Source organism: Sorex fumeus, unplaced genomic scaffold (assembly GCF_029834395.1).
Source record: "Sorex fumeus unplaced genomic scaffold, SorFum_2.1 ptg000013l, whole genome shotgun sequence".
Classification (NCBI taxonomy): domain Eukaryota; kingdom Metazoa; phylum Chordata; class Mammalia; order Eulipotyphla; family Soricidae; genus Sorex; species Sorex fumeus.
Window position 1 is genome coordinate 31,077,367 of NW_026606070.1, and position 61,268 is coordinate 31,138,634.

The 61,268-nt window shown below is 47.0% G+C and overlaps 1 long non-coding RNA gene and 3 other non-coding genes across 4 annotated transcripts; 2 read left to right on the forward strand and 2 right to left on the reverse strand.

Moving 5' to 3' along the window:
• Positions 1-7,502: 7,502 nt before the first annotated feature.
• Positions 7,503-7,624, forward strand: LOC130020840 (small nucleolar RNA SNORA26). The gene has a single exon (XR_008792043.1). It is a non-coding gene; the product is annotated as a small nucleolar RNA SNORA26 (small nucleolar RNA).
• A 16,582-nt stretch (positions 7,625-24,206) lies between these two features.
• Positions 24,207-24,362, forward strand: LOC130020835 (small Cajal body-specific RNA 1). The gene has a single exon (XR_008792038.1). It is a non-coding gene; the product is annotated as a small Cajal body-specific RNA 1 (non-coding RNA).
• Positions 24,363-26,154: 1,792 nt separating this feature from the next.
• On the reverse strand, positions 26,155-28,964 carry LOC130020788 (uncharacterized). The gene is made up of 3 exons (XR_008792021.1): positions 28,894-28,964; positions 27,744-27,828; positions 26,155-26,579 (listed from the first exon to the last, which is right to left on the reverse strand). It is a non-coding gene; the product is annotated as an uncharacterized LOC130020788 (long non-coding RNA).
• LOC130020838 (small nucleolar RNA SNORA26) lies at positions 28,716-28,839 on the reverse strand. Its single transcript, XR_008792041.1, has one exon. It is a non-coding gene; the product is annotated as a small nucleolar RNA SNORA26 (small nucleolar RNA).
• Positions 28,965-61,268: the final 32,304 nt, after the last annotated feature.

The following is a 61,268-nucleotide window of genomic DNA, read 5'->3' on the forward strand; positions in this document are numbered from 1 at the left end:
TAATTTGGAAAACTGATCAGCCTGTGTGGGTTAGTCAGTGGCCCCTAAAAGAAGAAAAATTACAGGCATTAGAAATATTAATAAAGGACCAATTGGAAAAGGGACATATAGAAGAATCTAATAGCCCCTGGAATACTCCTGTATTTGTAATTAAAAAGAAATCAGGAAAATGGAGACTATTACAAGATTTAAGAGCCATTAATGTAACAATGGAAGATATGGGAGCCTTACGACCTGGATTACCATCTCCGGTTGCTGTCCCTAAAAATTGGAAAATCATTGTTATTGACTTACAAGATTGTTTCTTTACTATAAAGCTACAACCCCAAGATTGTCAAAGATTTGCTTTTAGTGTTCCCTCAGTTAATTATAAACGGCCTTACAGGAGGTATCAATGGAAAGTTTTGCCACAGGGAATGAAAAATAGTCCCTCTTTATGTCAAAAATATGTGGATTTGGCTCTCCTCCCTGTTAGACAAAAATATCCAGAGGCCTATATCATTTATTACATGGATGATATTCTTCTGGCTCATGAAAAGGAGCATATTGCAAGACAACTGCTGCATGATACCGTTGAGCGGCTAACAGCCCAAGGGCTGATTATAGCTCCTGACAAAATTCAATGTGACAAACCAATTGGATATCTGGGACAATGGTTTCAGCATGATTTCATTGTTCCCCAAAAGGCCTCGATTAGAGTGGATAAATTGAAAACATTAAATGATTTTCAGAAATTGCTTGGAAACATACATTGGATTAGAAATTATTTGCATGTGAGTACTGGGGACTTAGATCCCCTGTATGACATCCTAAAAGGAGACACTCACCCGACCTCAAAGAGGGAATTGACGCCTGCTGGTTTGAAAGGCATTCAACTGGTAGAACAGGCTTTAGAAAAGGCAAAGGTCAAACAATTGGATTATAGCCAGCAATGGTGTTTGCTTGTTTTTGCCTCCTCTTACTCCCCGACTGCCTGTTTGTGGCAGCAGGGCATTTTGGAGTGGCTACATCTACCTCACCATCAGAGAAAGACTGTAACATCGTATCCCTCTATGGTGTCCCAATTAATATATAAAGGCAGGATAAGGTCTAGGGAATTGTTTGGGCGAGAACCTCAGACAATAATTACACCTTTTAATAAAGAACAAGTTGATCTGTTATTTAAAGAATCAGATGATTGGAATCTGGCAGTGATTGGTTATACAGGACAAATTTTATATCACTACCCACAACATCCTCTGTTAGAATTTGTTAAATCAATCGATCTCATTTTTCCCCGAATATGCTCTCCTGAGCCGCTTGTTGGGGGACTGGTAGTTTTTACTGACGGCTCATCCAACGGCACCTCGGCAGTTTATGTTGAGGGCCAAGAGCCCCTTATAGAACGAAGGGCTCAAACATCAGCCCAGCAAGCAGAAATTAAAGCGGTAATTCTTGCCCTGGTTAAATTCCCACAGACATTAATAGGAATATAGGAATATAAGACTAGGTTATAAGAAGAGGTGCTGTAGTTGTAGTTTAAATTACTTTATTGTCAGTTACCTTAGCTCATGGAAAAGAGGTTTTTAAATAAAGTCAGAGTTCATTTTGAAGCTAGACAAAAGCAGAGCCAGTCAAGACCACTGAAAGTTATCTTTAGAAGAGTGCCAGCCTCAGCTTACAATGCAGTCATTAATGAACAAACAGCAGGCCTACGTGTGGGAGAGAGGGGATGTTGAAAGACCCCTATGCCCTCTTTTGCAAACATCAAACCCCTGCACGTACACTGCAGACATCGGCCCCTGCACGTGCACCCCGTAATTCATTAATGTGACAATTCTTTACCTATATGCTTTCCCCTAGCTGGAATTGCACCACCTGGATGTATGATTGCCAGCTACCGCACCTTCCTCACAGATTCTCCTTACAAAGGCAAGGGTGGGGATGGTGCAAGAAAGGATGGGGAAAGGCGATGGATGTGGGAGATGCGATTTCCAACCTTGGGCTCACCAACAGGGCATGTGACTTTTGCAGTAGATCCCAATATGCCCTTGGAGAGATGTAGGAAGCGATATCGAGATATCGACCAGTTTTGGGACAGCAATCTGACACCATTTCCGGAATGACTGGCATGTGGCTTTAGTGACACTGCAATCCGGCATACACCTCCTGATTTTGGACATATCGAAATTTGGGATTATTCCCTTTCATCTAATTCTGGATACAATCAATACCTATTGGACAATAGGGAATAAGTTTCATGGATATGTCTTTGATGGCCCTACTCAGGAAAAAATCACACGTTGGTTCTCCCCCGGTTATGTAGAACCCATTTGGGTTGCAAAGTCCTTCGTTAAACAACAAGTACATAATGATCTTTTCCGTTTGGTTGCTGCTTCCAATGTTGTCTTCCAAAAGCGCCCTGGAGAAAGAACGGCCACTAGTATTGCTGTTAGAAGTTGTGTTTCTTATCCTTATGCATTGTTATATGGCTCTGCTGATCATGTTGATATCTTCTCCTATGGCGGTACTTCATATCATATATCCTGTGTTAATTGTACTTTAACTAACTGTATTTCCCCTGATCAGAGGCTTAAGGCACAGGTCATATTAATAGTCCGTAGACCACCTTTTGTTATGTTGCCGGTACATTTGCCCAATATGCCTTGGTATGACAATTCTGCTATGCATGTTCTTAGGGAATTGACAGCCTTGATTCGTCCCAAACGATTTATCGCTGCCCTGATTTTAGGCATTACAGCTTTAATATCTATTATTACCACCTTTGCAGTAGCCACTACGGCATTAGTGCAGGAGACTCATACTGCTCATTTTGTAAATGAATTAAATAAGAATGTTACATTTGCCCTGTCAGAACAAGTAATGATAGATAAGAAGTTGGAAGCCAAAATAAATGAATTAGAGGAAGTAGTGTTAGCCCTAGGCCAAGATGTTGACAACTTTCAAGTTTCAGAGAGTCATGCAGACCCGATGCCATGAGCAATTAAAAGCTATTTGTGTTACCCCTCTCCGTTATAACACCTCTTCGGACTGGGACAAGGTTAGACATCACCTTATGGGCGTCTGGCAGGATCAATCCATCACACATGATTTAGAAGGCATCCAGAAAGACATTGCAGCCATGAGTCAGGCCTATGATAAGACATCAGAATTGAGTGATCTCGCTACCAGTCTGACTGCCGGAATTAAGGCCTTGAATCCGTTAGATTGGGTTCAATACATCCTTGTTTTGGCCTTGTTGGCTGCTATTATTGCAGTCATCTTGTTTATACTTCCCTGTTGTTTCCGCAGCATGGCGCATTCGCTCCAATGAGTCAAAGAGGACCTGTATGCTATGCGTCTTAAAAACAAAAAGGGAGGAGTTGCCACGCCGTCAACGGTGTCGCCCGCGTAGCAACATGTTACGGGGGAACCTGGGCAGGCCTCAGGTTCCTGGGAATGGGAGGTTCGCGGCCCATGGGTCTATGCCTCCGGCAGCCCCCTTTGTTTGCCTGGGCCTAGCAAGCGCCCATGACGCTTCTGGTATGCAGTTCTCTAGCCTCCCAAATGGAGCTTTTAATATTTGCCTGCCAGTCTTACTGATGTAGGCAGGTAGATAGGGAAAGGCTCTCTGCAATGAAACAAAAGTCTCATAGAAGAAGAATTCTAGGACCGACCCACCCTATGGACACAGAGAATAAAGACTTGATAAGACCATCCCCAGACCCTGAAGATATAGGCCTCCTCCCCATGAAATTCCTCCTTTCCGAGAACCCCCTTTCAATCCGGTTGACTCCAGCGACCCAGCCCCAAGGAGATTCCAGAACATTCCGAGTCAGAAGGATCTATAAGAACCAGCTCGAGAGCCCACTTGGCGCTCTCTCCAGCCTCGGAGAAGCCCGCGTTCCCTCTGGACGCGTTAGTCTCTCTCTCTTACATTCCATTCCCCCGCTTATCTGCTTATCCCTTTCTCTCCCTCTCCAAAAGCCTCCAAATAAAACCTGTTACTTCACTGCTCGTCTACTCCTGAAATTCTTTTCTGCGAGCGAGACAAGAACCCCAGAAACCTCGGGTAAGGCTTGGGACTGGTCTCTCCTTTCCTGCAAAGAGCGAATTCTCGTCCCAGCTTGAGTCTGTGGCTCCCCGAGCAATCCCGTGCTGAGAAGATCAAGCGGACTTCAGGTGTGGCTTGACGGCCACCTTGTGGGGCTGGCGGGGCTTAGGCCCGTGCCGAGCAGGTGCTCACTGCAGACTTTACCGGTCCTAGCCTACCCAGGGTCTCGAGAGACAGAGGCGGGTGGGGAGAAAGTGACTGTCTTTCTCCTCCCCACTTCACATAAGTCACCCATGGGGCCCACCGACATCATTACTTTTAGTACTAGGCACCCCGCCCCCACTTCCTGCCCTGCTTTCCTACCTCCTCACACACCTCCTCCCCCCCCCCCCCCCACCTGCAATAAGCACTGTGAGCTCAGGTTTCCTCTGTCATTTAATCTCCAATGATAAGCAACAGAAGCCAGACTTGCAGAAAATAGTAGAGAATCTTGATTCTTTTCTTTTTGGGGGGGGGTTGGGGCTTTGTAATGAAAGAATCCATATTAGGGCATCAAATTTTTGTGTGCTTCAGCTAACTTGCAACATTGCTTTCTGTAAAACTGCTTGGCTGCTTTGCACCTGGGGGAGAGGGGACTTGGAAAGTGAACAGGGCATAACTTCTTTCTAAACCAAGTGTAACAGGATTCAGGTGTATTTACTGTTCCTGAAATGTATTGTCTCAGTAAAGCACCCTGCAGATTTGGGTAAAATTGCCCTTTCCTGGAGTGAATTGTCTCCCTAAAGCACCCTGCAGACTTGGGTAACTCAAAAGGAGGATGGTCAAGGGAGATTACCTAAGGCTTAATGATTCTGGCTATAACCTTGCTTGTGCTGACAATCGATATGTAAATGCTTATCTTTGAATCTATAGGCTAAGGAGTGAGGTACTTTTAAATGGATTGGTTAAGAAAGTGTATGCTGTTACACCCAAAAGGAGAGAGAGAACACAGGGGATTGCCCGGCCACAGAGGCAGGGGAGGATGGGGGGATGGGGGTGGGGGATATCATCATGGTGGTGGAAAATGGGCACTGGTGGAGGGATGGGTATCTGATCATTGTATAATCGAAACCCAAGCACAAAAAATTGTAAATTTACAACTGTACCTCATGGTGTTTCACTAAAAAAAAGAAAGTATATGCTGTTGCAAATCTATTGGCTATGAAGTGTGCGGGCCTTGCTGTAACGGCCAGTGAAGGCCTATATAAGATCCCCTTTGAAGAAGCTCGGGGCTCTCAGCCACTGCCCATTTTTGGGGTATGCTGTGGAGCCCCAGCATGCTGGTCTAAATAAACCCCGTTTTTACTCCTGCAGGAATTGTGTCTATCTGGTCTCTCCGCGCCTCCCAGGGCTAGGGAACTCCTGGTCCCAACAGTAACTTGGGAGTTGATTGACTCCGAATAATATTTACTCCTGGGCATCTGATTTCTTGACTCAGTTGCCCTTAGTTCCTAGCACCCCAAAAGCAGGGTCCCGACGAGGGACTGAATGGACCCAGGGCAAGCAGTGAGCTACCCTGGCATCGAAATGGGCCAGGCCAAAGAGCCACGATACTCAACTATAAGTTGAGGGCTTGATCATGGACAAATGCTGTCATGATCCAAAAGTAAGTAACGATGAGACTAGGACCTTGCTGGAGCTAGGAAGATTAACCTGGCCTGAGGACTGCGAAATGTATAGTGAGATGTTCTCAGGAAGAACCAAACTAAATTTATATCTCTTACTGTGCTCATACAGAATGACATTGCTAGAAATATTAGAAGTAGATTTATTACAACTATTTAAGTAGATTACTAACTGAAGGAAGAACACACCCCTGTTGGGATCCCACCCTTGGGTAGATCTCTTAGTAATCTGAAGTAATCTCTGTAGATGAGATTTTATCCTTGAGTTAATCTCCTGGAGGAGTGGTCTTGCCTCTCTTTGTTGATTCGTCAGTATTCAACCCACCTTTATGTCACCGCCTTATGTGACTGCTATATAAACTAAGACGTAAGCTCGGAAAGGGGGTGAGAAGTGAGAGAGCTCGGGCTCCAGAGATCCAGAGTCAGAGCCAGAAGGAGAGAGCTTCCAAGACTGGGGCCCAGGAGAGAAGGAGGCAGAGAAAGACAGGAGTGAAGAGGATTGGAATAAACTACTATTGATATAGACCGGCCTGGCCCCCGTTTTTTCTTCCGTCTGCCCTTGGCCAACAGCCGTTCCGATCCAGGCCACACACAGTGGCTCAAGAGCACCGAACGCAGGCGGTGAAACAGTGCTGTCCAGTGAGCCCGTGAACATACAACCTTCGGCGCGATAAGATTTTACAGCGTACCGTATGGGATGACGGGCATCAAACTACAATGAACTGCATGCAAGGCATGTGGGCCCTAAGAACCTTGTTTAAAAAAGAAAAAAGAAAGAAAACAAAACTAACCCAAGGGCTGGCACAGTAGTACAGCAGGTAAGATGTTTTTCACCTTTTTTTCTTGTTTTTTGGGTCACACCCGGTTTACTCCTGGCTCTGCACTCAGGGTTACTCCCGGTGGTGCTCAGGGGACCATATGGGATACTGGGAAATGAACCCGGGTTGGACATGTGCAAGGCAAATGCCCTACCTGCTGTGCTATTATTGCTCCAGCCCAGATATTTCTCCTTGTACTCGTTGATCCAAGGTGATCCTGGCCCTACATAGGTCTCTCAAGCAGCACCAGGAGTGATTCCTGAACACAGCTGGGTGTGGCTAAGAAACAAACCCCACCATCTTTTCCTGTGTGTTTGTTTTTGGTTTTTCGCCACTCCTGAATGCTCAGAACTTTCTTGGTTCCTGTGTTCAGGCATCACTTTTGACTGGGATTAGGGTGTAATGGGGTCTCAACCCACAAGGAGACACTCCACATGGATAGAAAAAGAACTTCCAAAAAGTTTTTATTACAGATCTCACTCAGCTGAGGGTTTGCAAGCAGGGCCCAGTCCGTGGGCTTGGACCCCCCCAAACAAAGTTCCCATTTAGTTTATATAGAATAGACCCGAGTAAACAAAGCTTTGTGCCCAGCTGCTTTGGATGTGGGTTTTGGGTACCTCTGCAGAAGCAGCAGTTTGTTATAGAAGCAGAGCATTTGTGGTTAGGCTAGGGTGTAAAATGTTATAGCTTAAGCGGCTTTTACATTATCTGACGGGGGGTCTTGGTTACAGCTGTTTTCCATCCCACGGGAACTGTATGGCACCAGGGACTGAACCCGGGTTGACCGTGTGCAAGGCAAGCACCCTGCCTGCTGTACTATCTCTGACCCCTCTCCAGTGCCCTTTTTGGTTCTGGACCCCACCCGGTGGTGCTCGGGGATCACTGTGGGGAGGCTTAGGGGACTGTATGTGGTGTTGGGGTCCAAACCAGCTCAGCTGTGTGCACGTCGAGCACCTTTCTTGCTGTGCCAGCCCTCTGGCCCCTCCTGTGCCCTTGTCAAGTGGATGCAGTGCTTTAAGGGCCTAACAATGAAGGGTAAATTAAGTGTCCATGGAGTCCAGAGAGGAAACTGTAAAAGTCCTTTGGGAGTCTTGTCTGGCAGTGCAGCGAGGGGGGTGGTGGGCAAGGGAGAAACGGAGCTTTCTACTCAGTCTTGAGAGAAGGAGGAAAGGGACCAGGGAGCCAATCTGAGACCGAGGTCGAGAGTGCTGGTTTTGTGGGAATGCACAGAGAAATTGGTTTCTACCAGCCACTGGTCATGAGCCCTGGGGTCTGAAGTTAGTGGAGATCCCCAGCTCAGTTTCCAGTAATCGTAATAAATTATTAACATTGTATGAAAGTGATGTGGTGGGATGGGTGTTGGGACACAGTGTGAGTGAAACCTAATTGTGAGTTCACAAAAAAGCCTGGGTGCATGGAACGTGTGTGATCAGTGCAGAGAGTTGCCTCCCAGGGCAGTCGACAGTGATGGATGAAGGGGGGAATGGGGACCGTAGGCTGTTTGGTACTGAGGGAACGTTTACTTCTCCTTTCTCCTCTTCTCTCTCCTTACTCTTCGATTACAGTAGTTATTTCTCCTTCCTCCCTTTTCTTCCTCCTCCTTCTCTCTTACAGCATAGTTATTTCTCCCTACCTGTATGAAGAATCTTGAAGAGTCGGGCTACACATAGGTGGGGTTGAACATTATTAGAATAACAAACAGATGTAAGGCCCCCCCTTCTTCGGGGGAAATTTTTCCCCAAGGTGCCCGGGCATGCTGCACACTGGGTCCAGGCAGAAGTGGAGCGAAGGATGACGGGCGCATGAAGAAACACCCCATGTTTGCCTTTTGTGGGTGAGGGCTCTCTTCCCTTCTGTGCCCAGTGGAATGGTTTTTAGGGTGTACACTTTGGGGCCTTTCCCTCAGGCTCCCCTGGAGGTCACTTGGACACAAGCCTGTTTTTCTTTTTTGGGGGGGGAGGGGTCACACCCGGCAATGCACAGGGGTTACTACTGGCTCATGCACTCAGTAATTACTCCTAGCAGTGCTCAGGGGACCATATAGGATGCTGGGAATCGAACCCGGGCCGACTGCATGCAAGGTAAAAACCCTACCCGCTGTGCTATTGCTCCAGCCCCACAAGCCTTTTTTTTTTCTGTAGGACAGGGCACTTACCTTGCAGGTGGCAGACCCAGGTTTGATTCCTGGCACCCCAGCTGGTGCCCTTCACTGCCAATAGTGATCCCTGAGTGCATGGCCAGGAAGAAGCCCTGAGATCCGCTGGGTGTGACCCAGAAGGCGGGGTAGGGAGGAAGGCAGACCTTTCTGCAGTAGGTCAGGATGCAGCTTCTTAGTGAGAAACTCCTCGTTCCCTTTGGGTCAGCCTCTGAACTAACTGCAGAGGGGTTTACCCGGGATCACATGCTCTCATTCTGCTATTTCTCCTCTCTTACAGCTGGGAAGTCAAGCTTTGCTATCCTCTCCAGGTTACCCTTCTCCGAAGACCGTGTCTAAAACCTGCCACCTGTGTGTAAGCCAGGACATGGAAGCAGCCCGGATCATCTTTCCCAGCATCTTCTGTGGGCGCCCCGGACACAAGGATCCGGGGCCCAGAATAGACATAACAATGCCCCAGCAGCTCAGAATAACAAAGGAAAAGATGAGGATGACATTGGTTGTGGCAGGTAGGGAAGTCAGTTTTTTAGTATCTTCAGGATCTGATCACTCTGTGTTAAATTCTTTCTCCGGTGACCTCTCCTCCGATTCCTGTCAGGCGTCAGCAGTGGCCATGCCGAAAAGGAAGAGACGGTTTACTCGGCCTCTTCGCTGTTTCTGGTATGGGGCTTCCTTTACACACCAGTTTTTGTTCATCCCTGAGAGTTACACCCCAATCCTGGGAAAGGATCTTCTCTCAAGAATTGGAGCCAGCATCAGTTTTAAGCAACAAGACCTTAATGACTACCTGCAGAGAATGCATCTCTGGGAAGATGAGCTCCCAGGACAAGAGATTCCCCGTCCTGTCTTAGGACGGGATCTTCTATCGGCAATAGGTGCCTACTTCAGTTTTGAGGGAGGCATCGACTTGGAAGGTGATACAGAAGAAATAGACCCTGAGGCCTTAGTAGATGCCCGTGTTGATCGGCGGCTCTGGGAGGATAACGTCCCGGGACGGCCCAATACAGCCACCCCTGTCAAGATCAATCTGTCCTCCTGCGCCTGCCTGTACCAGACACAGAAACCACTAGCGCCAGAAGCAAAAGCTGGACTTCAACCCCTCATAGACAGATTCTTAAAATGTGGGTTACTTAAACCCTGCAGATCTCCTTGTAACAGCTCCATTGTCCCAGTGGAAGAGGAAAATGGAAAATACCGCTTGGTCCTGAATCTGAGAGTAGTTAATCAGGCTCTGCCTCCCAAGGGCCCAGGAGAATCTAATCCACTTAACATTCTGGGTGAAATTCCCCCCGATTACTGCTGGCTTACCGTATTCAGTGTTTCCTTCTGTATTCCATTGAATGAAGCTTCACAATACCTCTTTGCTTTTGAGTGGACGGATGGAAAGGGGAGAACCCAGCAGTTGACCTGGACAGTGATGCCCCAGGGATTTCGAGACACCTCCCACTATATGGCAGAGGCCCTGTCTAGGGACCTGGGAAATTTGCGCTTGGACCAGGGAAAGGTCCTTCATTACTTCAATGATATCCTCATCTGCTCTCCTACTCGGGGGTTGGCGGCCCTGCACGCAGTCCAGGTTCTGAACTTCTTTGCCCAACAGGGTTACAAAGCCTCCAGAAGCAAAGTCCAACTTGTCACTCGGAGTGTCCAGTATATGAGACTCCTCTTGACCCCAGGAAAAGTAAGTCTCTCCCAAGAGAGGGTCAATGCCATCAGCTGCCTGCCCCGGCCTACCACCAAGAGTGAGTTGCGTGCCATTCTGGGAAAGATGAATTTTTGCAGACAGTGGATAGTGTGCTACCAGCTCAAAGCCAAACCGCTCTATGAAGCTTTATGTGGAGGGTGGAGATACCGCGATTCCTGGGGCCCACTCCAAGATAATGCCTTTGAACAACTGAAAAGGGAGATCTTGGGGGCCCCAGCCCTTGACCTCCCCAGAATGGACAAACCATTTCATTTATTCACAACTGAGGCACAGGGAGTAGCCCTGGGAGTGCTCACCCAGCCTGTAGGCCCTGTGAGACACTGTGTGGGGTATCTGTCACAGCAGTTAGATCCGGTGGCCCAGAACTGGCCAAAACGCCTAAGGCCCCTGGCGGCCACTGCAGAGTTGATAAAAATGGCATCTAAACTGAGTTTGGGGCAACCCTTGGAGGTCTTCTCTCCCCATCCGCTAACCGACCTTTTAGAGCAAGAGGCGCCTTGTTGGCTGACTGCTAAGAGGCTTAGAAAATACAATGACCTCATACTAGAAAACCCTAACATAACCCTTAGAACTTGTAATGTCCTTAGTCTGTTTTCCCTCCTTCCCCGTGGTGTTGAAGAGACCCATGGCAGCAGGAACAATTATCCATAATATACGGAGGACCCTGTCAGTTCTGTCAAGCTCCTTTTTGAATGAATGCCTTAGTGAACCCTCCTCATACTCCCTCACCCCCATCCCCACTCAGTTCCCCTCCCCGCCCAGCCCAAGTGGGTCCCTCGACCACAACACAAGCAGATCCTGTTTCTGAACTTGGGGGTTCTCAGTAGAATACCACTTAGAAGAAACATTCTTCCATATTCCCAGATCCCTTTGTAAACCATTTTACTGATGATTTAAAAAAAAAAAAGTAGAAAAAAAAATTTTCATTTCTTTGCTAACTCATAGTGGCCCAGCCCACAGAAAGACCAGATAATTTTCTGACAAAAGTCTCCTAAACTTTGGTCTTCAGGAGAAATGGGGCTAGAGCAGTGGGGTGTTTGGCATTGTAGGCAGCCAAGCCGGTTTCAAATCCCTGGCATATGGTTTCCCCAGCATCATCAGGGGCAATTCCTGAGTGCAAAACCAGGAGTCACCCCTGAGCCTGGCCTTGTGTGGCCCCCAAACAACTGAGGTACTGGTTCTGCTACCCCAATCCTGACTGCTCATTGTACACACCCGGCAGTGAAAGCTTATCCAGCTGAAATTCATCTCTCCTTCAGGCCATCACGTTCTTTTCCTGAGTGTCCTTTCCTTTCATGGTAACAGGGAAGGAGACCCCCCTCTGTGCTTCCACCTGACTCCCCTTGGACTCAGCCCTTTATAGTGTTCCTGGCCCCTCCCTCTGGGTCCCCACCCTCAGGTCAACTCAATCCCAGTCACTTGCTTGTACTGTGACTTCCCAATAAAAGTGCTTTGACTCTGCCCTGCTCTTTGTCTTGACTGAATTCTTTGCTCTGGGTAAACAACTGAGGTCCAGTGCACAACCGTCAATATCTCATTGATACCCTCTAATTAAGAGCTGTCATACTTGGGGGTCAGTGTTGCTACAGTGGGGAGGGTGTTGCCATGCGGCCAAGCTGTCCTCCATCCCCAGTACCCTGTGGGATTCCCCGAGCCTTGCGGGAGGGATCCCTGAGTGCAGAGCCTGGAGTAAACCCTGAGGACAGCCAGTCATGGCCCAAGTACAAAAAAGACAAAGAACTATTTTACTTAGACCCTGTCATGAAAAGGTGGGAGGTGGAAGGGAAATGGTTTCTGCTGACAAAACTTGCTGTCCCTTTCTCCTGAAAGGACCAAGCATCAAGCTTTTTTTTTTGTTAGTTTCAGGTTTGTGGGTGGGTGGGGCACACCCACTGCTGCTCCGGGCTTACTCCTGGCACTGCTCAGGTGACCAAATGGGATGCGAAGGATCAAGCACAGATTTGCAGTGTGCAAAGTAATAGTCCTATCCTCTGCTATCCCCAGTTTCCTGGATTCAGTTTTGTTCCTTTCTCAGGTATCTTACCTCCCGGCTTCTAGCCCAGCCCTTCATTGTCCAAGACTTTGGCTGTGAAAGTCCCTGTCAGGTTGCCCACAGGACAATGAAAGGAATTAACCCCTACAGAAGGGCATGGTGACTACTTTAAACTGAGACTGTGGGGGCTGGAGCAATTGCACAGCAGGTAGGGCGTTTGCCTTGTATGCGACCAACCCGGGTTCGATTCCCAGCATCCCATATGGTTCCCTGAGCATCACCAGGGGTAATTCCTGAGTGCAGAGCACAGAGTAACTCCTGTGCATCGCCAGGTGTGACCCAACCCCCCCCCCAAAAAAAAGAAACTGAGACTGTGACACCGCCCCTTCTCGGGCCCCATGCAGAAAAAAGTCCTCTAAACTGCTCTCATGTGAGTTCTAGCATCTAAATGCTATTACTAACCGTCTACAAAGGAGCCTTCTGTGAGGAGGGGCCTGACTGTTTCACCACCTGTTGGTTTAGAAGTGCACTCTAACTCCTCAACACATGATGATGATGATGATGATGATGATGATGATGATGATGATTGGTTCTTTTGGACCATCCTGGCATGCTCTGCATCATAAGGGATGCAGATGGCTGCGACTGCCTTAGCTGCTGTACTCTCTCTCCAGCCCCACCAATCTTGAGTGTTCGCCCTTGAAATGTGAGTAGTATTGAATATATTAATCTTCTGTAGTGGCCATAAGAAATATCCATAACTCTGTTGTAAAACAACACCCCTATCTTGTATGTTCTAGAAACTGGAAGACTATGTAATCAGGTTGCCTAGCCCAACAGCACGGCATCGTCCAGGCCAGGGCTTCTCTGGGGTCTTTCAGGGGCAGTCTGCCTTCCCTGGACTCTAGGGCTGCTGTCCTGCACTCCTGGTGCCATACCCTGGCTTCTGTCTTCAAAGGCAGCTGTTTAACGCAGGGATTGGCAGCCTATAGGAAAAAGTCACTTTATCTCCTGTGACCTTTCTTTCCTTCCTTTAACGTTTTTTGTTGTTTTTATTTTGGGACCACATCTGTCTGTACTCAGGGCTTACTCCCGGAGTGCCGGTAGTTGAACCTGGGTCAGCTGCTTACAAGTGAAGCAATCTACCCTCTGTAGTACTTCTCTGACCTCTCCTTCCCTTTTGTGATGTCTAATCTGTCCCCCCCCCCTTTTATTTCTTTTCTTTCTTTCTTTCTTTTTTTTTTTTTTGGTTTTGCAGCCATACCTGGTGGTACTCAGGGATGACTCCTGACTCTGTACTTAGGAATAACTCCTGGTGGTGTTCAGGGCCATATATGGTGCTGGGGATTGAACCCCAGATAACTGCCTGCAAGGCGAACATCTTACCCACTGTACACTGCTCTGGCCCGTTCCCTTTTTTAAGGTCTGCTTGTTCTGAACTAAAGTGGAAAAAGTTCCCTGAATGTGAATTGAATGACTGATGGCTGGATGTCTGCCCCATCTGCTAGATAATGTTTCCAGAGAGGAAAAGGCCCTATAAAGGACAATAGGTCCTGTAGAGATGATGGTTGTGGGAATTCGTAAGTTAAGTCTCAATTCTTTTTTTTTAATAAAAATCTCAACTCTTAACACTTATTAGCTATAGGACTTAGACATCCTTCAAAAAATAAACACCCTTAGTTTGATCATTTTCAAAATGAGATCATTAGTTCTCAATGTTGCTTTGATCATGAAAAAATCAGAGGTGACGGAGGCTCCAGAGATAGTACAGCAGGTAGGGCACTTACCCTGCATGTAGCTGACTGAGGCTCAATTCCCATCATCCCGTATAGGCCCCCAAACCCCTGAGCACAGCTGCAGGGACACCCTATGCTATCCCCTCCTTGCAAATAACCAATGAGGGCCAGCGGGGTTGCAGCTCAAAGGGAGCAAACCCCCTCCACCCCACCATAGCCACAAGTGCAAGCTGTTGGGCTATAGTCTCTCTCAAGGACTAGCTCAGGCAGTCTTGTGCAGTTAGCTCAATAAATACTTGTCCCAATAGCAATGTAGGTGATGACTCAAGTCCAGTGTGATACTCAAATCTGGAACTGATGATAAAGGCCATTACTGTAAACACAAGACACAGAAAAAGAGGGGGTTATCCAACAAGCACTGCATAAAGAAATAAAGACATGCAATTTTAAAAGTGACAATGTGGGGTCTCCAGAGACGGTACAGAGGTTTAGGCACTTGCCTTGCATGTGGCCATTGCCCCAGCAGTGGGTTGAATCCCAGCCCATATACCACTCCCAAATGCCACCAGGTATGGACCCTGAGCACGATGCCAGGCGAAACCACCAGGTGTATTTCCCCCTCACCTCTGGGAAAAATAGCAAGGTATCTAAATACGGTTTGTTTTACACAGGAAGGAGTCAGCGCTAAATCATCTCTGATGGCAGGTCTGGGGGCAGACACAAACATCTCTACTGATAGTCCAGGAAGACCTATTATTGAACTGTTAAGTGTGACCGTCTATCAGAGTACATAATAAACTACAGGTAATGGGGACGACAGCAAGAATCTTTTCTGTGATTTAGGGTAGCTTCATAGTTGAAGGTGCCTGATTCCAAGAAATATATTTTAAAGCATTAGGCTCTCCAATATGTGAAGTTTTGTCTTCACTGCTGAAAGTGCAGGGCCCAAAGAAGTGAATGAGATCAGAGAGGGGATAAAAATGAGATTTTTTACATATATTTTGAAAAGCATTTTGGGGGCTGGAGAGACAGTATAGTAGGTAAGGCATTTGCTTGCATGCAGCTAACCTGGGTTCGATTCCTGGCACCCCATGTGGTCCCAAGTCCCACCAGGAGTGATCTTTAAGTGCAGAAGCGGAAGTGAGCTGTGAGCACAGCTGGGTGTGGACCAGAAAAAATAAATTAAAAGAGCATTCTGAACCAGAGATAGCTCAAAGCTTTGCATCTAGTTTAATTCCCAGCACTGCACTGGGAGTAGCCCCAGACACCATGGAGTGTGACCTTTGAACCAGAAACGATAAATAAAAAGAGCACCCATCAATTAACTCAAGATACTCTGTAGCTATGAAACAGTGTCTGGTAGATTGTGAGGATTTTCTAAGCAGTGCTGCCAACAGCATTTCCTGTGCAGGTGGAAATGTTCTGTATCTATTCTGTCTAGCGTAACCATCAACCACCAGGCTATTTAAAATATTTTTTGTTTGTTTGTTTTGGGGCCACACCTGGCAATGCTCAGGGATTACTCATGGCTGTACCCAGGGAACCATTTGGGATGCTGAGGATCGAATCTGCGTTGGCCACAGGTAAGGCAAATGCCCAACCTGCTCTGTCCCAATCACAAGGCTATTTATGCTTAAATTTCACTAAATAAAAAATTCAGTTCACTGATATTTATAAGGATAATGATAAATCTATTGTGATGAAGACAACCAAGATTGGTATAAAGCCAAACAAAAGTCCTACAGGATGGAACAGGGGTGAAAAATAAATCCAAATAAATATAGTCACTTTGGGGCTACAGAGGGTACAGTGTTTGCCTTGCACACAGTTAACATTGGTTTGATCCCCAGCATCCTGTATGGTCCCCAGATCACCACAAGGAGTAATTCCTGAGTACAGAGCCAGGAGTAACCCCTGAGCATTGCCAGGTGTGATTAAAAAAAAAATACACATATAGTCACTTGATTTCATAGTAGTATGTGATCAGTGGACACAGGTGAAGGGATCTGATGTTGGAATATCGTATGCCTCAAATTTAATCATGAATAATTTTGTAATTCAAGCTTATCTACCAGACACTGTTTCATAGCTTTGTTCAGTCAAAAATATTACAGAAATATTGGGGGGATTTTTAAAAAATTTTTTGTTTTTGGGCAGCTGAGGGGTTCCTCCTGATTCTTTGCTGGCTGGAGGCAGGGGTGTCACTCATGGTTGTGCAAGTGGGATGTGAAGGACTTGTTTCTTGTTACTGAGAATGTGGCCGTTCAGTAAACGTGCTGAATCACTGGTGTCTACATAGGGAAAAGTTCCCAGGTTCTCTAGTCGGGCTGTTAAAAGAATCTGTCCCACTTGGGTTGCAGTTCCAAATGGACAAACTAAACTGGTAAAATTGTTAGAGGAAAACAGAGATCTCTACCATGCAGTAGACATAGATTTCTTGTTTGGGATGAAACTCCTCAGGGCTTACTCCTGGCTCTGTGCTTAGAAATCACCCTGGCAGTGCTCCTGGAACTATATAGGATGCCCGGGGATTGAACCCACGTGGCCGTGTTCAAGGCAGTAAAATGCCCTGCCCACTGTGCTATCATCCCAGCCCCACAGATTTCTTTCTTTCATTTTGCATTTTGGTTTGGGGGCTACATCCAGCAGTGTCAGTGCTCAGGGGTCACTCCTGGTGGTGATTCAGCAATCAGTAAGTACCAGGGATTGATCCCAGGGTCTCTGTGCATGTACTTAGCTTATTGAGTTGTTTCTCTGGAACCTGGAGGCTTTTCTTTTCTTTTTTAATTAAAGCACTGTGATTTACAAAGTTATTTATCGTTGCGTTTTTGACCTGTACTACTACAGCACCAGTCCCACCCCCAGTGCCAACTTCCCTTCACCAATGTCCCCGGGTTCCCTGCAGCCTGCCCTCTTTGATGGGCACCAGTTGTAAAGGTTTGGGTCTTGTCATTTCAGTGTCGTTGACTCTGTGGCTTGAGTATTTGGCTCGATCATTACTTAAAACCACCTAAGTAGCTTAACCTCCTGACATGGCCTCTGTTGCTTCTCACCCGTCTCTCCTCCCCCTACTCCATTCTTACTTTCCTTCTCCCTATACTCTGGGACAAAGGTTTATCTGGGCGTTTCCTCTTTAAAATAGTGCATTCCCTATCCAGTTATGCTAAATATCATATATAAGTGAAATCATCCTGTGTTTATCTTTCTTCTGGTTTACTTCATTTAACACGATGTCTTCCACTTCCGGGGGCCCTTGGCGCTGTGTAATCCCATCAACGGCCAAGACCCAGAGACTATAAAACCCTGCTTCCGGAAGAGAACAGCGTAGTCTCCTGCCCCCACGCCTGGCTGTCCTCACCGGGGCCCTTTGGAGGGGGGCGGGTTGAGTTTCCCTCCCTGCCCTGAGCAGAGCCCTGGCAGCCGAAGACCTCCGGAACCAGCCACAGCCATGCTGAGACCACTCTCCACAAGCATGAAGGAACCAGCAGAGGAACACAGGCATGCCATGGTCCCGGGGCTGAGATCTCCAAGCCTGCTTGGATCAGGACTAGGCCTCCTCCACCCAGATCCCCCATCTTCCAGTAGGTAGGTGTCACACCCACCAACTGCCCCGGCCATGTAATCCCACCAATGGTCAAGACCCAGAGACTATAAAACCCAGCTCCCAGAAGCCATCTTATTATCTAGTTCTTACTCTGGAGAACCCAGCAGGCTACCGAAAGTATCCTGCCCACACGGCAGAGTCTGGCAAACTCCCCATGGCGTACTCAATGTGCCAAAAACCAGTAACAATGATGGATCTCATTCTCCTGACCCTGAAAGAGCCTTGAATATGGCACTTTCTAAAATCTCAGGGCTAGGGCGAAGGAGGCGTTACTGGTGCCTGCTCAAGGAAATCGATGAACAACAGGATGACCGTGACCGTGACCGTGACTTCCACTTCCATCTATATTGCAGTGAACTGGATGATTTTATCAGTACTTACAGCTGTGTCGTATTCCATTGTATATCTATACGGTATCTTCATGATCCATGTCGGACACTGAGGTTGATTCCAAATATTAGCTATTATACTGAGTGTTGCAGTGAATAATGGTATGCATGAATTCTTTTGAATGAGTGTTTTTTTTGTCCTGGTTATAGATATCCAAAAGTGGAATTGCTGGGTCATCTGGGAGATCAAAATTTTTTTTTTGGGGGGGGAGATCAATTCTTAGTTTATTGAGTATCCTTCAGACTCTATGTTTTCCATGGAAGTTGGACAGACAGCATTTTCACTGGCAGTGGGTGAGGGTTCCTTTTTCACTACATCCTCACCAACAGAGATTGTTCCCAGTATTTTTGATACGTGCCAATCTCACTAGTGTAAAATGGTATCCTATTATTGTCCTGATCTGGATTTCCCAAATAATAACTGGTGATGAGCATTTTTTTCATGTACCTACTGGCCATTTGTTGGTCTTCCTCAGAAATATCTGTTCCATTTCTTCTCTCATATTTTGATGGGGCCTTGGAGATTTTCTTAAAACCAGTAAACAACATGGCTATAGAGGGCCAACAACAATTGATAAATGGAGTATTCAGAGTAAAAACTTTTTCCCCTCAAAAAGCATCACTGAAAGAATGAAAAGGGACCCAGAATGGGATTTCCAACACCTAACAAATGATTTGTTGTTTATATACCTAAAAAATAAAGCCTGTTTTTGAAAAAGTATTTTTATTTATGGGGGGAGGAGTTTGGTTGCTCAGAGCTTACTTAACTCTTGTCTCTGTGCTCAGCGGACACTCCTGGCAGTGCTGGGGAACTAACTAGGGCTGGCTGTGTGCAAGGGAAACATCTTAACCATTGTACTATGTCTCCAGCCCCATGGCTGCATGTTTTTAAATTTTTTCTTAAAATGGATAAATGATCAAATGGATACTACTTATCAATAAAAATTAACTACTTCCAACTGTCAAGTCACTGGAAAGAATCCTTGGACCTCTTGAGCAACAACCCTTGAGAGACGCTCAACTTGCCTCCAAAAGAAATTACTGACATGTTCATAACCATGAAGGTTAGGGCCCACTGCCTCTTGGGAGTCAGTAAAATGAGAGAAGGTGATGAGTGGAGAGGCTCTCCTACACTGGAAGATTGTGAATTTGTATCCTGAAAGCAACAACGTTTTTTACATGGTCATAAGAAGGGGTTTTAAATGGGAAGGAACAGGGAAGAAAGGATGGGATGCAGACCAATGGATTCCAGAATGAATAAAATCTTCTCATGGGATGGTCCTCTGAGGCACCCTCCAGTCTGTCTACAAGCCTAAAGGAAGTAAAGGTAAGCTTTGGGGCAGGGGAGGGTAAGCCATAGGCTTTGGAGGTTAGGATCTGGGGAAGGGACAGGTGTACTTGTCTAAAGCTGATCTTCTACAGGGCAGGGTGATCTTACAACTGGTAGGGTGTTTGCCTCGTGAGCAACTGACCCCAGTTTGATCCCTGAGCACTGCCGAGTGTGACCCGAAAACAAAAACCAAACCCCTCTTTGACCCGGTATCACATGGAACATAAATGAATGAAGACTGCAGCATGTTGAATGAACAGTCTTACATTACACCAAGTGGTACACATTTTACAGTTCCCACTTATTAAATTCTGAAACAGATGGAGCAGGGGAAAATCAGTGGTTGCCCTCTGCAAAGGGGAAATGAAAACGGACTGGCAGGTGGGCATGAAACTCAAAAGTCATTTGCTTAAAGCTCAGCAAATGTTGGGTCTAGGAGATAGCTCAAAGGGTGCATATTTTGTAGGTAGGGCCCAAGGTTCAGTCCAACTGCAGGATCTCTTGAGCTCTGCTGGGAGGTGGGAGTGATCCCTAAACAATGTCAGGTGTGTATGACCCAAAAAGCCAAAAATAGGCCCTTTCTCTGGGCTGGAACGGGGCTCTCAGCAGTGCACAGTCCTGGCCCACAGAGACTTGGGTTTGATCCCCAGCCAAAACCAAAACAGGAAATTCAGCAATGTGCACTGGAAGATTTGTGTATTTTATTTTTAAATTATTTTTCTATTTTTTATTTTGGGGGCATCCCTGTAGCATTCAGAGCTTACTCCTGGCCTTGTACTCAGGGACCACTCCACGTAGGATGCCAGGGATCCAATCCAGGTCAGTCGCACGCAAGGCAAGTACCCTATCTGCTTGCTATACAATCTCTCTGGTCCTGTGCATTTTGTTAGTCTGATTTCTAAAAAAAAAAAACCTTAGGGAAGGATGGGGGGGTGATAGCTCAAGTGGTGGAGCAGATGCTGAGTGAGCACATGAAAAAACTCGAGTTTGATCCCTGGCACCTTATGACTCCAGCACAGCATTGCCTGGTAATATACCTAGTCCAACAGATGTGACCCCGATAAAGAATTTCTTAAAATCTAGGTAACAGGCTTAAATATTTAGAGAACACATATTGCTGCTTGCAATTTACTCTAAAATGCAATATTGTAGCACTGTCCTCCAGTTGTTCACCAATTTGCTCAAGTGGGGCCCAGGAATGTCTCCATTGTGACTATTGTTGTTACTGTTTTTGGCATACCGAATATGCCATCGGGAGCTTGCCAGGCTCTGCAGTGCGGGCGAGATACTCTAGGTAGTTTGCTGGGCTCTCGGAGAGGGAGGGAGGAATCGAACCCCGGTCAGTCGCCCGCAAGGCAAACAGCCCTACCCACTGTGCTATCGCTGTGCTATCCCTCCAGCCCTAAAATGCAACATTAAGGTCCTAAAAGGAAGTAAAGGAACATAACAAAGCAAGGTTCTTTTCGGTTTTGTCTCACTTTGGGGCCACATCTGGTATATAGCTCAGGAGCTCATCCTGGTGGCACTGGGGGGGAGGGTAGGGGGAAGAAAGACAATTGTCACTCCCACTGGTACTGGGGAACTAGGGATTGAATCTGGGCCTCCTGACCCTTGAGCTAGAATATTTGGTAGATTTATGGTTATATTTGAATTTTTGTAATCTAAAGTTGGGGGGGAGGGGAAAGGAGGGGCACTCAGCTCAGGAAAACAGTAAAACTGGGGCAGGAGTAATAGTACAGTTTGCCTTACACACTGCCCATCCAGGTTCAATTTTGTTTGTTTGGTCACACCCAACTATGCTCAGGGATTACTCTTGGTTCTGCACTCAGGGCTCACTTCTGGCAAGCTTGGGGATCAAATGGGGTGCTGGGGATCAAACCAGGTGGGCTGATGCAAGGCAAGTGTCTTACCCCTTGTACTATCTCTTTAGCTCAGAAACTTGTTTTTATATGATCAATAAACACATGAAAAAGGGACTCCATTAATTATCAGGGAGATGCTAATTAAAATCACATGACACCCAATTATTACCCACTAAAATGGCCAAATTGGAAAATACCAAATGCGGATGAGAAAGTAGAATGAAACTGTTGTGTTATTAATAGGAGGGTAAATACCAAATGGGGATGAGAAAGTAGACTGAAACTGTTGTGTTATTAATAGGAGGATAAATTGCTATTAACTTTTACATATCCACCATGAGCTGGAGCGGTAGCACAGCGGGTAGGGTGTTTGCCTTGCTAAGTGGCCAATATGGCCGACTGAAGTTCAATTCCTCCGCCCCTCTTGGAGAGCCCGGCAAGCTACCAAGAGTATCTCACCTGCACGGCAGAGCCTGGCAAGCTCCCTGTGACATATTGGATATGCCAAACACAGTAACAAGTCTCATGATGGAGACGTTACTGGGCCCGCTTGAGCAAATCAATGAACAACGGGAGGACAGTGACAGTTCTTGAACCGTCCCATAGATCTTTAATGTTTCCTTGCTAAATTGTCACCTAGCTCCAAGGCTGGAGCGATAGCACAGCAGGTAAGGCGTTTGCCTTGCAATCGACTTGAGTTCGATTCTGATTCCTCTGCCCCTCTCGGAGAGCCCCGCAAGCTACCGAGAGTATCTTGCCCGCACAGCAAAGCCTGGCAAGCTATCCGTGACGTATTCAATATACCAAACGCAGTAACAATTGTCACAATAGAGACGTTACTGGGCCCGCTCAAGCAAATCGATGAACAACGGGAGGACAGTGACAGTGGACAGTGACAGTGATATCCACCATGGGTGGGGGGGCAGGGATGCTGCCTTGCCTGCAGCTGACCAACCCTGGTTCGAATCCATGGAACTGCTTATGGCCCCTGAGCACCACCAAGTGTGCCCCTTCCCTGCAAAAGAAAAATCCAGTAACTTTGAACATAACACAACCTAGGCTCCACTAATTCCATGTGAAATATACATGCAAGAGAAACGTGCTTATCATTTTTGACATTAATCAAAAGATACACATGCCAATTTCTTTTTTGGTGGGGGAAGGGGTTGGGCCATACCCACCACTGCTCAGGGGGTTACTCCTGGGTCTGTGCTCAGGAAATTACTCCTGGAGGTGTAAGGGGGACCATATGTGATACTGAAGACTGAACCCAGGTCCACTGCATGCAAGGAAATGCTCTCCCTGCTGTACTGTCTCTACGGCCCCAGTGGTAGAGCACTTGCCTTGCATGTGATTTGATCCCTGGCAAAACACACACACACACACACACACACACACACACACACTCATTTCAGTGACTGATATACACAAATATGCGTATATATAGTTGTTGTTGCTTGTTTTGGGGGCACACCTGTGATGTCAGAGCTTACTCCTGGCTTTGTTCTTAGGGATCACTATTGATGTTGATCAGGGACTATGTGCAGTACCAAGAGATTGAACCAGGGTAGGCTGCCTGCCAAGGCAAGAGATTTATCAACTCTACTATCTCTCCAGACCCAACTGTGGTGTTATTGACACAATGGGATATAATACAGTATTCTCATGAACAAATTTTAAGCAATAACAAAGTATAGACAATGAAGAGATGCAAGCCAGTAAACATAATCATAAGTTGAAGAAATTATAATACAGAAGAGTATGTGCAGAGGCCAGTATGATAGTATATTGGGTAGGCACTTGAACTGCATGAGCTGACCCAGGTTTGATCCCCACTATCCCTAATGGTCCCTTGAGCCCACCAGGAGGGATCCCTGAGTACAGAGCCAGGAATTAAGTCTTCAGCACCATTGAGTATGACCCAAAAGCAAAATTAAAACAAAAAATTGTATGTGCTGTAATTGTACCAAGTGTAGAGTATATGGATACATACAGGATACTAGAATATATAGGATACCGTTAAGTACTTAGGATTCTAAGGATAGAAAGCCCTGAGTGGAAGGGAGAGGTGGCTGGACGGAAATGATCTCATTCTGTTTCTTGAGCTAGTTACTAGTATGCTACATTTGTGAAATTTCAGCGGGCTGCATGTTTGTGTGCATTTGTATGTGTGTAATATTTCAGTCAAAAGTGGTCTCTGCCACAAACTAAGAGCAATAACTTTCCGCAGAAAGATTTGACATTTGAGGGACCTGATAAGGATGGGCAATCCATAGTCAGATTTGCATTAAAGATAAATCCATGGCTTCACTGAAGATGGCAAAGAGTTGGGGGCTGTTTGCAGAAAGAATCCAGGCAAGAATTATAAAAGTGGAGAAAAAAAAAGAATTATGAAGGTGAGAATTCAAGTAAGGGTGTCGGGGAAGAACTGGACAGACCAAATAGAATATGGTGAGGCCACTAAATCTTCCTGTGCCTCTGTTTCCTAACTTGAAAAGGGAGAATGATAACAGTATCCACCCCCTTCCCGGTCATATCTGTGGGGTTTAGGAGCTAAATCTTCATTTGTTGTTCTGTACCCCTCCTGGTGGTGCTCATGGGAGCACTGCATAGTAGGATCCAGACATGTTCAGTATGCAAAACCTGAGCTCCAGTCCTTTTGAGCTATCTCTCCAGCCCCAATGGCACCTTAATTGGGACTGCTTTGTTGATCAAATGAAACGAAGACAGTGATTTAGCTTTATGGGGGTAAATAAAAATACTTGCTTTGCACATGGTAGACCCTCAGATTTGATCCTGGGTTTGATATGGTCTGCAGGCACTACCAGGAGTGATCCCTGAGCATAGGGCCAGGAGTGAGCCTGGAACACCCCCAAACAACGTTATTGCATCCTATGTTAAAAAAAAAACAAAAGCAAAACACTTGATACTAGCCAAACTGTGTCCTAAGCCTTGAGAAAAGGCTTGTGATATGTGATACCTGGGTTTAAAAAATGTAATATTAAAACAAAAGCCATACGTTCTTAAATCCAGGTGTAAAGACACACTGAGGGGTTGGAGCAATAGCACAGAGGGTAGGGCGTTTGCCTTGCACGTGGCCCACCCAGGTTTTATTCCCAGCATCCGATATGGTCTCTGGAGCACAGCTAGGAGTAATTCCAGAGTGCATGAGCCAGGAGTAACCCCTGTGCATAGCTGGGTGTGACCCAAAAAGCAATAAATAAATAAATAAAAATTAAAAAAAAAAAATAAAGACACACTGAGTTTGTAACTCACAGGTACAACTGGTAAAAAAAGAGAAAAAAAGGCATTGCGATTAGATTGCTCTATAAATATTTTAATGTGCTAAGGCCCATGCCTTCTTCCAGGCACAGGTAAAAATTGCGGTTTTCGTAAGACTGGTATTGAAACTGTGGTCAAGTGCCACGGGAAGTATTGGCGCTCCAGAGCCCAATGCTCAGGACAAACCCAGCGGCGCCCGGCGCCGCCTCAACCTCTCGACAGAGCGGAGGAGGAGGGGGTGAGCGGAGTCTTAGGGCGGGACTGAGTCTTAAAGAGAACCAATAGTTTGCAGGCTTTCTCGTATTTGACCAATTGGCGACGCCCAGGGCGCCCTGCTTAGCAGTAATTGGCGGTTCGCAGGGCTCTCGCGGACTAGGCAGCACTCTCGCGAGAGTACAGGCAGTAGCCTGGTTTTTTGGTCGCGTAAGTGCCTACTTCCTCGTTGACTTGCATGCTCCCGGCTAGGAATCCGGCTCTTGCTGGCGGGTATCTGCTTTTCCCCCAACCCTTGCCCTCTATGCCCTCAGTCGCAGGTGACCCGCGCCCCGGACATTCTTGCAGCCTCCGGAGGGCGGGTTCTCCCAGGCGCTTCCTCGCTTTGTCAGGGCTGCAGACCAGAAGCCCAGAAAGGCACTGACACCCACACCATTGGTGTGAAATGGTCTGCTTTTTTTTTTTTTTTTGCTCTTTGGGTCACACCTGGCGATATACCAGGGTTATTCCTGGCTCAGCACTCTGGGGACCATACCGGATGCTGGGAATCGAACCCGGGTCGACCGCGTGCAAGGCAAACACCCCACCCGCTGTGCTATCTCCAGCCCCGGGACCAGAAAAATTGCACAGCAGGTAAGGTGCTAGCCTTGCACGTGGCTGACCAGGGCTTGAACCCCTCCCCCCAAATCGCCGCTCCTCCTACCGCGTGCATCTTGCAGTTGCAAAATGTTTTACCAGCATGCATAGGGAGTCAAGCTTTTCTTGGGGGTAGGGGGAGTGGGGCAAAAATACACAGCGATGTTCCTGGGTCACTCCTGCTTCTGCACTCCTAGTGGTGCTCTGGCGACTATATGGGATGCCAGGGATTGAACTCAGGTCAGCCACGTGCAAGACTAGCGCCCCCTACCCGCTGCACTGTCACTCCAGCCCTATGCTTATTCAATTTAGACAGATTCCTTCAAGGACTAAAGGACCTTCAAGTGGCCTAGATTGGAAGGGAAGTATTGGTGGCCATAAATTGAAACCCCAGTATTTTTAGCATCATTGGGAGCTAAAAAACCAGGAGTAAGATGGGAAACCCACCCTAACTGAAAAGCCAGTATTTAAGGATGTATGTACTAGTTTAGGAGAACTAGACTAAACTAGAACTCATTCTCCTAAACCTGAGAGTCTTGAATATGGCACTTTAAAAAAAATTCTCAGGGCTAGGATGAAGGAGACTTTACTGGGGCCTGCTCGAGGCAATCGATAAATAACAGGATGGTCGTGATGTATTAGTTTAAGACTAGTTCCGTGATGCATTCGAGGACCGTGAAATTGGGTTTGGTCCCCGTGACCCCACTTCCCGCACCATATAAAAACACACGGACTTTAAGATGAACATTAAACATCTTTATTAGTCAATGAAAAATGGAAGTAGTTGTAGATGGTTAGATGTAATGTACTCACGGATGCCCCCTTTACACCAAAATTCTAACTTCTGAGTTTCAATGCATTCATACAAATTGAAGAACTTTGTTATGCGAATACCGTTATGTCCTTCCTGCTTGGTTGAAAGTTCGCAGCCACCAACCTCTCAACCTGTCTAAACTTGTTTTATCCAGAAGACTACCCAGAGATTGGGATCACTATTAGTGGGTGATCCCACACCTCACCTCTTGCTTTTGAAAAATGAATTAGCAGCACTTGCCTCTTCTGGCAGTTTTCATTAACAGATGGTTTGGGTACCTGGGAGTGGTCCTGTCGGGTTGAGGGCTAGTGATACCAGCTCCAAATCCACAACAGAATCTTGGTGCTGCAATACATCAAAGGATCAGCATTCCAATTCCATAGGAGAATAAATTTTAATGGTATCTCGGTGTATTAGCTTCATGGGATTGAGGCTACCCCACCTATTCATGAGGCATGCTGTTTTCATTTCTTGCTGTGTGAGACATTTCCTGAATAAACCAGGACTATCTTGAGAAATTTGGGACAGAATTGCCCATGGCATTGAATACATGGGGGTACAGTCATACATGTATTTAAGTCCCCAAACAAAACAATCCTTGGATGGCATTTTGATAGAACTGTCCAATGTGTGCAGGGTACAGATGAAAATGTATAGGCTGGATACCCACAGAAGTGGGCGCTGTCAAAATGCCAGCCTCTTCTTTATGGAGTACAACCACCATACTCCTAATTGTGTCATATATACAATTCTTTGTCAGTTCGTATTGGTAGAACAAAGGCCAAGAGATGCACTGCTGGGGCTGGAGAGATAACACCGTGGGTAGGGCGTTTGCCTTGAACGCGGCCAATCCAAGTTCGATTCCCAGCATCCCATATGGTCCTCTGAGCACTGCCATGAGCAACTCCTGAGTGCAGAGCCAGGAGCAGCTCCTGTGCATCACCAGGAGTGACCCAAAAAGAAAAAAAAAACCAAAACAAACAAAAAAACCCACCAAAACCAAAACAACCCAACCAACCCCCCCCCCAAAATGCACTGCTGCTGAGGACATGGGGTAACATATATTGGATACACAGCCAGCCTGCACACTTAGCTTTAGGGTTTCTGCTGTGTCCTGGCTGTCCCTGCATGATCACCTACTATCTCTGCTGTGGCAATCTTCATAACCAGGTGCCCTAATTGGATGCAGAGGGTGACATGTAGGGCCACTGCCCCACCCCCAAAAGCTCTTTATGGGTAAGCAGGGCACTGGACTGCCTGCTGCATCCAAGCCTCTCTCAGTTCAGAGACAAACACTGAAGGGGAGTGAATAGTTCCATAAAGGCATTTGATATCATTTTGACTGGGCAGAGATTTTATGATGCTCTGCACACATGCGCTATGTAAGAGTGATTCCACCATATTCCCTGTCCCTCATGCACTCATCGCCCTCTGGGCCTCCCTCAATTATGAATCCTGACATAGCTTCGCTATCTCCTACTTTGAGATGTCTAATGTTATCTAACACACCTTTGGTGTAAGGAGGCTTCATGGGGGTGTTCTCCGTGATGGCTTTTCTTGTGCAGGATCACCTTGGGGTCATCTGTGTGGCTGGCTGCAAAAAAATGAGACCAATGGCAGTGCCTGTTGTAGCAGGAGGGCCCGCCTGATCTTTCATGCAATGCAAGCAGTTACCCACAAGCTGACTCTCACCTTTATCAAGTACAGATATCAACACAAAGGCAGGTGGCTATATGCTTTGCAAGTAATCGACAAGTACATTTAATATACAACCTCCAAGTTATGGGTTTCCTTCATTTGCAGTTACCATCGCCTGAACTTGTCTACCGCGAGGCGAGACAAGAACCCAGTAACCCTGGGTCCCGGGTGGCAGAGGCGGCTGGGGAGAAAGTGACCGTCTTTCTCCTCCCTGCTTCACATAAGTCACCCGTGGGGCCCACCGACATCACCCTGAGCACCGCCAGGTGTGACCAAAAAAAGCAAAATAAAATAAAAAACAATAACAACCCTTACCAAATAAACTATGGTACACAATGGAATACTTAGCTTTAATAAAAACCTGCAATTTGCTAAGGAGCCAGAACTGGAAAGCGTCAGGCTGGGGGGCAGACACTGATGTCTGTCACATGGGACAAAAAGAAACTTATTTGGGCAATGTCTAGGCATACAAATGCCCCAAGGCAACAGAGATAGAGAAATAACCTTTAGTAGCAAGCTGGGAGTGAGGAGGGAACAAAGACCAGACCCTGGAGGAGAGTGTGGTGCCCGTACATAAAATTTTATGCATGCAAAACAAAACACCACAAATAGAATAGAGATGGCTAATAACCCCAGGAAGCCTTATTTAAAAAAAAAAAATCCTGAGGTTGGAGCGCAGTTTAAATGAATCGCCCTCTTTTCCTCTTTTATCTCACTCCCCAGCCTCCCTTCCCCGGAAGCTGCCTGTGAGCGGGAACTTCCTGGGGGGGGGGGGGCGGGGGGGGCTGTGACTCCAGACAGGATCCAGGAAGGAGTCGGTCCAATCTCCTCCCTGGGTTTTATGGAGCCTTTGCTCTGCCCTTCTGTGTTGGCCTCTGCAAGCACCGAGTCAGTCTTGAGAGGGCACTGGAAAGGGCGACGCGACCGTTCGGGCCGCCACCCCCGGGAAGCGGATACTCACCTGCCCTCCGCACCTGGCCGTCCGCTGGTCGCCGCCGAGAGCCCGCGGGCTGCCCGGGCCCGGCTGCACCCTGTGGGGGGAATGGGGGGGGGGGGGAAGAAGAAGCAGAGCGGCCGTGAGCGAGCGGGCCGAACCGGGCCTGCCCGCGCCGGACGCATGGGCCGCCGGGGCCTGTGCCTCGCCGGCACCGGGACGGGCACGCTCGCCCGCCCCCCGGGCCGCCGAGAGCTGCTCTACCCCTCTGTTCTGGCCGCCGGGAGCAGCGGAGCTCCGGGCGGGCAAAGCTCGAGGGGATGCGGGACCATCCCAGTACCCCCCTCTTCCTCCACACCCGGGCCATGCCCGGAGAACTCACTCACCGGGCGGGCGGCGCGACTGAAAGGCCGGTGGCCCAGAGCCCGGCGCTGACATGCGGTCGGCCCGGCGGGGCGGGGAGGAGGCGGGACGAGATAGGGGTGGGGCCGGAACGTCAGAGAAGCCAATCAACGGCGAGGTTGCCTCTCCGGGCTGGTCCAATAGGCTCGGGGGCAGGGCCAGAACGTAAGAGAAGCCAATCAGTGGCGAGGTTGCCTTTTTGGGCTTGTCCAAATAGGGGCGGGGCGGGGCCAGAACGTACAGAAAGCCAATCGGAGGCGAGGTTTCCGCATCGGGCCGGGCCATTGGTGCCGGCCGTCCTCGGCCCGCCCAGTTCGTCCAGCCTTTCCCCAGGCCGGAGGCAGAGCCCCCACCCTGCACGCTGCGGTGTGCAATGTGTGCAATGTCTGTGCGTCAGGTGTCTCCCTCGGCCTTAGCCTTTCTGTGAGCTGGCGTTTGGCGGGCCACCACGCTTTCCTCCGGCACTATCCTGGGTGCAGCCTCGCAGTTACGATCACAGAGAAGCACGTTCCGACAGCTGCGCTGGCCCAGTGTATAAGTTTCAGAGTAGGCGTTTCGGTGTAGCTCTGCAGTTAAAGGAGGTTCGGGTTTGAGGTTTTCTTCCAGAAAGTCCTTGGGCCCTTGGGCTCTCCTGTCCCTGGGAGGAGCAGCTTCCCTTCCTCCAGCTCTCTCCGTCTGGGTGGGTTCAGGAGTAAGCAGCCGGGACGTGTGGGGGGGGGGGCAGGTGGGGGGGACCGGCGTCCTTGCCCCAGGGGACAGGCTTAAACCTGGCCAACCAGTCAGTGGAATAAAATCTGCAGCGTTTGCTGACACTTTTATTGCCAGTCTGAGCATGCCATCTGTGAAATCGTGACCTCAGAACGTTGTTTATCATCCCCACGTTATGGTGGGAAAGGGAGACACGCTGAAGAACTTGGCAAGACCACAGAGCAGTAGCGAGCAAGTGCTGAACCCCACCAGTCTGAACCCCAACAGACCCCCACCCTCCACTCTGACTGTTCCCAGGTGTGGGGCCTGAGCGGGCAGTGGAGGGAAGCAAATCAAAGTAGGCGTTTTGTAATCGCTTATAGCAGAGCCCTTTGGAACAGGAGGGCATTTCAATTGATGCATTATTGTATCCATAAAAACTAATGAATGATACAGGAATTTAGTGACCTGCATTATAGTGGGTGTATAGTGGGTGTATAGAGGGGCCATGAACACATAGGAGGTTCTGGTAGGGTTTTGCATTTCGTGTGGATTTTTAACGTTCTGAGGTCACAGAGGATAAAGTGATGTGGGGAGTGGTTTATTTAGCATGTGACTACAATGATTTTGTGAGAAGAAACAATGAAATTAAGTCTATCAATAAGTCCTGGCATCCAGCCTTTGCCTTGCAGATATTCATAGGATCCAGGCATGTGAGTTAACAGGGAACACCAGTTTGCCTGTCCTTCACCTTGTCTTAGTTTTCCAAACATGTCCCTGGCAATCGGTTGTTTAGGGGTATATCAGAGGCATTACCTTTCCTCTTTGTCAGTGAATGTGGATGAGCTACATGGAAAGAATCTGAGAAAAAGTGAGTCTTAGTAAGGAGATGAGTGTAGATGTGGTCTCCCAGCCCCCCGTAGGAGTAAACCCCAAGTATAGCCAGATGTGGCCCCAAAACCAAAGAGAGAGAGGAGAGAGAGATGAATTCACTAGCGCCAAGTGGGGACTGGGGGTAGTTGTGCAAAATGTCTTCCCTCCAAATCTGTAGCACTGTCCTCCCATTGTTCATCGATTTGCTTGAGCGGGCACCAGTAACATCTCCATTGTGAGACTTGTTGTTACTGTTTTTGACATATGAAATATGCCACAGGGAGCTTTCCAGGCTCTGCCGTGCGGGCAGGATGCTCTCGGTAGCTTGCCGGGCTCTCCGAGAGGGAGGGAGAAATCGAACCCGGGGCGGCCGCGTGCAAGGCAAACGCCCTACCGACTGTGCTATCCCTCCAAATCAGGTGATAAAAATGAAAAAGATATGAAAAGAATTAGATTAGGGGTTAACTTGAACTCAGAAACATTCTACCGCAGTCTGGAGAAGTTTAACTCAATCTACCTCTTGCCTCTGGCCAATCATCTCAATCCAATAGGGGTACCAACTGCAATTAATTTGAAATGGTAAGATCTTTCCCGTACTTTATAGGAGAAATGTGCTCTCAACATCAACGGGAGGACCGTGGACCTTGTGGAAGATTCACTGATCCCGTTGGTGCTTTTTGAGCTTTTTGTGTTATTCTTTTCACCCACTGAGTGAGGTGGGCTTCCAAACAACTTTCTCATCAATTTTTCTGTGTTCCTACTGGACTGCTAGTACTGTGTAGTATGGAAGAGGTATCTTGCGGACATAAACGGGGCCAAACACTGTAGGAGCTGTGGACCTTGGCTCTTTATATGTCCCAGGAGGTCCATTAGTGTGGTGGCTGCAAGCCCTCTTTGGAAGGGGCTTGGGGGAGGGATAGGTGTTTTAATTTTATTTGATATTTTGTTTGTTTTAGTGGTGTCACATTCAGCAGTGCTTGGAGCACTCCAGGTTCTGTGTAGATACCAGGGCTGGGGGGGAGTGGGGGTGGGATGGGGGGACGGGGGACTCCTGGTGGTGCTCAGGGGTCCATGTGATGCCTAGGATCAATCATTCAGGGCTCCAACATTCAAAGCATGTACTCCAGACCTTTGAGTCATGTCCCTGGTTCCTAATTTTATTTACTTTTTAACTTGCTTGTACTTGTTAAATGAATATAACAATTAAAAGTAGTTACATTTACATTAAGACTGGAGAGATAGTACAGCAGGTAGGCATTGGCCTTGCATGCAGGTGACCTGGATTCAATCCCCTGCGTCTCATATCGTCCCCCAACCCCTGCCAGGAGTAATTTCAGAGTACAGGACTAGGAGTACCCTAACCCCTGAGCATCACTGGGTGTACCCGCCCTCCAAAAAAAAGGAGTTACATGTGGCTGTGAGATGCCATCCTGAAGGGTAAACCTATCTCCCAGGATAGCCCGGCAGCATGACCGTCTTCTGAGAACTTGTTAGAAATACAGGCTTAGGGCTGGAGAGGTAGTACAGTAGGTAAGGTGCTTGCCTTTCTTGCAGCCTACTTGGGTTGGAGTGAAAGCACAGTGGGTAGGGCATTTGCCATACGCGGCCAATCCAGGTTTGATTCCTCCTTCCCTCTCAGAGAGCCAACAAGCTACCGCCACACGGCAGAGCCTGGCAAGCTCCCCGTGGCGTATTCAATACGCCAAAAACAGTAACAATAAGTCTCACAATGGAGATGTTACTGGTGCCCGCTTAAGCAAATTGATGAACAATGGGAAGACAGTGCTACGGTGCTACAGTGCTACTTGGGTTCAATCCCCAGCATCCCATATGGCCCCTGAGCACTGCCAAGAGTGACTGCGGAGCCAGGAGGAAGCCCTGAGTATCACTAGGTGTGATCCCCCCCCCAAAAAAAAACCTAAGAAAGTGAGAGGTGTAGCCTTAAGCCTCCTCCCAGATATGAAGGTCAGAAAGAATCTGCTTTTCAAACCAGTTCTCCAGTGATTGAGTGCCCATGTCTCAAGCACTGCTTGGGAGTGGGGAGATGTGCATCCATTGCATGCCAGAGACCTGGGTTCAATCCCTAGCACTGCATGAACCCCTGAGCACTTCTGGGAATGATCCCTGAGCACTGAGCCAGGAATAATTCCTGAGCATCATTGTGACCTAAATAAACAAAATAAAATAGTGCTCTCAGCTCTCCTTTCTTGTCTTTTCATATATGCTTTTGTTTGTCTGAACAAGTTCTCCTCTTTGTGCCTTAACTCCTAGTTTTCCCTCAGAATTCAGCATGTAACTACCTAGGGAGTGTAGCTCAGCGTTAGAGTGCAGACTGCTTGTGTGAGGTCCTGGGTTCCATCTCTCATACAGAGAGAGAGAGAGAGAGAGAGAGAGAGAGAGAGAGAGAGAGAGAGAAAGAACAAACAAAAACAACCCCTTCCCTGTGACTTCAAAAAATATGTTGGTGGCCGAGAGTGCCTCCCCCAGATCTCCCCGCAGAAAGACTGAGATGGGACCACAGCCTGATGGTGAAAATAACCTGTTTAACACAGAGCTGCTGGCATACTTATAGAACATCTGAGGGGGCTTGAGGTATAGGACATAGGTGTGATTGATCACTTTCAGAAATAAAAGAGAGGCAATTCTCTTGAGATTAACACAAAACATTTGGCAGAGGTAATTTTCTTGGGGAGATTAACTAACTCAAGGAGACACTTTGTCTCCCAGGGATATCTGCATTGCTTTTGTTTGTCTAGTTGTATACATTAAACAATTAAGTTCACTTATCAATACTTGCAGTTGTTTGGATAAACACACTAAGAGACAAAGATCCCAACCCTTAGTTCTCTGGGCTCTGAGAGCAAGCAAGGTTTTTTACCATAAATCCCAGACTAAGTCTCCTCAGGCCAGTTCAGCTTGTCCTTTCCCATGGGGGTCCTGTCTCTTAAGTCATGACATCTTGCATCAAGACCATGCATTTATTAGAAAGAGAGTAAGAAGGAAATTGCCATAGAGGCAGAGGGAGGGGTGGAATGGGGGGGGGTATACTGGGGGCATTGGTGGTGGAAAATGTACACTGGTAGAGGGATGGGTGATCAATCATTGTATGACTGAAACTCAAACTTGCAAGATTTGTAACTGTATCTCACAGTGATTCAATAAAAAAAATTAAAAAACCAATAATCTAAATCACAGTGTCTCAACAATAAAAAAAAAAAAAAAAGACCATGCATTTATGCTTTCTAGACTGTCCCATTTCGATGCCAGAGTACCTTCACCACTCTTCCCGGGTCCATCGCAGTCCCATGGTAGGGTCTCCCTTTTGGGGTGTTAGGTAGGAGCTACAGCAATCAAAGCCTGAGTCAAGTGACAGATGCCCAGGAGTAGATCTATTTCAGTCAGTCAGCTCCCAAATATTAGGAGCATAGCATTAACGGTTTTTCTGTGTTTAACCAAAGAACATGGTTCTATCGTAAAATATAAAAAAGGCTATAGGGCAAATAGAAAAGGAAGAAATTCACTACAAGTACAAAATTTAAAATTATCAAAAAGTTTTGGCTTATAAGTAACCAAGACTGACTTGGGGAACTGTGACAATGAGAAGTAAAATACAAAGGAAAGGTTAAAGATACTTTAAATCAGGGATGCTAGCAAGAGCACGGTAAACTGCTCTGGGAGGAGTAAAAGGGGCAATTCACTGTGAAGCCTAAAGCACTTAGGGTTAATATTTGGGGCTGGAGCGATAGCACAGCAGATAGGGCGTTTGCCTTGCACACAGTAGACCCGGGTTCAATTCCCAGCATCGCATATGGTCCCCTGAGCATAGCCAGGAGTAATTCCTGAGTGCAGAGCCAGGAGTAATCCCTGTGCATCACCAGGTATGACCCAAAAAGCAAAAAACATTCAACACTTCCCCTTAGTAGCTACCAGCACAACTTTTTTTTTTTTTTGCAAGGAAGGGGGAGTTTTCAGGCTATATCCTACTGTGCTAAGGTCCCTGAGATGGGGCCAGGGCTCCCATGTTTTTCACAACAGGCAAATTATTCACTCCAGCCCTTTGAAACATCTCTATTCCCCTCACAACCCACTCTTAAACCAGTTACCTGGAAGACAGTTAGAGAAGATGAACAGTTGGGGAGGGGTGAAAAGGAATGAGAAAATGCCTCTGAAAAAACCACAGGAATCTTACTTAATCTCAAGCATCTATCTATATAGTGTACACATCATCAGTCTTTATGTATACATGGAAAGTTGGTAAGTGGTCTTGAGTGGGGGGGGTAACCGTGTATTTTTTTTTCTTTTTGGGTCATACCCGGTGATGCACAGGGGTCAATCCTGGCTCTGCACTCAGGAATTGCCCCTGGCTGTGCTCAGGGGGCCATATGGGATCCTGGGAATTGAACCCGGGTCAGCGGTGTGCAAGGCAAACTCCCTATCCACTGTACTATTGCTCCAGCCCCTGACCATATATTTTTCACCATTTCATGCATGTGTGTTACAACCGGCTAGGCTCAGGGTTTAATCCTCACTTTGAGCTCAGGGATCACTCCCTGTGGTGCTTGGCAGACCATACTGGGTGCTGGGGATCAAACACAGGTAGGCTAAGTGCAAAGCAAGTGTCCTGCCTCCTGTACTATCTCTCCAGCCCCTCTTTTATATTTTTTAAATAGCTATGTTTTGTGGGCTAGAGCGATAGCACAGCGATAGGGCGTTTGCCTTGCACGCAGCCAACGTGGCCGACCCGAGTTCGATTCCTCCGCCCCTCCCGGAGACCCCGGCAAGCTACCGGGAGTATCTCGCCCGCCCAGCAGAGCCTGGCAAGCTACCCGTGACGTACTCGATATGCCAAACACAGTAACTACAAGTCTCACGATGGAGACGTTACTGGGCCCGCTCGAGAAAATCAATGAACAACGGGAGGACAGTGATTGATTGATTGATGTTTTGTAGGCCAGGGATGGAAGCACATATTTAGTATGTGTGAAGCCCTGGGGTCAATCCCCGGCACTAAAGGGCAGTGGGGAAAGATGTTTTACTACCTCTATTTGACAGACCTGGAATGGTGACTGACAGCTGCTAAGATTTCCGTTGCAGAGACAAGAAAAAGTGTCCCTGTATTTTCTGTTGGTCTGGTGTGACAGCCTAGTCTGAGGAAACGGGGATAAAAGCAGAAATGATCTCATAAGTAGTAAAGGGTCTGTCTTGCTTCGAAGAATCTAAAATATGAATTTACACAGGATTTTGAAAAATGATTTTGCTATGTCGTTGTCTTCAGCTTGATTGTACTTATAAAGGTTAACAAGTTGGCTTTTGGGCCATTCCTGGCAGTGTTCAGAACTTCTTCCTGGTTCTGTGCCTTGGGATCACTCCCATGGGTGCTTGGAGCACCATATGCTGTGCAAGGGATTGAATCCGAGTCAGGTTTGTGTAAGACAAGCACCTTATCTGCTATACCATCTCTCTAGCCCCCAAAGCCAACAAGTTAAAGCTAGTGAAAGAAGGGGCCAGAAAGAGTTGAGAGGTTTGGGTACTTGCCTGACACAGAACTGACCCCAAATAGATCCTGTCTCTATCCTGGGAACCAGATATGGTTCCCTGAGCACAGAGTCAGGAATAGCTACTGAGTAGCACTGGGTATGACCCCCACAAAACTTTAAAAATTAAAAAAAAATTAAAGCCAGGGTTAGAGGGAGATAGCTTAAAGGCCTGGAGTGTATGTGTCACTTGCAGGATGCTCCAATTCAAACCCTGGCACTGCATGGTCCCCTGAGTGAACCTGACCACTAAGCTGGGAATAGCCCCCCAAGCCCCTTACCAGGTATGGCCCAAATATAAAAGCAAAACCCCATTGCTTCCATATCATAATTACTTTTCCTTCTTCTTCAACGGTTTGCCATTTTCTGCTTCACCTTCAGGAATAGTGACAATCAGCCATAGAAGTTGTTGAAAATTTATGGCTGTTCTGTTGCGCTGAGGTGTGAGATGCCATTTATCAGGACTTGGTGGGCTCAACTGTGGAAGACAGTGTGTGTGTGTGTGTGTGTGTGTGTGTGTGTGTGTGTGAATCTGGGGTTCAGGTCAGGCAAAGAAAGCCACCAGGGGAAAGAGAACAGGCCAAAAGCCTGAGGCAGAGGGTTCTGCAGAGCAATTATTGCTACAGAAATAACAGGATATAGGAAATCTCATTAAACAGCAGATGAAAGAGACATTTTTGCTTAGATAGCTACCTATTAAGGCTATTATAGAAACATTAATCCATTTCTAAAGACAGATCAGAAGAACATTTATATTCTTTATTTTAGAGCAGAGGTAGCTCATCTAGGGGAATGACACACCTGGTGATTTAAAGCAGCATTTTTTAAACACATCTGATCACATTTATATTTATAAACCTATTTCTATTTTCCAATCCATTTGCTGTTGAATGCCCATCACCTTATGGAACAAGGTCCCAGAGACCAGACGTGAATTGCGATCAGGCTGGGCCAGACTTTCCTTTTCTTTCTATTTTTTTTTGGGGGGGGGGAGGATGGAGGGTTACACCCAGCAATGCTCATGGGTTACTCTTGGTTCTGCACTCAGAAATTACTTCTCTGGTGCTCAGAGGACCATACGGGGTGCCAGGGATTGAACCCAGGAAGGCCCTTGGGGGCTTTTCTGTAAACTACCTTTTAAAAAATTATTATTATTATTATTATTATTATTTATTGAATCACTTTGAGATACAGTTGCAAGTTTTCATATTGGAGTTTCAGTCATACTATGATCAAATACCCATCCCTCTATCACTGACATTCTCCACTACCAATGTCCCCTGTGTACCCCCCAACCCCAACTCCTTTCTAACCCTTCCCCTGCCTCCATGGCAGAAAATTTCCTCCATATTCTCTCTCTACTTTTGGGCATTATGGTTTGCAATACAGATACTTAGAAGTTACTGTGTTTGGTCTTTTATCTACTTTCAGCACACATCTCCCATTCCAAATGATTCCTCCAATCATCATTGTCTTAGTGATCCCTTTTTTATCCTAGCTGCCTTCTCCGCCAGCTCATGAGTCGGGCTTCCAAGTATGGGGTAATATTCCTGGCCCTTGTGTCTAATGTCCTTGGGTGTCAGTCTCATATTATGTTATTTTATATTCCACAAATGAGTTCAATCCTTCTATGTCTGTCCCCCTCTTTCTGACTTATTTCACTTAGCATGATACTCTCCATGTCCATCCACTTATAAGCAAATTTCATGACTTCATCTCTCCTAACAGCTGCGTAGTATCCCGTTGTGTAGATGTCTGTAAACTACCTTGCATGGATCTTACCCCAGTGTGATTCCCAGCACCCCATACGGTCCCCCAAGCCCCCTGAGCACAACCAGGAATGGCCCCAAACGCAAACCAAAAGCCCAAAACAAATCAGCAAACCCTTGAGATTATAACAAATGAACTTATAGGGTGGTGGGGTATTAGAGGACAAATTCATCAGCGTCGTTCTTTGTTCCTCTTAGAGGTCATGTAGGCACTAGGCTTGAGCACTTGGCTTAGGAAGACCCTCAGAAATTGTATGCAGTGTGTGGGGTGGTGCAGGGAATGAAGCTCATGCCTTTTACCACTGAGCCACATTCCTGTGATCCAGTACTGGGCTCCTTTATTCCTTTCTTTGTGTGTTTGTGTTTTGGCCCACACCTGGTGGTGCTCTGGAGTTACTCCTGGACCTGCATTCAGGAATTACCCCTGGAAGTGCTCATGGAACCACATGGGTCACCAGGAATCAAACCCAGGTAGGCTGCATGCAGAGCAAGCGCCCTACTTTCTGTAGTACTGCTCCAGCCCCTGGCTCCTGTATTCTTTGAAGGGGGGGGGGGGGGGACACAATCAACAATACCCAGTTTTTATTTCTGATCATCCACTCAGGAATTATTCCTGTTGGGGTATGGAGGGGATTGAACCTGGGTCAGTATCATGCTAGGAAAGTGCCCTACCTGCTCTGCTACCTCTCTGGAACTATCTCATGAGGTTCTTCATTCTTGACTTTATTTTGGAGGGTACTAAGGAGGGTTGGGCCACACCAGATGATGCTCAGGGCTTACTTCCGGCTCTGTCAGTCATGGATCATTTCTGTTGGGCTCAGGGGACCACATGCGATATCAAAGATCAAACCCAGATCAGCTGCATGGGAGGCAAGCACTTTATCCACTGTACTATGTCTGGCTCTCACTCCTGTTGACTTTGCATTGTGAAGATTGCCAAAGAAATGCAAAGATAGGCCTCAACAAGTTCCAGTGCATCTATCTTCCAGGCTACATCTGTCAACCAACAAATTTACTCTGCATACTTGTGCTACCTTTCTTTTTGTGTCATAGTATTTTAAGGAAACCTCGGATATCATGTCATTTCACCCCTAAATATTTTAGTATTAAATCAAATGAAAAGACATCAATATGCCTGACAATAATGCTAGCATGATTGCTGAGAAGATGAACAATTTTGGATTTATATTCAGCTTCTCCTAATGTCTAAAAAATATCTATTTCATAGGGTTGTTTTGAATCAAGATTCAGACATGTTTAACAGGTTTAACAGAAGGCTCAACTAGCAATAACAGATTTGTAAACCCTCAGACAAGGACTTAATGTCCCCATTTTCCACAAATTTTCTTTTACTGAAGTATTTTTTGATCATTCCATTAGCCATTTAGTGGTACCAATATAAAATAAATTATTGTGGGCCTGCTCCCGGGGCAGGCTTGAGGGGTGGTTGGGAAAATGGAGCCAGTGTGGAGGGATGCTGACAGTGGAGGGATTGGTGTTGGAACATTGAGTGCCCGTAACAAATCATCATGAACAACTTTGTAAGCCATGGTGTTTAAATAAAGTCAGAGAGGAGCCGGAGCTATAGCACAGTGGGCAGGGCATTTGCCTTGCACGTGGCTAACCCAGGTTCAATCCCTGACATCCCATATGGTCCCCTGAGCACTGTCAGGAGTAATTCCTAAGTGTAGAGCCAAGAGTAACCCTTGAGCATTACTGGGTGTGACCCAAAAAGCAAAAATAAAATAAAATAATAAAGTCGGAGAAAAAAAATAAGCCTCACTGTTATGTCTTGTAGGATTATGTCTTGTAGGATTCTTAGTGGCCTCTTTTCTCCTTTTTTTTTTCTCCTCTAATGTTTTTAACTTCTAAGATACATTTTGGGGATGGGGGCGATAGAATTGCCTATCTTGCACGCAGCCAATCCCAGCTGGTTGCACAGCCCCTGGAGGCCTTTGGGCACTGCTGGAGCGGCCAAGGAAACCCTGGAGCATAAGAAACATGACTTGGGAGGCCAAAAGCAAAATTGAAAAGTGAACAAGCTTTTGTTTAGTTTGTTTTGGAGCCACACCTGGCGGTGATCAGGGCTTACTCCTGGCTCTGCACTTAGGGATCACTTTTGTGATCAGGGGACTGTATGGGGTGCCCAGGATTGGACCGAAGTCAGTCACGTGCAAGGCAGGTGCCTCGCCAACTGTACTATTGCTCTGGTTCCCAAAAAATAATTTTTAAAAAAAATTTATTTTATTTTTATAAGGTTGTTCACAACAATTTATTAAATCCAATATCCCAACACCAATCCCACCACCATCACACCTTACCCACCACCATTATTTCAAATTTTCTCAATCACCACCCACAATTTTTTGAGATAGAGTTAAGAAGCTGTAAAATTCACCCTTTTAAAATATGAATGTAATTCAACATCATTTAGTAAATTTGGGGCATTGTACAATCATCACCATTATCAAATTCCAGAACATCCTTTCAAATAAGAAACTGATTCATGAGCAGTCACCCATAGCTCCCACTTCCCCTGGCAACCAACACTCAACTTTCTGTCTCCAGGGACTTCCTATTCTGGACATTTTGTGTGAATGGAATTACGTAAGAAGTGCTTTTGTGTTGTTTTGATTTAGCATATTTTTTTTTATTAGTGAGACACCATGAGGTACAGTTGTAGACTTACAAATTTTGTGCTTGGGTTTCAATTATACAATGATCAAATACCCATCCCTCCACCAGTGCCCATTTCCCACCACCACGGATCCCAGTATTCCTCCCACCCCCCATCCCCCCAGCCCACCCTGCCTCTGTGGCAGGGCATTCCCCTCTGTTCTCTCTCTCCTTTTGGTGTTGTGATTTACAAAAGAGGCATTGAGTGACAATCATGTTTGTTCTATAGTCTACTTTCAGCATAGCATAATGTTTTCAAGGAACAAATAGTGTTTTGCAGTGCTGGACTTTTAACTGGGTACGGTTGGTGGGGATACCTAGGGGTCACTGGAGTGCTTGTCTTGCTTGGGCTGACCCAGGTACTATCCTGGGCACCACCCGGAATGACCTCTGTGAGCAGCTGGGTGTGGCCCAAACTCCTGCCCAATGTTTTGTGTGTATTTGGAGCCAACTGTGAGCTCAGAGTCTATTTCTAGCTTAGAGCTTGGGCAGTCACTCCCAGCAGTGCTCAGGAGACTTTGTGGTACAGAGGGGTGGAACCAGGGTTCCTACATACAAAGCATGAGCTCCACCCCTTCAAACGATCCCCCCAGTTCCCTGGACTTGAATCTCTATGGCTAAATAATATGTCATTGATGAGATGGACTGTCACGGTCACGGTCCTCTCGTTATTCATCAATTTGCTCGAGCGGGCCCAGTAACATCTCCATCATGAGACTTGTTGTTACTGTGTTTGGCATAGTAACGGGGCATAGTCATGGGGAGCTTGCCAGACTTTGCCGTGCAGGGGAGATACTTTCGGTAGCTTGCTGGGTTCTCCGAGAAGGGTGGAGGAATCGAACTCGGGTCGGCCATATTGGCCACTTGCAAGGCAAAAGCCTTACCCGCTGTGCTATCGCTCCAGCCCTAGATGGGCTGAATTTTGTTTATTCCTTATCAACTGGCAGACAGTCTCTCACTCGCAGAAGAAACCTGCTCAGGGTCCCACAGACACCAGCTGAATGCACGCTGGTGGATCAAGCTTTCTGGAAGTACCTCTCTTGCTTCTCTACTGTTCCCTTTTCCTGGACTTGAGAGAAAGCCACATTCCTGAAAACGTTCACTACCATGTGTGGAAGAACCTCCTAGTATTCTTCCACAAGGGATAGGTCTGTAAATCCTATAAGAAGAAGTCTGGTTTGGAAAATGTGAGAGAAGCCCATGAGTTTATATGGTGTGAGCTTGTTCTGTTTTGGGACCACACCTGGCTCAGTGCTCAGCGGTCAGCCTCTCGTGGTGGTGCTTGGGGAGTCAGGCTCCCACATGCAAAGCATGTCCTCCAGCTCTTCTCATGATCTTCCTGGCCTGGAGACTAGTTTTTGATTTTGCCTGGTGCTCAAGGACTATTCTTGGCTCTGTGCTCAGGAATGACCCCTGGACCTGCCAGGGGGACCATTTGCAGTGCTGGGGATTTAAAGCAGTGTCGCCACATTCAAGTGCCTTAATCCCTGTACTGTCTCTCCACATCCTTAAATCTTGATTTTAATAGCATTTGACCTTACCAGGGAAAGTCAGAAAGGCAAGTGGTAGATCATTGACTAAGGCTTTTTTGAAAACAAAGTTGAAAATGTTACTAATAGAATTACTACGAAGTGCCTACATTAATATTCTGACCGGCATCTCCCGAGTGAGAGATATACATTCGAAGGGCTCATGGCCAGGGGAGTTGCATTGTGAAAATTAATTAGCCACCCTGGAGTGGGTAAAGTAGCCAAGTTTAGCTTTAAAGAAAGCCAACAGCCTGGAAGAATTCCACCTCTGCACAGATCTTTATAGTATTGACCTGAACATTTATAAATGCATGCAGGTCAACCAACTCGAGTGCTTTTTAATTCAGGAAACTTTAATTTATCCAGTTTATCCTCTGTAGAGATTTTCTTTTAGGTGACCAAGAATGATGGAATCAGTCTTTTTGGGGGGACAGGGGAGGGGGATACACCCAACAATACTCAGGGTTACTCCCGATTTTGTGCTCAGGAATTACTCCCAGGGGTGCACAGGGGACCATATGGGATGTCGAGGATCGAACCCTGGTCAGCCGCACATAAGGCAAATATCCTACTCTCTTGTACTATCATTCTGATCCTGATATCACAGACTTCTTTTTATTTTATTGTTGCTTTTTATTATATATTTTTATATGCGTATATGTATTTTTAAAAATTTTTATTAGTGAAACATCATGAGGTACAGTTGTAGACTTACAAATTTTTGTGCTTGGGTCTCAGTTATACAATGATCAAGTATCCATCCCTTCACCAGTGCCCATTTTCCACCACCCCGGGTCCCAGTATCCCTCCCATCCCCCATACCCCCATCACACCCTGCCTCTGTGGCAGGGCATTCCCTTTTGTTCTCTCTCTCTTATTGGGTGTTGTGATTTGCAAAAGAGGAAATGGGTGACAATCATGTTTGGTCTATAGTCTACTTTCAGCATGCTTCTCCCATCCTGGGAGGATCCTCCCAACACCCTTTATTTGGTGTTCCCTTCTCTATCTGAGCTCCTTTTCCCCCTAGCATGTGTGACGGGCCTCCAAGCCATGGAGTAAAATTCCTGGTACTAATCTCGGCCATTCTTGGGTGTTAGTCTCCTATTTTGTTACTTTATGTTCCCCAGATGGATGCAATCTTTCTATGTCTATCCCTTTCTTTCTGAGTCATTTTGCTTAACATGATACCTTCCATGTAGTACCACTTGTGTGTAAATTTCATGACTTTGTCTTTTCTAACAGCTACATAGTACTCCATTGTGTAAATGTACCAAAGTTTCTTTAACCAGTCATCTGTTCTCGGGCACTCAGGTTTTTTCCAGATTCTGGCTATTGTAAAGAGTGCTGCAATGAACAGACAATTGCAGATGTCACTTCGACTATACTTTTTTGCCTCTCTGGGATATATTCCCAGGAGCATCACAGACTTCTTATGAGAGATCTTCTTTGGGACCAGAGACAAATAGTAGACTATGGCAAAGAATAACCAATTTGGTTTCAATGCTTCTTTTTTTAAGTTTTTTTTTTCTTTTTGGGTCACATCCAGTGATGCTCAAGGGTTACTCCTGGTTCTTCACTCAGGAATTACTCCTGGCGGTGCTCTGGGGAACATATGGGATGCCAAGGATTACACCTGGGTCGACTGCATCCTAGGTAAATGTCCTCCTCGCTGTACTATCACTTCAGTCCCTGGTTTCAATACCTTTTACTGTTACCTTTTCCATGATCAAAACAGTATTGTGTTTTGGGTTTTGGTTTTTATATATTTCTGTTTTTAAGCTATCCTGTTGGTGCTCAGTGTTCATTCCTGGCTCTGTCCTTGGGGGATTATATGGGATGATAGGGATCAATCCCAGGTATGCCATGTGCAAGATAAACATTCTATACACTGTACTATTGCTTAGGACTCCAGCAAAAGTACATTATATACATATATATATTTTTAAGTAAAAACATGTTTTATTTGGACAAAAAAAATAAAAACATGGTTTATTTTATCTGTCGATTTGCTCGAGCGGGCCCAGTAACGTCTCCATTGGAGACTTTGTTGTTACTGTGTCTGGCATATCGAATACTCTCGGTAGCTTGCCGGGCTCTCCGAGAGGGGCGGAGGAATCGAACTCGGGTCGGCCATGTTGGCCGCTTGTAAGGCGAACGCCCTACCCGCTGTGCTATCGCTCCAGCCCAGCACAGCGGGTAGGGCGTTCGCCTTACAAGCGGCCAACATGGCCGACCCGAGTTCGATTCCTCCGCCCCTCTCGGAGAGCCCGGCAAGCTACCGAGAGTATTGGATATGCCAGACACAGTAACAACAAAGTCTCCAATGGAGACGTTACTGGGCCCGCTCGAGCAAATCGATGATCAACGGGAGGGCCTTTACCTTTTACCTTTATTTTATCTGGGAGTGTGAGGGGGAAGAGTAACACCCTCGAGAGAACATGGGCTTCTCCAGAGCAGAGAGAGAGCCCCAGTACCCATCCCAGTGTTAAAGTATGACGGCATAAAAGCACATATCTCAAGAGAAGAGATGCGGCCGACACATGTGCTTGGGCAGCAGATTCACCCAAAAGTATATTTTACAAGAAGATTGTTAGGGGTAGGGGACGTGGTGGGGACGAGAGCATTTGCCTTGCATGTATGAAGCCCTGGATTTGAGCCCCAGGGCTAAAGAACAAGACATCTTTAGAAGACCCAGGAACGGCCAGTGGAAAGGTTTTGCATTACGGGCCTGAAACTGAGCATCTGATTCCCCAAGGGCCGAGTGTGAGCCCACTGGTCTCACAGCAGGGAACCATCTCTGACACACACAGCCAGGAGCGTGAGAGCACTGCAAGGGACTCGTCCAACCCCTGGCAATTAAATAACCTGCAGTGCAAGGAACAAGAAAGGAAGCAGCAAGGAAGTGGGGGAACCCACTCCCTTAAAGTGGAAGATGTCGGATACAGCGCAAAATAAGTGTTGTCAAATGAAGCTTCAGCAATCAGAGATGGTTGGGGCCAATCTCAGTTTATTTGTCTAGCCTACTATTGCCTTATTTCAGGAGTTCTTAAAAACCCAACACATGGAGGAGAATTTTAGGATGCATTTCTGATTGACCAAATGTACTTATGGTTTGTTGTTGTTTTGGGCCAGAGTCGGCAGTGCTTAGGCAGGCAACCCTAGTTGCTGTACTATTTCCCCAGTCCCCTATTATTATTACTTTTTAAAAATAAAAATGGGGGGTGGGAGGCTGGAATGATAGCACAGCTGGTAGGGCGCTTGCCTTGCAAGTGGCTGACCCGGGTTCGATTCCCAGCATCCCATATAGTCCCCCTTGCACTGCCAGGAGTAATTCCTGAGTGCAGAGCCAGGAGTAACCCCTGAGCATCGCTGGGTGTGACCCAAAAAGCAATAAATAAATAAATAAAATAAAAAATAAATAAAAATGGGGGGCATGGCATTCCCCAGTGGTGCTCAGAGGCCCCTGGGCCTATCCTGGTGATATCTCTTACTTAGTCTGGCTAGATGGTTCAGTGGTCCTGATGGCTTGGTGGTCCTGGTGGTTTGGTGCTAGGGCCCAGAGCCTGGTGACACTTGGGGCTCCCAGGATTGCACTGGGTGGTACTTGTGGGAGCATGTAGGGACAGAACTTGAACCCAGGGTCCTGTGCACACAGGATATAAGCTACAGCCTTTGAATAATCTCCTTGACCCTGATTTAAAAATTTTTAAACTTAATATTTGGTGGTGATGCCACTGGGGTCACACCCTACTGTAGTTCAGGGGTCATGTCCAGCAAGGTGGGCAGTGCCGGCACTGAATCCAGGCCCCTCTTCCCCACCTCAAGGTATGTGCTCCACCACTGAGCCACAGGCCCAGCATTTTTGTTTGTTTGGGGGCCACACATAGCAGTGCTCAGGGCTGACTTCTGGCTCTGTGCTCAGGGATCACTCCTGCCAGGGCTCGGGAACCACATGGGATGCCACAGATTAAACTTGAGTTAGCCACATGAGGCAAGTGCCTTCTGTGCTGTCCTTTCTCTCTGACCCAGGCCCAGCATGTCAAAACATACCGATAGGCCATGATCACATCTGGCAATATAATTTTTTTTTAATCCTCTCATACCAAGTTGGAACTCAGATTTGCTCGAGTGTCTCAAAGCTGAACCTTTACAGTTGGTTGCTCCTAATAAGAATCTGAAATAAGTCCACGCAAGGCTTCTGGTTCTGCTCTTAAGTTCCTTTTGCTTTATAAGAGATTTCGTTCCTTGTCAGGTCACTGTTGTAGAAATGGGATGAATTGGGCCGGAGAGCACAGTGGGTAGGGCATTTGCGTGCACGTGGCTGACCCGAGTTCAATCCCTGGCATCCCATATGGTCCCCTAAGCACTGGCAGGAGTGATTCCTGAGTGCAGAGCCAGGAGTAACCCCTGAGCATTGCTGGGTATGACCCAAAAAGAAAGCACTGCACTGCATTGTCCTCCCATTGTTCATCGATTTGCTTGAGTGGGTCCATAACGTGTCCATTGTGAGACTTGTTGTTACTGTGTTTGGCATATCAAATACGTCATGGGTAGCTTGCCAGGCTTTGCTGTGCGGGCGAGATACTCTGAGTAGCTAGCTGGGCTCTCCGAGAGGGGTGGAGGAATTGAACTGGCTTGGCCAGGCTGGCTGCACAAGGCAAATGACCCACCACTGTGCTCTTGCTCCAGCCCCCCAAAAAGGAAAAAAAAAAGAAAAAAGAGATTGCATGAATTCCCATCTATCATCCATTTCTGGATTTTTGCCTTTCCTGTCTGTCACTTACTCAGCTACTTTTTTCTCTTTAGCTCTGTTTCTTCATTTCCTGTCAGCTGGTATAATGAGATGCGGGTTGAATTTTCAGAAAAAAAATATTCAGAGATTTACTGGGGCTGGAGAGAGAGTACAGGGGTCAAGGCACTTGCCGTATATGCAGCCCTTCAAGAAGGGCAGAGTCAAGGGCAGGGCTCTGCTGTCTGAGGCCATCAAGGTTCTAACCAACAGTGTTATTCGAAGCCTGGGAAGCTTCCCCTCAGCCCTTCCCTTCCCTTTGCCATGCTCTGGCTATGACGATGGGGTGCACATATCACCTGGGTGTGGTGCTCACTGGGGATCACACACCAGGTGGTAGTGCTTCCGTCTGATGCGGGTGGCACTCCTTATGCTATTGCTGCTTGCCGACCTGCTCAGTGATGGGGTGATGTGATTGGGGTCTGGTGGTCGTGCACAGTCTGAGCCTTAGGGCAGCAATTCCTGGGAGGATCAGTCCTGCACATTTTTGGTAGCAGCTGGGACCACCCCCAACCCCCTGTCTGTGCTCAGGACTTACTCCTGGCTCTGTACTGAGGAATCACGCCTGGTAGGCTCAGGGGACCATATGGGATGCTGGAGATGATTCAGGGTTGGCCGAGTACAAGGCAAATGCTCTACTTGCTGTACTATTGCTCTGGCCCCCGTTGCTACAGTTTTTGCATTGACAGGGTTGCACCCTTAGCTGTGCTGCTCACTCAGACATGGCCGCACACTGCTTGTAATGCTGAGGATCATGCCATTGGGATTGGCCTGACAGGCACTAGGGGTTGAGCATGGTGCTAGGATCATGCTTGGCACATACGGGCAAGCAGGCACCAGCTCCTGGTCCTGGACATCTGGGAGAATTCTACCTCAGTAAATCCTTCACAGTGTTACAGTGGGTTTTTTTTTTTTTGAGTCACACCTGGCGATGCTCAGGGGCTGTTCCTGGCTCTGCATTCAGGAATGACTCCTGGCGGTGCTCAGGGGACCATATGGGATGCCAGGGATCGAACCCAGGTTGGCTGCATGCAAGGCAAGCGCCCTCTCCATTATGCTATTGCTCCGGCCCCCACACAGCTTGGTTCTAAAAGGCACTGAGCCAACGTGTACTGCGGGTGTCTGGTTCCCATCCCTAACCTCAGACCCCGCCGAGCTTCTGTCATGGGACCCCAGAGACTCCTATCGTGTAATCTGTGCCATCTAGTCAGGTCACAAGGTCCTTGCATTCATCGGGACGTGGAATGCCCTTCATGTTTGTAGTGTAGTGTCAATTAGTGCTGTTCTCAGCCTTTCTATTTCTGAACTGCTCATCTCTAGGGAACCCACTTTCAGTATTTTATTAATGTCTACTGCCTGACATTTTGAGCAAAACATTTGTTTCATTGGTTTTTCCGTAAACGTGCCGATCCATCTTGGTAGTTTCATTTGCCTTTTTTAAAGTTACATTTTTAAATAGCATTGTTGAGTGCATTGACACATGGAAAAATATACAGATGCTTAAAGTAAAGGCAAACCTGCAGAGCCTGTCAGTTGAAATTCTTGTGAAAGGACACAGCTCAGCATTTTCCTGCCCTTGGACTCAGGGAGAGAGAACAGAAAGCAGCTTCCTTGGGGCGTAACAGAAGGCGCAGATCTCCCTGGATGAATGCATTGTAATAGTATACCTGTGATGTTCGCTGCTTTAGACCAGGGTTCAATCCATATGTTCAGGACATAGGCCAGTGTCCTTTGCTCCTACAGAGGATGGGCAATTTTGAGCCACCCAGCAGAGCTCCTCGGGGAACCAGAATTCTACGCAGTCTGTTTGGAGATCATCAAGTTGTTTCTGGAGCCTTGATGTTTTATGCCTCTAGGCAGCAACTTGACTTTGAGACTATGTGATCACACAACTCAAGACAGCACACGGGAGTCAAGAAGCTTGTTTTATTGGCTTTTTGGGTCACACCCTGCCATGCTCAGGGGCACTCAGGAATTACTCCTCGTGCTGCTTGGGCTTAGGGGACTATATCATCTCTGGCAGCTAGGGAAGGCCCTGGTGGCTCTCCCCCTTTCTGCCTGGGTTGGGTGGTCTCGTGCCGCTCGTCCAGCTGGGGCAGTTTGTGTCATGGGATAGATGGCAGAGGAAACGAGGAACAAACCGGTTGATTGATCAGTTGCCGTTTATTCCATTCTCCTCACGTGCCTGCCCCAGTCTCTCTGAGCCCCCCATTCTAGTGTCACACTGCCCCTCATTCCCGTCTCCTCCTGTCTCTCCCACTCATCTCTCTGTGCTCCCTCTCGCAGCCTGGGTTCTCTCTCTCTCTCTCTCCCTCTCTCTCTCTCTCTCTCTCTGCACCTGCTTTTCATTCTTCCCCCACATTCTTCTTCCTCTGTCCCCATTGTTAGTCTCTCTGCGCTCCATCTTGCTGTTCTGCTCTCTCTCTCTCTCATCTCTCTCCAGCTCCCTCCTCTTTTTCCAACTCCCACACACCATGTCTTGGGTGGGTGTAGCAAAATCAACATACGAAAGCCCTTCCTGGCCACCCATCAGGCTCAAGGGCAGAAACACCAAGTTGGGGTGTTCCTCTTCTCCTTGGTCCAATAACTTAATTAACATCTTAATTAACATCTTAATTCTACTTCTTAATCTTAGTTATTTTGTATGGACACAGTAAGAGATACATTGAGCTTATAGGGTGGCTCTCCTGGGGACATCTTGCCACAGACACAGACTACAGTGCTCAGGCCAGACTAATCTTTGCTAACCCTAGCAGGGTCTGAATCTAGTTATTACTTTTTGGATCATGACAGAATTAGTCCATGACCATGCTCTTAACTTATAGTTAAGTATTATGGCACTTTGGCCGGGCCCATTTCGATGCCAGGGTAGCACATAGCTCACAGCTTGCCCTGGGACAATCGAGTCCCTTGTCAGGATCCTGCTTTTGGGGTGCTAGGAAGTAAGGGCAACTGAGACTTAAATTGAGAGAACAGACGCCCAGGAGGAAAATATTCAGTCAATTAACTCCCAGGTTATGAAACCATAGCATTAACTGTCTTCTTGTGTCCATACAAAAAGGACATTGCTCTTAATTAACTATGCAAAGGACTTATAAGAAGAAGAGTAAAACAATATTTACAAGTCAACAGAACACAAAGGAAGAGGTTACAGATTAACACAGAGGAATGGGAGCACTGTGATGGGAGTAACCCAATAAACCTAAGCTCCCTGTGGCAGGCGGAAAGGAAAAACCAATGTTATCCTACAGGGGACCATTTGGGATACCAGGGATTGAACACAGTTTTGGCCATGTGCAAGGCAAATGTTTTACCTGCTGTCGTTCTGACCCAGGAATAAAGAATCTTGGACGAGAGACTGGCAAATCAGGGGGACGTACTCCACTAAACGAGGCCACCCCCATTCTGCTTCTCCTGGCCCTTCCCAGGAACGTGGATCTTGGGTGACTAGAGCTTTTGATGTTTCAAGAGCAGCCAAATATCTGAATTTTCACACACACTTTCTAAATGTCAAATCTTGGCATTTATTTCAGTGGATTTTAAAGACAGCGATGGTTAAATTAAATATGCCTATGGGTTACCATTTGGAGCTTTTGATTTAGGGGACATAGCAGTTTACTTATTTATTTTATATATATATTAATTTATTTTTTTTATTAGTGAAACACCTTGAGGTACAGTTGTAGACTTACAAATTTTTGTGCTTGGGTTTCAATTATACAATGATCAAGTACCCATCCCTCCACCAGTGCCCATTTCCCACCACCACTGATCCCAGTACCCCTCCCAACCCCCATCTCCCTCATCAAGGGGACATAGCAGTTTAAATTAATAATTCAGTGAAACAGAACCAAACCCTTCTTTTTTTTTTCAGATCAAGATAAGTGAAAATTAGAGGTGTAACTGATTTGCTGATGCTATTCCAGAGCAGAGACTGAAGCCACAAACCTTATAGGAATAAATGGCCTGGACGCTGGCCAGTAGCCAGAGACCCGGCGTTTGCAATGGTGTGCCATTTGTCACTGAGACATTCTGGATGAATGAATGACCAGTGCAGAGCCGTAACTCAAAGTCCACGCTCTGATGCTCATGGGCTGATCTTCCTATCAGGAAGCTATGGCCTCACTGAACTACTTGCTCCTGGCTCCCCCCAGAGGAAAAGAGAATTTACCTGGGTTGGTTTCCAAAATGCTAATAAGCCTGGGGGCTGGAGCCATAGTTTGGCAGATAAGGTACTTGCTTTGCATGCAGTCCACTCAGGTCTATCCCGGCACCCTAGATGGTCCCGTAAGTCCCCCCAGGAGTGACCCTGAGTGCAGAGACAGGAGTAAACTCTGAGGACTGCCCAGTGTGGCTCAACACCGCCCCCCCCCAAAAAAAAAAATCCTACACAATGCTAAGCCTTGACTTGCTTGCAGAGCTGGCAGTGAGAATTTAGATGGACTGCTTTTTGGAGAGTGGTAACATGTTCTTTTGGGATTGGATTTCAGTGTTGTCTTCTGCTTACCCAGAGAGGAAAAAGCCTGGTATGACAATGTGTGGGTATGGTGATCTTCTTCATGGCTCACTAGGTGACTGATAAATCTGAACTTTGGGAGATTTTGGGCCGGAGAGCTAGTACAGTGGGTAAGCCACGTGCCCCGCATACAGCTCACTCTGGTTCAATCCCCAGCACTGCGCATGGTCCCCTGAGCCCTGCCCGGAGTGATGCATGAGCACACACACACAGACACACACAGACACACACATACACACACACACACAGACACACACACTTTGAGAGATTTAATAGTTTTAGACCCAAAAGTGTAATTTAATAAAATTTGGAGTATCCTTAAAGGAGCCGGTCTAATGTGGGTTGGACTTTTGGTTCTACTTTTGTTGGACAGTCCCTCTCTGGGCTCTAGATTAATTGAGTTAGACCAACCTAATTGCAACACTCAGTTATTTCACAGTTTATACTTCATTTCCCAAAATGGCCACTTACATTGAGGGTGTATACTAAACAGACATGTATATGCAGATATGCCAAAGGACCCCCACAAAAACATCACACAGGCATTTTTGACAAGGGCTGCAACTACTCTCGATATTATCAGTCACCTAGGTGTCATCCAGAGAGGGTCTATGGTACAAATTTGAATCTGTAAAGGAAGTCTGACCCCTTCATATAATAGAACACTGTAGGATGACAAAAGTGAATCAACTCCAGTTTCTTTGAGCTCTATGGCTGAGTGGAATAAACATAACATTGAGCGAAAGAAGTCAGTATTCCTCCCCATACCTGAGAGTTACCCTCTCCATGACTTTATTTCTACAAATACCGGCACAGATAACTCAGGCGAACTCAGCGATAGAGCTGGGAGGCAGGATGGAGCTGGCCCGGAAGCAGTGAGTGGGTGGATGGCTGAACTCTCATGGGGCCAGCAGTCTTTTCTTTGATCTTTCCTTTTTTCTTTTTTTTGCTTTTCTGGTCACACCTGGTGATGCACAGGGGTTACTCCTGGCTTATGCACTCAAGAATTACTCCTGGCGGTGCTCAGGGGACCATATGGGATGCTAGGAATCAAACCCAGGTTGGCTGCGTACAAGGCAAACACCCTACCCACTGTGCTATCACTCCAGCCCCTCTTTTTTCGTTTTTAAGGAACTATCCTAGCAATGCCAGGGCTAGAACCTAGTACCTGGCCCTTCTAGCAAGTGCCACCTCTTGAGCCACCTTCTGCCTGGCAGGTCATGATCTGGAGGAGCCTGGCATGGCTTCAGGACTGCTGTCATGATTCACGCCTTTTCCTCTACAGTGCTTGCACCGGTGTTTCTGCAATAGTTCACTCAAAATTCTTGTACTTAGTGGGTAGGGCACTTGCCTTGCACGTGGTTGACCCAGGTTTGATGCCTGGTACCCCAGAGAGGCCCCTGAGCCCATCAGGAGTGATCCCTTAGTGCAGAGCCAGGAATAAGCCTTGAACACCACCAGGTGTGGCCCCCCCAACACAAAACCAAAATACTTGTACTTATGGGGCCAGAAAGAGCAGGTAGGAACCAAAGCACTTGTCCTGCATGAATTTGCAATGGCTACGTCTTGGTGTGAATCCCCAACACCACATACGATTCCCCTGAGCACCTCTAGGGATCACTCCTGAGCATACAGCCATGAATATCCCCTTGAGCATGGTCCGATATGGCCTAAGAAACAAACAACAAAATAATTTTTTTAAACATGTACTTTTGTGAAGGCACATTTTAATGAAAATATTAAAAACACAAAAAGCAATTTGATGCTTGATGCTAAGGTAATAATAACACATTATTACAGAGCCGTCATTTCATTACCTGTACAAGTGGTTACTGATGCTGAAACTCATCATTTTTAACTCCAACTTCAACCGAATGGCCTGTAATTATCAGTCCCCTTAAAAATTAAGCTATCTCTACCTGTCCTTTTTATCTATTTGCTATTGATTTATCCATTTACTACTGATGGATTGATTAGGTTGTGGGGCCACACCTGATAGTGTCCAGGTGCTATTCCTGACTTTATACTCAGGAGTCGCCCCTGGTGGTGCTGGGGGACCATATGTGGGGCTTAGAATTTGAACCAGAATTTTGCCTACAAGGCAAGTGCATTACACCATGGACTATCCTTCTGGCAAGTCTTTTTTCTGGGGTTTCGGGGTTGGGTGGAGATCCCCAGTCTGTTGCTCAGGGCTTCCTCCTGGTTCTGAGCTCAGGAATCAATCCTGACAATACCCAGGGGACCATGTACGCTGCCAGGATTGAACCCAGGTCAGTTGTGTGCAAGGCAAGTATCTTACCAGCAGCACAATCTCTGCAGCTTCTCTGACTATTTTTATTTAAAAAGAAGTCCAGCAAATACCAGGTGATCTCCCTTATCTGTGGTACCCAGAGAAACAAAACAGGAATAGACCATATTAAATAAGAACAACCCCTTGGACCCGGATGAGAGAACTAAGAATATCAAGTAAGTAGGGAGCAGGTTAGGGTGGTAGAAACGGTGAACTGGAAGTAACATAAGGATATTTGTGGAGGTGGGTGCTGGACACTGTAGTGGTGGTGAGGTGAGATAATTGTGTACATCAAAACCATATACATTAGCACTATTGTAAACACGTAATCTAAACTGTTAATACTTAAATTTAAAAAAATTTTTAAAAAGGAGGCCAGACAGGTGGAGGTATGGGGACTTGATCATTGTATAACTGAAACCCAAGCACAAAATTTGTAAGCCTATAACTGTACCTCATGGTTTTTCACTAATAAAAAATAAATTAATTAATTAAAAAAAAAAAAAGGAGGCCAGACAGCAGTGAATCCAGTACCTAAAATGGAACCATCCATAGTCTTGAGGTTCTGATGGAAAGAGAATTCCATCAAAAATAGCACACGCTGGGACCGGAGAGATAATACAGCGAGGAGGGTGTTTGCCTTGCATGAGGCCAACCTGGGTCCCATCCCTGGCATCCCATATGGTCCCCCCGAGCTCTACCAGGGGTAATTCCTGAGTGCAGAGCCAGAAGTAACTGCTGAGCATTGTTGGGTGTGGCCCCCTGCCCTTCTCTACTCCCCACCCCCCCAAAAGCACCTGCCATTTGGAGCCCTTTGAATCCATTAATACATTTGAAACTTCAAATGCAATTGCCTGGGGCTGGCGAGTGAAGGAGGGTTTGGTTCTGGAGATCAAACTCAGGACCTCACACTGGCTAGACACGCATTCTGCTGCTTGTATTGGCATCCCTGGCCCGTCGTGCAGGGCTTGAAAGGCTCCGCAGATGAGTCTAGAATTCTGAGCTAGGCAGGTGCTCACTGTCTGCTTCTTTGTGCCTGCCCTTGACGGTGAGTGATGACCAGCATGTGTGCGGTGCTTTACAAGGTCCAGAGTGCCACACCGCAGGAGGCTGCTTGCCTACGGGCCCCAGTCGGTGTCACTTTTAATCCAGCTGTCTGACCTTACTGTCCTAAAAGTGGAACAGTAAGAAAACATACCCTTGCCTGGGGATAAAACTCTCCAGCTAAAGGCTTCAAGATGACTTGTCTTGTTTCCAGCGGATCACCTGGTTGCCAGCTTTCTAGAAGGGCAGCATCAAGGTTGAAAAGAATTGGTGGGGCTGGAGCGATAGCACAGTGGGTAGGGCATTTGCCTTGCACGCTGCTGACGCGGGTTTGATTCCCAGCATCCCATATGGCCCCCTGAGCACTGCCGGGAGTAATTCCTGAGTGCATTAGCCCGGAGTAACCCTTGTGCATCACCAGGTGTGACCCAAAAAGGAAAAAAAAAGGGTTGATGCCACTCCTGTAGGGAGGAACCCTGGTTCCACATGCAAGTCCTTGCCCCCCAGCCCCACCAGGAGGCAGTGTGGGTGGGTGTGGTCACAGCTAGGGGACATGGCTGTGGTAGGGGTCACGAAGCGAGATGGTGCTGTATGGTCTTTGCAGTACACTGCACGTATGGCTGTGGGAGAGATGTAAAGATGCCCAAAGAAGTAAATGCCTAAATCTGAACAGGCTCTAAAGAACTTTATTTATTTTTGCTTTTTTTGGGGGGGTCACACCCGGCGATACACAGGGGTTACTCCTGGCTCTGCATTCAGGAATCGCTCCTGGCGGTGCTCTGGGGACCATATGGGATGCTGGGAATCGAACCTGGGTCAGCTGCGTGCAAGGCAAATGCTCTACCCGCTGTGCTATTGCTCCAGCCCCACAGTCTGTAAAGAACTTTAACCTCACCCTAGAGAGTGTGTTCTTTAAGAGTGCTTCCCGTTCAGAGCCCGGAGCGATAGTACAGCAGGTAGGGTGCTGGCACAGCTGACGTGGCTTTGATCCCTGGCATCCCATATGGTCCCCCAAGCACCATCAAAAGTAATTCCTGAGTGCAGAATCAGGAGTAACCTTTGAGCATTGCTGGATGTGACTCCCCCCACCACCCCCAAAAAAAGAAGTGATTCCTCAGTGCACAGAGCCAGGAATAATCTCTGAACGCCACCCAGGTATGGCCCCCGGACAAAACCAAATGAACAAAAAAGAGTCCTTCCCATTTTAATTCCTCTTCATCACTCACTTCAATCATCTCCTTACTGCATTCAATAAATATTTATTGAGCACCTACGGTATGCCTTCTTATTCTCAGGCTGTGGCAGGGAACGAAGCAATTAAAATCCCTTTGGATTGATAGAGCATATGTCCATGCTAACTTATTCCCAAGAGGATGGCAGTCATGTGATGTTAGTCTTCCCAAACAAATGGGAGTTGGAGGGAGTAAGGGAGCACCTCCTCTCCTGACCGGGTCTTTGCAGGGCAGTGACTTTATGCATCAATACCCTAAACCTTAATACTGTTGTGACCATATTACTTATACTACAACAAAAAATTATAAAGGGGAGGGGTGCAGAAATGGAGACAAAAACCTACAAATTATAAAAGGCTTTTGATCTGTTGAACAGGATGCACTTGGGTCATGATTCAAAGTACACAAACATAAGACAATAAACAAAAGGGGCCTCTGACCTGCCCCCTTACTCCTGTGTCACACCTTAATGCTCAGACCACCAGTCTTCCCTCTTCTTGTGGTGTGCGTGTTTTTGCGTTTGTTTATGAGCCACACCTGGCTTTGCGCAGGGCTTACTCCTGGGTCTGTGCTCAGGGATCACTCTTGGCTGGGCTCAGCTCTCTTTCTCTTGATGACCAACTGGCCTGGGAGGAGAGGAGGCTCCCTGCACTGAAAATTACTATCAATGGACAAATAAAATGACTCAGCCCTTCTTCCAATTCCTTTGCTTTCTTTAATGTGCTGAGCTCTCTCCTAATAATGTTTTTTGAGGGGGAGAGGGAGGTCGGACAGGTTTTGGGTCATACCAGTGCAGTCACGGTCACGGTCCTCCCGTTGTTCATCGATTTGCTCGAGCGGGCCCAGTAACGTCTCCATCGTGAGACTTGTTACTGTGTTTGGCATATTGAATACGTCACAGGGAGCTTGCCAGGCTTTGCCGTGTGGGCGAGATACTCTCGGTAGCTTGCTGGGCTCTCTGAGAGGGGCCGTGGAATCGAACCCGGCTTGGCCGGGCTGGTTGCACACAAGGCAAACGCCCTACCTCTGTGCTATCGCTTCAGTCACCTAACTTCTGCCTCTGTGCTTAGGAGTGACCCCTGGGGGACCTAGTTTCATCCCGAGCACCGTTGGGAGTGATTTATGATAACCTGTGCCCAGAACCATTGGATGTGGTCCATCCCCCACAAAAAAAAAAAAAAAATGAAAGAAAGGAAGAAGAAAGAAGGGAGTGGATCTGAAATAAAATAAAGGAAGAATGATAAACAGAGCAAAGGGAGTTGCAAGTTGGAAGCAAGAGGAGTAAAATTGTTGGGCTGAAAAATTAGAGAGAAGAAGAGTGCAGGGGTGAAGCTCATTCCTTCGATTCAGCTGACCCTGGCTTGGTCTCTGTCACTGAGCAGAGATTCCAGCAGCCTGGGGGATGCTCAGAGCCTGAGAAGAATCACCATCCGAGGGTGCCCTGAGCACTGCTTGAGAGCCCTCCCCGCCCCTAAATAAAAAGAATTAAGAGCTGGGAGAGGAGAGGTGCGGTGAGGCCAGGGGGCGCCATCCAGACATCATTAGGCACTGAGGGACTCCCAGCTCTTAGCCTGTCTGTCCCAGTGGCTAAATTGCCCATGGCACCTGTCCTTGTTGGGCATAGCAGGCTTTGCAGAACCATTGCTTACGCGAAACTCGGCACGTTCCTTAAATTCTTTGAGTATGACTTAAATTCTCTGAGTGTCAGCTTTCTCATCTCTAAAACCATCCATGATGTTACCATCCACAGAGCTTTCTTAGAATTAAAAACCATTCTAGAGCCTTGCTCAAGACCTGGAATGCTCTGTGTGTGTGTGTGTGTGTGTGTGTGTGTGTGTGTGTGTGTGTGTGTTAACAGTGATTTAGCTTCCGAACCTCTTAGTTGGATTTGCTACACTGGACAGCAGGCTCCCCACTGGCTATGAAGCATGCTTATTTGCTCCTCTTCTCGCCCTGTGGAAGCTGTCTGTTTTCTCTGGCCCCCTTCCCAGCCTGACCCTTGTTTTGTTTTGTTTTGTTTTGTTTTTTGCTTTTTGGGTTGCACCCAGCGATGCTCAGGGGTTACTCCTGGCTTTACTCGGGAATCACTCCTGGCGGCCCTCGGGGGACTATATGGGATGCTGGGAATCGAACCCGGGTTGACCGCGTGCAAGGCAAACGCCCTACCCGTTGTGCTACTGCTCCAGCCCCCCCAGCCTGACTCTTGTGTGATATCGCTCTCATGACCACCCCCTCTTCCTGGCTCCCTCTGTATGCTCCCCCCCGAAATCAGTTCTGCTCGTAACTACACATCCCGCATTATCTTCTATTGTTTTGGGGTGGGGGAGTTGGGACATATCTGGTAGTACACAGGGTTTATTCCTATTCCTCAGGGGTCACTCCTGCTGTTGCTGGTGATCATATGATGCTGGGGGTTAAATTGGAGTTGATTGCGCACAAATCAGACACTTTTTTTTCTCTTTTCTTTTTGGTTCACACCCAGTGATGCTCAGGGGTTACTCCTGGCTCTGCAGTCCTGGCGCAATTACTCCTGGCGGTGCTCAGGGGATCATATGGGATGCCGAGGATTGAACCCGGGTTGGCTGCATGCAAGGCAAACGCCCTTCCCACTGTACTATTGCTCCAGTCCCTAGGTCCTCAACCCTGTACCATCTCTCCAGCACTGTTATCTTCTTTCTATGAATGGAGCGATAGCACAGCGGGTAGGGCGTTCGCCTTATAAGCGGCCAACATGGCCGACCCGAGTTCGATTCCTCCGCCCCTCTCGGAGAGCCCGGCAAGCTACCGAGAGTATTCGATATGCCAGACACAGTAACAACAAAGTCTCCAATGGAGACGTTACTGGGCCCGCTCGAGCAAATCGACGATCAACGGGAGGGCCTTTACCTTTACCTTTTTTTATGAATAGTTACTCTCAGATGGGCCTCTGATTCAGACATTGTACTAGATACAAATACTCAGGTGTTTCAAATTCCATGACTCTGAAATCAAACTTCCATCTTCCCAACCAACTACTAGGAATCTTCTTCAGTATTCCCAATAGTAAAACATAGTAATGGGGCTGGACTTAAGGCCCAATCTTGCCTGGGGGCTGAACCTGATTCTGCTCTACTAGCAGTGATCCCTAAGCACTATTCTCCTGCTACTCCCTTGCCCTCCTCTCAATAACATAAATTTTTATTCTAGCTAGAAACTTGGGACTCTTTGAGTTACACTTGTGCCCAGTCAATCATCAGAGTCATCTACCTTCACAAAAGTTCTTTAATCTGTCCATTTTCCCATGAGCACGCCCCTAACTCAGACTACTGACAACTATGAAAATAACTTATTGCATATTTCTTTTCTTTTTCATTTTTTTAAATAGCACTGCACTATAGCACTGTCCTCCCATTGTTCATCGATTTGTTCGAGCAGGCTCCAGTAATGTCTCCAATGTGAGACTTGTTGTTACTGTTTTTGGCATATCGAATATGCCACAGGGAGCTTGAGAAGCTCTGTCATGAGGGCAGGATACTCTTGGTAGCTTGCCGGGCTCTTGCGTTTTTTTTTAATAAAGCAAGATATTTAAAAAATTTTTTAAAAATGGGCTGGAATGATAGCACAGCGGGTTTTGCCTTGCACGTGGCCGACCCAGCCGACCCACCCCTCTTGGAGAGCCCGGCAAGCTACCGAGAGTATCTCGCCCGCATGGCAAAGCCTGGCAAGCTACCCGTGACGTATTCAATATGCCAAACACAGTAACAAGCCTCACAATGGAGACATTACTGGGCTTGCTCGAGCAAATCAATGAACAACGGGAGGACAGTGACAGGACAGTGACAGTGACAGTGATTTTTTTTTAATTGAATGAAACTTGCTTAGAAAGATGTGAGAGGAGGGAAAGAGAAAAAATGTGTTCAAGAGAGAACACAGGCTTCTCCAGTGGAAATAAGGAAGCAAAGAAATTCAGAGACAAGCAAGTGAGATGCATGTTCCAAGGGAAATATGTTGAAAGAACAAGCCATTTCTTTTTCTTTTTTTGCCGGGGGTGGCTGGGGAAGGGGTAGGGAGAGGGGCAGACCCAGCAACGCTCAGGGCTGCCTACTGGCTCTGCACTCCTGGTGGTGCTCTGGGGACCATAGCGAGTGCTGGAGAACAAACCTGGGTTGGCCACATGCAAGGCAAGTGCTCTTCCCACTGTATTTTTTTTTTTTTAGTAAGATTTTTGGGTGGTGCTTAGGGACTACTTCCAGTTCGATGGTCAGGGGTGTGTGAGGTGCTGGGGACCCAACCCAGGTCTCCCACATGCAAATCATGCTCTCAGCTTTCTGTGCTGTCTCTCCTGCCCCTTACAACTGATTTCTAACCTGCATTGCTCAGAGCACTATGACTCTCCTTCAACCCTCCTTCTGTAGGATAAGCCAACTCATTTTTTTTTTGAGTTCATCAAAATACATTACCAAATAAAAGCCAACTCTGGTGCCAACCTAGCTTTGAAATTCTTCATTGGCATTTCAGTTGGCACTTCAGAATAAGCCAGTTGTTTCAAAGGCTTTGGGACTATCAAAAAGACTCATGATTTCAGATGCAGGAACTGTTATTATAGGAACTTTAAATTGATGCTGACTACCAAGCTAACTTATTTATTTTTTTCTAATTGCATGCAAAACGTAGCGAAGGTATTTGTAAATAATGTTAATGGGCACTCCAGGAGAAATGGAGGAGTTTAAGCCGGGGATCTCTTTCTAGTTTATTTTTTGTTTGGGGACCACACCTGGTGTTGCTCAGGGCTTACTTCTGGCTCTGCAGTCAGGAATCACTCCTGGCAGGGTTCGGATGACTACGTGGGGTGCTGAGTATTAAACCCATCCTCTGTGTGCGAAGCAACTACCTTATTCACTGAACTATCTCTCTGCCTCAGACATTAAACTATAAATTATCTTTTGTTTGGGGGCCACACCCAGCAGTGCGCAGGTGCACCTAGCTCTTGCCTCTGTGCCCAGGGGACCATGTGTTGCTGCAGATGGAACCCAGTTGGATATGTGCAAACCAAGAGCCTTAGACCCTGTACTGTTTCTCCGA